At 34.7% G+C, this 72,089-nt stretch overlaps 1 pseudogene across 1 annotated transcript; it reads left to right on the plus strand.

Moving 5' to 3' along the window:
- Positions 1-34,983: 34,983 nt before the first annotated feature.
- On the plus strand, positions 34,984-36,176 carry LOC309840583 (L-lactate dehydrogenase A chain pseudogene; annotated as a pseudogene). The gene has a single exon. The product of its transcript is annotated as an L-lactate dehydrogenase A chain pseudogene (transcript).
- Positions 36,177-72,089: the final 35,913 nt, after the last annotated feature.

The raw sequence follows: 72,089 nt of genomic DNA on the forward strand, positions 1-72,089 counted from the left end.
CTCTAAAGGTTAGTCCGTGAGGCAGGCGTGGGGGGAGTAGTAGTCCTTGGGGTAGTTGTGGCGTGCAGCGCTTCTGGGAGAGGTGCCACTGGGAGCATAGTTGTCAGTAGTAGCCACGCTGGGAGCAACGTGGTCCTGCCGTAGTCATCGGGAGCGTAGTCTTCGTCCTCCGAGCAGAGTTGTTGGGGAGTGGCCTCGCCAAGGTAGTCATCGGGAGCAGTAATCATTGGGGTTGTCGTTGTCAGAGGGTTGTCAGAGGGGTGTCATGGGAGCGGCGTCATCAGAGTCGTCGTCCTCGTCATCCTCGTCATCCTCGTCATCGTCACCTCTTTGTAAGAGATGGCCCCAACTGGTTGGTTTGATTCTCGATGCGTGAAATAAAGCTTTGCTCGACTTTTGCTTTGTGTTGGTCTTGTTCCTTTGATCATGGACCCTAACAGTTTGATTTTTAAATTTTTTTTTTTAGATTTATTTATTTATTTCAGAGAAAAAGTGTGCTAGGGGCAGAGAGAGGGGGAGAGAATATCAAGCAGAATCCCCACTGAGCACAGAATCTGACAAGGGTCTCAGTCTCATGATCCTAATATCATGACCTGAGGCAAAAACCAAGAGTTGGACATTTAACCACTGAACCAGCCAGGCACCCCATTATTAATGTTTTAAACTTTTGGTCATAGTCTCTTTCTCTTAACTGGAGTATTTAACCATTTATTCAGATAGCTTATTTACTTGAATTCTCTTATCATAATATTTCATTCATATTTTTATGTCTGATTTTTCCTATGTTTATCTTCATCTATCACCTGTTTTTGAGAGTAGTGATATTGTCATATTACTTTTTCTCCCTCAGCTGTTCATCTCTACTAACTTAAAGTTGTAAGCAAAAGGTACTTAGTCTAATTATTGTTTTTAAAATAATTGTCTCTACCCCTACCAACTCCTTCCACTACTACTTTTTTAAATTATTCTAATTTTTCTGCTATTTGCATTGTCTCCACAGTATAAATCTTCTAAAAATTATCTGCGAGATCCACTGGGCTTCATACCCTGAAGATTAGTATTTGGTACATAAATCAAATTGTCTATTTCTACTACCATACTTTTGTTTATTATTACAACTTTAAAAAGTCTTAAAGTGAGATCATATGTATTCCAGCATTGTTCTTATTAAAAGTTATTTAGATTGTTCTAGATACATTATATTTCTAAACAAATTTTAGATTGAGCTTATACATTTCCAAAGAATCCTGCTGAAATTTTTATTGAAGTGGAGTTACAACTAGAGATCAAGGTGTGTGGGGGTGGCTCAATTGTTTAAGCATCTAGTTGATTAAACATCTGCCTTTGGCTCAGGTCATAATCACGATCCTGATGGAGCCCTGCTCTGGGCTCTCTGTTCAGCCAGAACCCTCCTCACTTGTTTTTTTTTTCTCTCTCTCTCAAATAAATTAAATATTTTTTTAAAGTGTAGGTCAGTTTGGGAAGAATGTGACATCTTAAAAATGCGAGTCTTCTAATTCTTAAGCATCATGGGTCCTTCCATTTATGTATTCTTTAATTTCTCTCAGTAATGTTTTGCATCTGTCAGTTGTACAGTTCTTTCACTTTTTTGCATCTGTCAGTTTTATCTTTTAATATTTCATATTTGTTCATTTTATTGTAATTTGTATTTTTTAATTTTTATTTTTTCTTTCCAGTTGTTAGGAATCATTGTGAGGATATAGAAGGACAATTGCTTTTTGTAGTTGATCTTCTGGACTGCAATGCTGATAAATTCACTTACTAGATCTAGTAGCTAATTTGGAGATTACATAGAATTTCCTTCATAGATGGTCATGTTTTATTTATTTTTATATCTCATTTATTTCTAAAGTCTTTTGTCTTTCCAATTTATATCTATCTATCGTCTTTCTAATTTATTGCATTGGCTAGAAACTCCTGTATGTTCATAAACAGAAGTGTTGAAAACAGTCATCCTTGCCATATTTCTTATCTTTAGAGAAAGTATTCAGACTTTCACTTTGAATTCCTGGGATAAGCCCAAATTGACAAATATTTAGGAACATTTTCTTATATTGTTGGATTTAATTTTCTAAAAATTTTAACTTTTCCCTCAATGTTTATGAGGGATAGTATTCTATAGTGTACTTTACTTGTAATGTCTCTGCCTGATGTTAATACCAGGATAATTCTGGTCTCATAAGATTAGTTGTGTCTTCCCTTCTCCTCAATTTTCTGAAGGAGATTTTATAAAATTGGTATCTTTTTCTTAAATTTTTTGTATAATTTCTCAGTAAAGCCATTTGAGTATAGAGTTTTCTTTGTGAAAATATTTTAACTAAAATTTTATTTTCTAGAGATAGAGTTACTCTAGTTTGCTACACACACTTGTTTCTGTCTTGCCTGCTAAGAGAATCTTGGTTTTGATTGGTTATGAAAACACACCCAGCTAAACCTGTTCAAGCTCCCAGCCTCCTTTTCGGTAAGAGTGACCCATGTGACACATTCCTCACCAATGATATATAAGCTGAAGTCTGCTAGACATTTTAGAGGACGGTTTTCCTTTCATTATGTAGGTTCTACTCCTTCACTTATTCCATTTGCCTTCTCCAAGGACAAAAATTAAGTTATATGCATGATGGAACAAAAAGAAGAAATGTTAAGCCTTTGATGATATACATCATCAACTATAATATCTCTGGACTGGCTAAACTTTGTATTTATTTTTTGGGGAGAATTGTAACAAAAAAAAAGCAATTTTTTTAACATCTTAATCTTATTTTATTTTTTTCAGAGTTCCAAAATTCATTGTTTATGCACCACACACATTACTCCATGCAGTGTGTGTCCTCCTTAATACTGACCACCAGGCTCATCCATCTCTCCACCCACCCCTCCCTTCCAAAACCCTCAGTTTGTTTCTCAGAGTCCACAGGCTCTCATTCTTCATATCCCCCTCTGATGTCCCCCAATTCACTTTTTCTATCCTTCTCCTAATGTCCTCCATGTTATGCCTTATTCCAGAAGTAAGTGAAATCATATGATAATTGAATTTCTCTGCTTGACTTATTTCACTCAGGATAACCTCCTCCAGTCCTATCCATGTTGATACAAAAGTTGGGTATTCATCCTTTCTGATGGGGGCATAATATTCCATTGTATATATGGACCATATCTTCTTTATCTATTTTTCTGTTGAAGGGCACCTCAGCTCTTTCCAGCTTGGTGGAATCATGGCTATTGTTGCTATGAACATTGGGGTACAGATGGCCGCTCTTTTCACTACATCTGTGTCTTTGAGGTAAATACCCAGTAGTGTAATTGCAGGTTTATAGGGTATTTATTTTTAATTTCTTAAGGAATCTCCACACTGTTTTCCAAATGGCTGCACCAACTTGCATTCCCAAAAACAGTGTCAGACGATTCCCCTTTCTTCACATCCTCTCCAACACTTGTCATTTCCTGTCCTGTTGATTTTTGCCTTTCTAACTGATGTAAGTTGCTATCTCAATATGGTTTTGATTTGAATTTCCCTGATGGCTAGTGATGATGAACATTTTTTCATGTGTCTGTCATCCATTTGTGTGTCTTCTTTGGAGAAGTGTCTTTTCATGTCTTCTGCCCATTTTTTGACATGATTTCTGTTTTTTGGGTGTTGAGTTTGAGGAATTCTTTATAGATCCAGTGGAAAAAAGTCTCTTTAACAAACTGAGGTTTGCTGTGGGGAGGGGGGTTGAGAGAAGCGGGGTGGGGTTATGGACATTGGGGAGGGTATGTGCTTTGGTGAGTGCTGTGAAGTGTGTAAACCTGGAGACTCACAGACCTGTACCCCTGGGGATAAAAATATATGTTTATAAAAAATAAAAAATTAAAAAAAAGTATGGTGTTGGGAAAATTGGACAGCTATGTGTAGAAGAATGAAACTCAACCATTCTCTTACACCATACTCAAAGATAAACTCGAAATGGATGAAAGTCACCAATGTGAGGCAAGTATCTATCAAAATCCCACAGGAGAACATATGACATCAGCCATAGCAACTTCTTTCAAGACACATCTCCAAAGGCAAAGAAAACAAAGGCAAAAATTAATTTTTGTGGCTTCATCAAAATTAACATCTTCTTCACAGCAAAGGAAACAGTCAACAAAACAAAGAGGCAACCCACGGAATGGGAGAAGACACTCGCAAATGACAGTACAGGCAAAGGACTGATATCTGAGATCTAAACTTTATATTTCTTATATGAGTTAAATAAACTTGTACTTTAAAAAAAAAAATATTTGTCACAGAAAGAACACACATGCAGGCAGAATGGCAAGCAGAAGCAGAGGGAGAAGCAGGCTCCCTGCTCAGCAGGGGACTTGATCCCAGGACACTGGGATCACGACTGGAGCCGAAGGCAGCCGCCTAACTGACTGAGCCACTCAGGTGTCCCTAAGCTTGTACTTTGAAGACACTGCTAAAAATCCAGCTTTTTTTTTTTTTTTAAACTTTATAAATTTTTTATTTTTTATAAACATATATTTTTATCCCCAGGGGTACAGGTCTGTGAATCACCAGGTTTACACACTTCACAGCTCTCACCAAAGCACATACCCTCCCCAATGTCCATAACCCCACCCCCTTCTCTCAAACCCCCTCCCCCCAGCAACCCTAAGTTTGTTTTGTGAGATTAAGAGTCACTTATGGTTTGTCTCCCTCCCAATCCCATTTTCTTTAATCTGAATTTTTACTTGATACATTGGCTACACATAAATACTTATATCTAATACTTTAACTGGATTATTTCTGTGAGCTATTACTCTGCATTTTAAGTATTATTTTTTCTTTGTTTTTATTGTCAACTGCATTTATAAAAAATATTTAATATATTTATTTTGTAGAAAGAGAGTGCAGAAACAAGGGGAGGAGCAGAAGGAGAGAGAGAAACAGGCTCTTCACAGAGCAGGGAGTCTGACATGGGGCTCGATCCCAAGACACTGGGACAGTGACCTGAATCAAAGGCAGATGCTTAATGGCCTGAGCCACCAAGGGCCCCCTACTAGTTGCATATTTAATAGAGCTTTATCTCAAACTAGTCGTTTGATCTTTTCTGTAATATCATTTTATAATTTAAATATTTTATCTTTTTTTTTTTGCACTTGGTCTGGCTATTTGTTTTTCTATTTAAAAAAATTAAAAACAAATAAATAAATATTCAAAATACATACCATTCTCTGAGATATTAAACAAGTGCTCAGTATCATAAAAATCTCAGAGTCAAAATATATTGTTTAAAGCTATCACCATTTATAAAAGAATAATACTGATTTTCATGGACTTAAGAATTTCTTGATTATACTCATCGCATTAAATTATGACCAGCTGAATTTGAGGAAACTTATTGGATTTGTATTTATAAGTATAGATATTCACAGGTAGGGATTGTAACCCAGTTTTGCACAAATTTTTAAACAATGGAGTTTACCAGAACACATGCTATATTATAATGTATAAAAAGAAAGGGAAATTATGTAGCCTTTAAAATGATGTTTTAAATCTATGTTCACTGACATAGAAAAATGTCTACAAAAAAATCATTAGGGAGATCCTGGTTAAGCATCGGCCTTCAGCTTAGGTCATGATTTCAGGATCCTAGGATCCAGCCTTGCTTTGGCTCCTGCTCGGGAAGTAATCTGCTTGTCTCTCTGCACCTCCCCCACTTGTGCATTCCCTCTTGCTCTCTTTCTTTTTCTGACAAATAAATAAGATCTTTAAAAAAATCGTTAAATGGAAAATCAGGTCACAGCTAGTATGTTTCATATAATTTAATTCTTAATAAAAATATGATATAAATGTATGAAAATTAAAGTTACACAAAATTATATCATATTATATATTTTGTCGTATTACTTAGAATAGGTTATAAAAGAGAACACCAAAAATACCTAGAAAGAAATGTAACTGTGAAGTGTTATATCTTTGGGTTCTTTTTCTTTTTCTTTTTTTAAATAGTTGCTATGCCCAGCATGGAGCCCAATACAAGGCTTGAATTCACAACCCTAAAATCACAACCTGAGCTGAAATGAAGAGTTGGACTTAATAAATTGAGCCAATGAGTTACCTCTGTGTATTCTTAAATTCTTTAGATTTTCAGTACTATCTCCATATATGTTTTTAAATATATTACTTATTAATCACCCCATAAGAATGGGGTTAAAACATTCAAATGCACTTTACTCTTTGTTTATCATCAAAAAGATCAAGCCTAAAGTGCATCCATATACTATGTTGCTGATTATTTTTTTTAAAGATTTTATATATTTATTTGTCAGAGAGCGAGCAAGCGTGAGCGAGCACAGGCAGACAGAGTGGAAGGCAGAGTCAGAGGGAGAAGCAGGCTCCCTGCGGAGCAAGGAGCCCGATGCGGGACTCAATCCCAGGATGCTGGGATCATGACCTGAGCCGAAGGCAGCTGCTTAACCAACTGAGCCACCCAGGCGTCCCTGCTGATTTTTTTTTAAGATTTTATTTATTTATTTGAAAAGGAGAGAGAGATCACAAGTGAACAGAGAGGCAGGCAGAAAGTCGGGGGGCAGCCTCCCTGCTGAGCAGAGACCCTGATGCAGGACTCGATCCCAGGACCCTGAGATCATGACCTGAGCCGAAGGCAGAGGCTTAACCCACTGATCACCCCAGGCATCCCTATGTTGCTGATTTAAAACAAAGTTAAGGAGTACTGGAGTTGAACATGTAAGTATCTAATACATATGGGTTTTAGAGGGCTCAGTGACTATTGGAAGGATATAAGGCAATTTGTTTGGTGTTATTGGCTTACAGAAGGCACAGAGGAAAGTTGACATAGAAGGAAGTAGAGAGAGGATGAAGTAGCAGAAGAAATAAGACCAGACTTGCCCAAGTACAGTAGAGATAACTGATAGCTAGAGAAGCGATGAGAAACATGACTTGCTATTGATCAAACTTGAAATTCTCATTGGAATTAGATATTTTCATTCTGATTTCATTCAGAGACTTTCTAAACAACTGCCATTATTGGCAATCCAGTCAGTAAACTAGCCTTTTCTGTCTTGTCTCTCATTACCTGCCCCCAAAGCCTTGCCATGTTATTTTGTCATTTTATTTACCCCCTACCTTGTCGCTTCCAACCATACTACCTTTCTGAAACCTCTTAGGCCCATTTTACAACTTCCAAAGTTATATTTCTACTATGAAGACTTTCTTGTCACCATAATAGTGAATCATTTATTCCCTTCTCCACACCCAGCCACTTTGCAGTCTTTTTTTTTTTTTTTTAATAGAAATTATATTCCAAGTCATGTTATAGTCTAAGGAAAGTATGGCATTAGTTGAAAGGCTATAATTGGCAGGCACTACCCATTTTAAAATATCTCATTTAAATCAGTGGTAGTTCTGCACATATGGGCTATTGCATTATGTCAATATTGCAGGCGATAAAATGAGGCTAAGAGAGTTAAATAAACCTTATCAGAATCACAGAGATGATTAATGGTAAGCAAGCATTTAATGTCAGATGCATTTGCCACCAAAGCCTAAAGATTTTTATAATTTACTCTCTTACCTACATATCCACTTATTCTGATTGATCGTAGGCCTTTCCAGGATAGAGTTTTGGTCTTATTCATTTTAATATTCTCAGCACTTGACTTAACATCTTAAACATTTTGGTTGAACCATTTTTATTCTTTTTTAGTGAATAAATGATTCAATTCCCACTATAACTATATTTTTTTTCTTGCTTCTCTGGATACTTTAAGAGCAAATAATAAGTCACTTGGTTCTATAAGTAAACACAAATAATAAATAAATATCATATAACCTATAGTTAAATTTTGAAACAAAAATCAGTTTTATTGGCATCATGTCAATGAATGTAGGTCAACATGGAGCAATTAATTTACAATTAATTTACATGGATAAATTATGTGAATAGAGAAATAAATCAAAATTTAAATAAAGATACACTATTTATTTGAAAATTAGACATTTCTTGTTTTAAAATACTAAAGTTTATTAAGACCAAAGATTACTTATCACTTGTTATGTTTCTTTTCTTTTTCTTTTAATTTTTATTTTTTATAAACATATATTTTTATCCCCAGGGGTACAGGTCTGTGAATCACCAGGTTTACACACTTCACAGCATTCACCAAAGCACATACCCTCCCCAATGTCCATAATCACACACCCTTCTCCCAAACCCCCTCCCCCCAGCAACCCTCAGTTTCTAAGAGTCACTTATGGTTTGTCACCCTCCCAATCCCATCTTGTTTCATTTATTCGTCTCCTACACACTTAAGCCCCCATGTTGCATCACCACTTCCTCATATCAGGGAGATCATATGATAGTTGTCTTTCTATGCTTGACTTATTTCGCTAAGCATGATACGCTCTAGTTGCATCCATGTTGTCGCAAACAGCAAGATTTCGTTTCTTTTGATGGCTGCATAGTATTCCATTGTGTATATATACCACATCTTCTTGATCCATTCATCTGTTGATGGACATTTAGGTTCTTTCCATAGTTTGGCTATTGTGGACATTGCTGCTATAAACATTCGGGTGCATGTGCCCCTTTGGATCACTACGTTTGATCTTTAGGGTAAATACCCAATAGTGCAATTGCTGGGTCATAGGGCAGTTCTATTTTCAACATTTTGAGGAACCTCCATGCTGTTTTCCAGAGTGGCTGCACCAGCTTGCATTCCCACCAACAGTGGAGGAGGGTTCCCCTTTCTCCGCAGCCTCGCCAGCATCTGTCATTTCCTGACTTGTTGATTTTAGCCATTCTGACTGGTGTGAGGTGATATCTCATTGTGGTTTTGATTTGTATTTCCCTGATGCCTAGTGATATGGAGCAATTTTTCATGTGTCTGTTGGCCATCTGGATGTCTTCTTTGCAGAAAGGTCTGTTCATGTCCTCTGGCCATTTCTTGATTGGATTATTTGTTCTTTGGGTGTTGAGTTTGCTAAGTTCGTTATAGATTCTGGACACTAGTCCTTTATCTGATATGTCGTTTGCAAATATCTTCTCCCATTCTGTCATTTGTCTTTTGATTTTGTTAACTGTTTCCTTTTTTGCGCAAAAGCTTTTGATCTTGATGAAATCCCAATAGTTCAATTTTGCCCTTGCTTCCCTTGCCTTTTGCGTTGTTCCTAGGAAGATGTTGCTGCGGCTGAGGTTGAAGAGGTTGCTGCCTGTGATCTCCTCAAGGATTTTGATGGATTCCTTTCACACATTGAGGTACTTCATCCATTTTGAGTCTATTTTTGTGTGTGGTGTAAGGAAATGGTCCAATTTCATTTTCCTGCATGTAGCTGTCCAGTTTTCCAAGCACCATTTATTGAAGAGGCTGTCTTATTTCCATTGGACATTCTTTCCTGCTTTGTCAAAGATTAGAAGACCATAGAGTTGAGGGTCTATTTCTGGGCTCTCTATTCTGTTCCATTGATCTATGTGTCTGTTTTTGTGCCAGTACCATGCTGTCTTGATGATGACAGCTTTGTAATAGAGCTTGAAGTCAGGAATTGTGATGCCACCAACGTTGGCTTTCTTTTTCAATATCCCTTTGGCTATTCGAGTTTTTTTTCTGGCTCCATAGAAATTTTAGAATTATTTGTTCCATTTCTTTGAAAAAGATGGATGGTACTTTGATAGGAATTGCATTAAATGTGTAGATTGCTTTAGGTAGCATAGACATTTTTCACAATATTTACTCTTCCAATCCAGGATAAGGAACATTTTTCCATTTCTTTGTGTCTTCCTCAATTTCTTTCATGAGTACTTTATAGTTTTCTGAGTATAGATACTGTACCTCTTTGGTTAGGTTTATTCCTAGGTATCTTATGGTTTTGGGTGCAATTTTAAATGGGATTGACTCCTTAATTTCTCTTTCTTCTGTCTTGTTGTTGGTGTAGAGAAATGCAACTGATTTCTGTGCATTGATTTTATATCCTGACACTTTACTGAATTCCTGTATAAGTTCTAGCAGTTTTGGAGTGGAGTCTTTTGGGTTTTCCACATATAGTATCATATCATCTGTAAAGAGTTATAATTTGACTTCTTCTTTGCCAATTTGGATGCCTTTAATTTCCTTTTGTTGTCTGATTGCTGAGGCTAGGACCTCTAGTACTATGTTGAATAGCAGTAGTGATAATGGACATCCCTGCCGTGTTCCTGACCCTAGCAGAAAAGCTTTCAGATTTTCTCCATTGAGAATGATATTTGCAGTGGCTTTTTCATAGATGGCTTTGATGATAGTGAGGTATGTGCCCTCTATCCCTACACTTTGAAGAGTTTTGATCAGGAAGGGATGCTGTACTTTGTCAAATGCTTTTTCAGCATCTATTGAGAGTATCATATTGTTCTTGTTCTTCCTTTTATTGATGTGTTGTATCACATTGATTTGCGGATGTTGAACCAACCTTGCAGCCCTGGAATAAATCCCACTTGGTTGTGGTAAATAATCCTTTTAATGTACTGTTGAATCCTATTGGCTAGTATTTTGTTGAGTATTTTCGCATCTGTGTTCATCAAGGATATTGGTCTATAGCTCTCTTTTTTGATGGAATCTTTGTCTGGTTTTGGGATCAAGGTGATGCTGGCCTCATAAAATGAGTTTGGAAGTTTTCCTTCCATTTCTATTTTTGGAACAGTTTCAGGAGAATAGGAATTAGTTCTTCTTTAAATGTTTGGTAGAATTCCCCCGGGAAGCCGTCTGGCCCTGGGCTTTTGTTTGTTTGGAGATTTTTAATGACTGTTTCAATCTCCTTACTGGTTATGGGTCTGTTCAGGCTTTCTATTTCTTCCTGGTTCAGTTGTGGTAGTTTATATGTTTCTAGGAATGCATCCATTTCTTCCAGATTGTCAAATTTGTTGGCATAGAGTTGCTCATAGTATGTTCTTATAATAGTTTGTATTTCCTTGGTGTTAGTTATGATCTCTCCTCTTTCATTCATGATTTTATTTATTTGGGTCATTTCTCTTTTCTTTTTGATAAGTCGGGCCAGGGTTTTATCAATTTTATGGATTCTTTCAAAGAACCAGCTCCTAGTTTCGTTGATTTTTTCTATTGTTTTTTTGGTTTCTATTTCATTGATTTCTGCTCTGATCTTTATGATTTCTCTTCTCCTGCTGGGCTTAGGGTTTCTTTCTTGTTCTGTCTCCAGCTCCTTTAGGTGTAGGGTTAGGTTGTGTACCTGAGACCTTTCTTGTTTCTTGAGAAAGGCTTGTATCGCTATATATTTTCCTCTCAGGACTGCCTTTGTTGTGTCTCACAGATTTTGAACTCTTTTATTTTCATTATCATTTGTTTCTATGATTTTTTCCCATTCATCTTTAATTTCCCGGTTGACCCATTCATTCTTTAGAAGGATGCTGTTTAGTCTCCATGTATTTGGGTTCTTTCAAACTTCCTTTTGTGGTTGAGTTCTAGCTTTAGAGCATTGTGGTCTGAAATTATGCAGGGATGGGGCGCCTGGGTGGCTCAGGGGGTTAAAGCCTCTGCCTTCGGCTCAGGTCATGATCCTGGAGTCCTGGGATCGAGCCCCGCATCGGGCTCTCTGCTCAGTGGGGAGCCTGCTTCCCCCTCTCTCTCTCCCTGCCTCTCTGCCTACTTGTGATCTCTGTCTGTCAAATAAATAAATAAAATCCTAAAAAGAAAATGAAAATATGCAGGGAATGATCCCAATCTTTTGATACTGGTTGAGTCCTGATTTAGGAACGAGGATGTGATCTATTCTGGAGAATGTTCCATGTGCACTAGAGAAGAATGTGTATTCTGTTGCTTTGGGATGAAATGTTCTGAATATATCTGTGATGTCCATCTGGTCCAGTGTGTCCTTTAAAGCCTTTATTTCCTTGCTGATCTTTTGCTTGGACGATCTGTCCATTTCAGTGAGGGGAGTGTTAAAGTCCCCTACTATTATTGTATTATTGTTGATGTGTTTCTTTGATTTTGTTATTAATTGGTTTATATAGTTGGCTGCTCCCACGTTGGGGGCATAGATATTTAAAATTGTTAGATCTTCTTGTTGTACAGACCCTTTGAGTATGATATAGTGTCCTTCCTCATCTCTTATTATAGTCTTTGGCTTAAAATCTAATTGATCTGATCTAAGGATTGCCACTCCTGCTTTCTTCTGATGTCCATTAGCATGGTAAATTCTTTTACACCCCCTCACTTTAAATCTAAAGGTGTCTTGGGGCTTAAAATGAGTTTCTTGGTGGCAACATATAGATGCATTTTGTTTTTTTATCCATTCTGATACCCTGTGTCTTTTGACAGGGGCATTTAACCCATTAACATTCAGGGTAACTATTGAGAGATATGAATTTAGTGCCATTGTATTGCCTGTAAGGTGACTGTTACTGTATATGGTCTCCGTTCCTTTCTGATCTACCACTTGTAGGCTCTCTCTTTGCTTAGAGGACCCCTTTCAAGATTTCCTGTAGAGCTGGTTTGGTGTTTGCAAATTCTTTCATTTTTTGTTTGTCCTGGAAGCTTTTAATCTCTCCTTCTATTTTTAATGATAGCCTAGCTGGATATAGTATTCTTGGCTGCATGTTTTTCTTGTTTAGTGCTCTGAAAATATCATGCCAGCTCTTTCTGGCCTGCCAGGTCTCTGTGGATAAGTCAGCTGCCAATTTAATATTTTTACCATTGTATGTTACAGACTTCTTTTCCCGGGCTGCTTCCAGGATTTTCTCTTTGTCACTGAGACTTGTAAATTTTACTATTAGGTGAGGGGATGTGGGCCTATTCTTATTGATTTTGAGGGGTGTTCTCTGAACCTCCTGAATTTTGATGCTCGTTCACTTTGCCATATTGGGGAAATTCTCCCCAATAATTCTCTCCAGTATACCTTCTGCTCCCCTCTCTCTTTCTTCTTCTTCTGGAATCCCAATTATTCTAATGTTGTTTCGTCTTATGGTGTCACTTATCTCTCGAATTCTCCCCTCGTGGTCCAGTAGCTGTTTGTCCCTCTTTTGCTCAGCTTCTTTATTCTCTGTCATTTGGTCTTCTCTATCACTAATTCTTTCTTCTGCCTCATTTATCCTAGCAGTGAGAGCCTCCATTTTTTATTGCACCTCATTAATAGCTTTTTTGATTTCAACTTGGTTAGATTTTAGTTCTTTTATTTCTCCAGAAAGGGCTTTTATATCTCTCGAGAGGGTTTCTCTAATATCTTCCATGCCTTTTTCGAGCCCGGCTAGAACCTTGAGAATTGTCATTCTGAACTCTAGATCTGACATATTCCCAATGTCTGTATTGATTAGGTCCCTAGCCTTTGGTACTGTCTCTTGTTCTTTTTTTGTGTGTTTAATTTTTCTGTCTTGTCATTTTGTCCAGATAAGAGTATATGAAGGAGCAAGTAAAATACTAAAACGGTTGCAACAACCCCAGGAAAATATGCTTTAACCAAATTAGAAGAGATCCCAAATCGTGAGGGGGGAGAAAGGGGATAAAAAGAGGTTCAAAAAGGAAGAAAGATAAAAAAAGAAAAAAGAAAAGAAAAGAATTAAAAAAAGAAAATAAATAAGAAAAATATAAATATATATATATATATATATATATATATATATATATATATATTGAATGAACTAGTTAAAAACGTTATAAAAGAAAAAGGTAAAAGTTAAAAAAAAAATTACCAGAAGGCGTGATAAAAAACAAAAAATGAAAAAGAAAAAAATTAAATTACCTGCAAGACTAAAAAAAATCACAGGGAAAAAGCCATGAGTTCCGTGCTTTGCTTTCTCCTCCTCTGGAATTCTGCTGCTCTCCTTGGTATTGAAACCGCACTCCTTGGTAGGTGAACTTGGTCTCGGCTGGATTTCTTGTTGATCTTCTGGGGGAGGGGCCTGGTGTAGTGATTCTCAAGTGTCTTTGCCCCAGGCGGAATTGCACTGCCCTTAGCAGGGGCTGGGGTGAATAATCTGCTCCTGTTTGCTTTCAGGAGCTTTTGTTCCCTGAGCGCTTTCCCCAGAGTTCCAGAGGATTGGAATACAAATGGCGGCCTCCTGGTCTCCTGCCCGGAGGAGCCGAGAGCCCAGAGCCCCACTCCTCAGTGCGCCCTCAGAGAACAGTGCCCAGTTACTCCCGTCTGCCTGACCTGCGGCCGCGCTCCGAGCTCACCGAGCCTGCGACCGGTTCAAGGTAACACCGAGCTGTGAGCTTACTGTCGGCTCTGTCTCTGTAGCCGGCTTTCCCGTTCCAATATCCGCAAGCTCTGAGACATTCAGATACCCCTGATCCTTCTGTGACCCTGCGGGACCTGAGGCCACGCTGACCCTGCGTGGGCTTCACCCCGGTTTAGCCTCTGGAGCGATGTCCCTCAGCGGAACAGACTTTTAAAAGTCCTGATTTTGTGCGCTGTTGCTCTGCTGCTTGCCGGGAGCCGGCCCCTCCCCCCGGGGTCTATCTTCCCGTCGCTTTGGATTCACTTCTCCACCTGTCCTACCTTTCAGAAAGTGGTTGTTTTTCTGTCTCCAGAATTGCTGTTCTTCTTCTCTTCGATCTGCTGATGGATTTTCAGGTGTTTGCAATCTTTAGATAAGCTATCTAGCTGATCTCCGGCTAGTGAAGTAGTCTCAGCCTGCTACTTCTCCGCCATCTTGACTCCTCCCACTTGTTATGTTTCTTAAAAAATTACCAAATTCATACGAATAAGCTAAAGTGTATTTTTAAATAGTTCATAAAAAATAGATCTAGGAGAACTTCATCTTGCATATCAATCTGCTTTGAGACATATTTTGAAGACAGTTGGAGTTTTTTCCTTTCCTCTTTCTTAATTCCTATTTTCTATACGTTGCCTTAAAAATATATATAAATGTCCTTCCCTAGAAGATAGCTTCAGAATCATTATGCTGTGCATACAGTGGATTGAAATATCTTGACTAATGGGAAGCAAGATGAAGCATTCCTTACTGGATTATGCAGATGATAAAATATTCAGTACCCTAACAATAAACATAGAAAAATAATGCCAAATTAATAATTCTTATAAAACCTTTAAACTTCATTATTCTTCTCTTTCAATTCAAAGTCTCATACTATGCATGGAGGCAGAGGACAGAAAAAGAAGTAAAGTGTGATGATACAGTTTCTTGAAATGACTTACCATCATTCTCTCCAGTCTATTGACAAATCTAAGAACTCATGTTTATATGAAAGAGAAAGGGAAGAGAAAACAGACACATTAAAATGTTAAATGTAGGGCTCCTGGGTGGCTCAGTGGGTTAAACCGCTGCCTTCGGCTCAGGTCATGATCTCAGCTCAGCAGGGAGCCTGCTTTCTCCTCTCTCTCTCTGCCTGCCTTTCTACCTACTTATGATCTCTCTCTGTCAAATAAAAAAATTAAAAAAAAAAAAATCTTTAAAAAAAAAAACGTTAAATGTAGGACGCAGTGATTCTAGTGTAGAACTCAGCAATATTGGAAGAGAGGTTTATTTCCTGCATTTAATAAATGGAAAAACTGAAACATTAAAAATTATATGTAATTTATTTTAAGAAATTTTGACTGAGATAATAAAGATTGAAAAACAATTAATGAATAATTCTAATCTTCATCAAATCATTTACATTTTAGAATGTACAAATTCATAAATTTGTATGTTGATGGAACTATATGAAATAGTAACCTTTTAAAAAATGGTGACAGCAAAGGAGAATGAATATTTAAGTTCACCATAAATAAAAAAATAAAAATTTTCCAATTATTTTTCCAAAAACTGAGTTATTATCCTAAAAATGTTTTTCTATTGAGAAACACAGATGATTTATAATAATGTATGCCAATTGATTACCAGAAAATATAATCATTTTGGGGCTACATCATTTTGTTATGTTTTCTAAAGGCACAATATGTTATTAAATATTTAGAATGAAATGGGAAATTTATTCTAACACAAGCAACAGTTATAATTTTGTCAGGCTGACAGCACATAACTGGTTAAAAGCATCCATAGATTAAAGAAACATTGGATTTTGAAAAAAAATTATCAAGTTAGGCTTATTTTATGAGGGTTTTTTTTTTTTTTTGGTATTGGGTTTTTATTCATATGAATATCAGAGTTATCAAGTATTTGTTAAACTTCTGAGGATTCACCACTTCCCAGCTATAAGAAATGTGACAGCTTATTTATAGCAAACAAATTTATTGACCAAATCACTCTTCAAGAGGGGCCTTTTTAAACAAATCGAGGAATATATATAATCAACATCCTCTTACCTCCTTTTGGTTTACTCTTCTTTTGAATGTAGATTGCAATCATCTAGGGATGGCCCTTGCCAGTGACCAGATAGGACTGAAGTACAAGCATCTGGCCTTTAAGGCAAATGTGACACACCTTTCCAAACAATCTTTGGAGTAAAGTTATCCTTTAGATTTAGCAGAGAATATATCAGATCTATTCATGACCCAGCAGCTAGCTCCTCCCGCCAAACTTGCTTTCCCCCTTTTCTTTTTTTCGGGTATAATCCCTTATAAATCTGTGTGCTTGAGCCACTGGGTGGCTCAGTGGGTTAAAGCCTCTGCCTTCAGCTTGGGTCCTGGGATTGAGCCCCGCATCAGGCTCTCTGTTCAGCAGGGAGGCTGCTTCCCTTCCTCTCTCTCTGCCTGCCTCTTTGCCTACTTGTGATCTCTGTCAGTCAAACAAATAAATAAAATCTTAAAAAAAAAAATCTTGTGTACTATTCACTCTATTTCAGCATCTCCTTTCTAAAGGACAAACCTGACACAGAAGTTCAAGTAGTAAGATAGAATTCCAGGCTTTGGTGACTCATCTTCCTGACAATGAGGACAATATGTGAGGAGTTATGTGAGGTAGGAAAGTGGCAGTTCAGCTGCTAAAGCTTTCACAGGTGGTGATTTGAGGAAATTTCCCAAGAAAAGAGAAGGCTTTGGTCCGTGCAATGATACAAGCTTTGGGAAAATATGAGGATGCAAGAATGAGAGGAGTAGGATATAGGGAAGTTACATAAAAGGAGAATAGAATAGGCTGGTTGTTGTTAAGTTGTATTGATGCACTACACAAGGACAAAGAAAAGCTTAAAAGTGACTGTAAAGTAATTAAGAAGGCCAGAGGCTTCCTGGGGTAGTCTACAAAAAGAAGAAAAAGAACCTGAACACCAAACTTGGGATTCAGTAACTGGAGTGGGTAAATTTCTAAGACTATGTAATGATCCTCTAAAGCACGTCTGTAATGACAAAGTCTGGGTCTGAGCAGTGATCAAATGCTTGACTAACTGATCAAGCATCTGGCAAAGAAATAAGTTGCAAGATTAGAGACAAGGAGGTTGGTATAGAGTCACATGGATAAACATGTGGGAATGGGCACAAAATGTAAATATTTTAGTATTGTTCTTTAATATCCTCATGACAGTATACACCACAGAGAAAACACCAAGAAGCCAAATAGATAAAGTGAAATGAGCCAGTCCTTTCATCAACCACTACAGAAGTGACACAATACACGGAGTGTCTACAAAAGGGTCAGTAATTCATTTTAATAGGAATAGATTCATATTCCTAGTATATATTTGCCTTTCCAATTTGGCAGAGCTTCAACCAGAATTATCATTAGAGTACTTACAGCATTTTATACCCCATAACATTCAATCAGGGGACCTCTTCACAGGAAAGGAAGTGTAGAAATAGAATCAACTGGTCTTATGACATGATGCAGCACCCTGAGGTAGCTGGCCTTATTGAAAACTGGAATGACCTTCTAATTATGCAATTGAAATGATAGCTCAGAGAAAGCACTCAGGATTTATGAAGCGCTTTGTTTTAGGTCACAAGGCATTTACAAAATCAGATTGTCATCTGGTGTTGTATCACCAAGAAGAAGCATATATGGGATAAAGAACAATGAATAGAAACGTGCCCTACTTATCACTTTCATGACTCACTGGAGAATTTTTCTCTCCTATCACCACAAGTCTGGACTCTGTATGGATGGAATTTCTGGATCTGAAATGGAGCACACACTTGTCAGGCAACACAGAAAAGTTCTCATTGAAACTACATGCTCCAGTTGCTACCAGTTCACTATGAATTTCTTATACCCAGAAACCAGCAGATAATAAGAGGTATCATTATATTGGCAGAGTTAATTGACCATGGTCAACAGTAAAAAAGAGGGTTGATTTTCACATTGAGGGCAGAAAGGAATATGTTTTGAATCCAGATGATCCCTTTGGTAGATCCTGACATTCCCATGCTTCATAGTAAATGTCAATGACAACTTCAAACTGAGAAGACCTGATTCAGATACTTTAGAAATGAAGATTTGGATCATATTGCCAAATAAGCCACCAACTAAACTATTATATGAGGATGAGGAAGTTAGCATATGTTGTAGAAGAAAAAGAACATGAGTACAAGTGGTGGCCCTGAGATCAACTGCAGGGAGTTCATACATCATTATGCTCCCACTTCTGAGTTTCCCTTCAGGAAGAAAGGCCCACAGAAACGACAGAAGAGCTGATTCTTTTTTTTTTTTTTTTAAGATTTTTATTTATTTATCAGAGAGAGAGAGAGGGAGAGAGCTAGCACAGGCAGACAGAATGGCAGGCAGAGGCAGAGGGAGAAGCAGGTCCGCCCCCCCCCCCCCCCCCAGCAAGGAGCCAGATGCGGGACTCGATCCGAGGACGCCGGGATCATGACCCGAGCTGAAGGCAGCCGCCCAACCAACCGAGCCACCTCTTGAATTTGTGCAGAGAAGATATGCCTTGTATAAAAATTGACTGAGATGGCCATGAGAATATGTATCATGACCTCGGACTTTGGGGGTGATAACTAATAAAATGTTCTAGCTTCTACACTCTGAAATTCATCTCCATGTTTACACCAAGTATGCACTTGCCTCAGATTGCTGCCAGCCAATGACTAAATGTGGCACAGCGTAAAGTGCATTCCTGAAAGAGATATGAGTGTTTATTTTTTAAGATTTTATTTATTTATTGGACAGTAGAGATCACAAGTAGGCAGAGAGGCAGGCAGGGAGAGAGGAGGAAGCAGGCTCTCCGTGGAGCAGAGAGCCGGATGCAGGGCTTGATCCCAGGACTCTGGGATCATGACCTGAGCTGAAGGCAGAGGATTTAACGCACTGAGCCACCCAGGCACCCCAAGATATGAGTGTTCTTAATGGCTGATTTGGTTTGAAGATCTCACAGAGTCTTGTCAACCTTTTCTGAGAATGCATGACAGTAAAGGGCATTTCTCTTCAACCTTATTTTCTTCTTTCTTTCACTCAGGGTCAAATTTACATCTGTTCTGTCAGTTCCTTCCCTTCTAAAATTATATGCCCATTTTCTCTCATAGGGGCACTTTCCATTTAAAAAAAAAATACTTGCATGTTTAATTTGGTCCTGGAGTTGTTTCTTGGAGTAACTACCCATTCTATAAGACCAGAATATCTACTAGAGGTTTATGTTCCATAAGAAAGTCCATAGGATATGGTGGTAAATCAGATCAGTGGATCAGAAATTTGCTGGTGTGGAACATATAAACATTCAGTGGTGGCTTTCTTCTATAGGCTAGGGTTGATACCATGAGAAGTGGTTATGGAAAGTGGTTTATTGGTTATAACTGGGGTAATGGAACCATTAGGCAATAAAGGCCAGATGCCAAAAGGCAGAAAAATTGGAATTACGATAACCAAGTGGATTTTATCTTTAAAGTGTCTTGGTGAAGATTAACAGATCACAAAATTATTAGATGCCAATTGTGGTATGGTATAGGTAGATAGATGATAGGTAATAGATTAATTAGATAGATGATAGATGGATAATAGATAGTTGATAAATAATATAAATAAATATAGATAATAAAACATAATAAAAATTCAGGATCTTGTGTCCAGTTTTCATACAGGAATCAATTTTTAGATACTAAATTCATTATTGACTGAAAAACTAAATAAATTCCAGGTATACATCAGTTCTTGCTACATTATGGAAAATATGCAGTTTTATTCATCTCATCTTACCTTAAAGGGATGAACAGACAAAACTTAATATGGAATTTGTGGGACCCAAAGCTAAATAAATATGAAGAAACCAGTGTTCTAAAAGTATTAAGATTTCAAGACAGTAACAGCAGAGCTTTGAACCAAGTACAGGACCCTCTGATCATGGGCTCTGTGTGACTACACAGGTCACATGCTCATACAATTGGCCTTGCTCACAGTTCTTAACTTGCACAACTCTGTATTGAGGAATGGTGATTATAAGACAATTTGAAGACTATTGGATGAAGGGTCTGACTTCTTGTTGATACTCAAATCCTGACATGTCACACAGTGCAATTGTTTAGGTGGGAAAATTTGAGGTTAGATAGTAAATAGAGTTCTGGCCCCAAAGTCAGCATACAGTCAGTCCACTGGGTTCTTGGATTTACCCAGTGATCATTTTACTGAAAGTCACACCTATAGCTTAGTATTTTCATTTATTCATTACTATCAGTAGTTAGATGGCAAAAATTTGGTGATTAGAGGAGTCAGTGAAAACTATGAATGTGCTTTTATTTCATTATATCATAAACTATGCATACATTTAAACATAGAAAAAAATCCAGATGCCTGCAGGACACTCGCAATTACTTTGGGGGGAGAAGTATGTAAAAAAAAAAAAAGAGAGAACATAAAATTTAGCTTAATACACCTATTTATCAGTCAGATCTTTCATCAAAAAATTAGAATAATTTTAAAATAGTTGTTCCCATTTTTAACTAGAAACTTGTGTTATAATATATAATTTTTTCCTTTTTTCTATTTTTAAAGATTCTGTTTATTTATTTGAGAGACAACAAAAGTGAGAGAAATCACAAAGGGAGGGAAAGAAGCAGACCTGCAGAGATATCAGGCCCCTTGGATCGTGACCCAAGCTGAAGGCAGATGTTTAATTGACTAAGTCAACCAAGCACCCCATCATTTTTCTTTTTTCACTCATTTTATTCTTTTACATATAGATAAAAACATTGGGGTGCCTGGGTGGCTCAGTGGGTTAAAACCTCTGCCTTCGGCTCAGGTCATGATCTCAGGGTCTTGGGATTGAGCCCCACATTGGGCTCTCTGCTCAGTTCAGAGACCGCTTCCCCTTCTCTCTCTGCCTGCCACTCTGCCTACTTGTAATCTCTGTCAAATAAATAAAATATTAAAAAAAAGATAAAAATAAATTTTTCCATTTTAGTAATAATTTAAAATGTCCTTTTCTAACTGCACAATTTTTTTTGCCCACATTAATCTAGTTCAATTTTTAAATATGTGAAACCATACATTCTTTACTCCATATAATCTCTGTGATTTAACTTGATACATTTGCATGTCCTAAATATGTGCTAAAAACTATTCAACTTTTTTAAAGAAATAAACATAAAATTGCCCAAATGTTCAGTTAAATTCATAAATTTAAGTATTTTACTACATTCTAACATAATTATTGTTAATATTGATTTTCAATATTTGCTGATTTTATTTGAAATAATATTTTAGATAATTATTTAATCACTTCTTTTAGCTGACTATTTGGCCAATTTTGATCTTCCCTTGTTTTCCTTATTTCTTTTCTCTTAGAAAAACAAATAATTCTAGACAATTCTAGTATTTGTTTCCTAAACTTGTCCTTACACCCTCAAACAATTCTTGACACACTAATTCTTAGATTGGCGATACACTAAAAGTACAAAATACTAGGGTACCTAGTGGCTTAATCTGCTAAACATCCGACTTCTGATTTCTGCTTAGGTCTTGATCTCAGGGTCATGAGTTCAAGCCATGAAAAAAAAAAAAGTACAAAATGCAAATCTAAAATTCACAATGTCAGTTTTTGAAGCTTGATATAATCAGCACTCTCAAAACATAAATAAAATTAGTGCTTTTTAATTATACTGTTATATGTGTTCATAAGGAATAATTTGAAGTGTCATTCTTAGCTCAGAAAGTTTGTTATTAAGTTTCAAATAAAAAGCATGAAGGGGGTGGGATTATGGACATTGGGGAGGGTATGTGCTTTGTTGAGTGCTGTGAAGTGTGTAAACCTGGTGATTCACAGACCTGTACCCCTGGGGATAAAAATATATGTTTATAAAAAATAAAAAATTTAAAAAAAGAAAATAATTAGACACACAGCAAATAAAGAAATATTAATAAAGATGAATCTATAGAAATAAAAAAAAGCATGGTAAGTATATCTTGCAACAAAAAATAAATATTCTGAAATGAAAATACTATTTGAAAACAATAAGAAACATAAAAGGTGTCTCTTTATTATTTTAGGTTTTTTTCCAGATTTCAACAGTAAAGGAATAATAGTTCATGCCTTTTCTTTTAGACTTATTGAACCAAATTTATTGCTTTAATCAGGTATAAACAATAAGATAAATGTGAAAAACAGAATAGATTCTTTGGTGATGTATACACCTCACTTCAGATTTGTATTAAATACGAACATGTCAACAGAGTTTAAGGGATGAGAACCATTTCACAAAGTAAAAAAATAAAAACTTAATTTTAAAAACATTTAACTTTGCATATTTTAATACCAATAGTCCTTTGTTGTTCTCCTTAGAAACTATTTTCATACAATTGAATTTCCTCTGGATTGGGGTGGTTTGTTCTCTCTTACTATAACTGGGTTTTCTTGACAGAGTAGGTAGGAAACTATAACCAAATACACCAAACCGTATATAACCTCCTGCCTACATCATCCTAGTCCCAATTGAAGCACAATAAAAACCAAGCCAATCTTCTTTCTCAAGACTTTTCAGACTTGCTTTGTGGGACTGCTTTGTTCTCCCCAGAAAAGCCTCAATTATGGAAATAATAAACTGTTTCATATCTTCTTGGTATGTGTGTGGTGTCTTGACATCTGAACCAAATTTTGGGTGGTGTTCTCTCCTATTTATGTAAAGTAAGAATTATATAGTCTCCTGTACCATATATATATTTGGATTCAAAGTTATTAATTTATATATCAAAATATATGAGAAATGATGCAAATTAGATAACATACGGTATTTTGTAGTAAAATGAAAATAAACCAAAAGCCATCTCAATTTATGATTCAAAGCCGGGCTTTTTAAATATTTTGTAATTTTTTTTTTTTTCATGTAACCTCAAAAAGAAAAAAAAAACCCTCATTTTATTGCTAAAGAAATAATCACACTACCTTTTGATTACATGCACCTTATCCAGCTATTCAATATCTTTCTCCCAGGGGGAGGGAAGGGAAATTCCCAAAGCCAAAAATAAAACCTATGGCATTTTGGTTCTATAGTAGAATAAACGAGTACCACATATAAAAATATGTGGTTTTATTATACAAAAAATTTTAATATCAGATCTTCTGAATTCAATATAGAACTCTCTATTAAATGACTCTATGATGATTAGGTTATTTAATCTTGTATTTGAGAAAAATTCATTTTCTTGATCATCATTGAATTTGCAACACAATGGTAAGAAAAAAAAAGAAGAAAGGCTTTATTTTCTGAGCCTATATTTTGAAATGTATTTTACATTTTCTTCAGTCTTTTAATGTTTTTTTCTTTTATCTACATCAAAAGAAACCATTGTGTTTACTCACAAAAGACATATAATTTTATTAATTTTTTTAAAGATTTCGTTTATTTATTTGAGAAAAATAGAGAATAAGAGAGAGAGAGAGCATGAGAGTTGAGAGCTCAGAGAAAGAAGCCGACTCTCCACCAGGCAGGGAGCCCAATGTGGGACTTAATCCCAGGATCCTGGGATCATGACCTGAGCCAAAGGCAGTTGTTTAACCAATTGAGCCACCCAGGTGCCCCTTTATTAATCTTTTATAGGCAGGTTAATATCAAAAATATTTTTATTCTTATCTATGATATTCATTTATCTGATTTGTAGCTTAATTGCTTTTCTCGTTGCATTTGATGAAAAAAAATTCTGAAAGAGAAAAGTTCTACTTTATTATTTTTGTTTTGGGGCACCTGGGTGGCTCAGTGGGTTAAAGCCTCTGCCTTCGGCTCAGGTCATGATCCCAGGGTCCTGGGATGGAGCCCCACATCGGGCTCTCTGCTCAGCAGGGAGCCTTCTTCCTCCCCTCTCTCTGCCTGTCTCTCTGCCTCCTTGTGATCTCTGTCTGTCAAATAAATAAATAAAATCTTTAAAAAATAAAAAGTCAATCTTATTATTTTTTACTTGTAAATTTTGTATTATTTTTTAATAATTGTTTTTTAGAATCCAAAATATTGTCTTTATTTTCATAGGAGAAAATTCCTTTTTTATTCATGAATGCATTTCAATTTAGTAATTTGGTTTAATTTCTCAACAAAAATAAACACAAAGATGTAAACTCAATTAGTCAATGTAGAGTACATCATTAATTTCTGATGTAGTGTTCAGTGATTGATCAGTTGCAAATAATACCCAGTGTTCATCATATCACTTGTCCTCCTTAATGCCCATCACCCAGTTACCACATGCTCCACCCATCTCCCCTTTTGCAACCCTTAGTTTGTTTCCCAGAGTCCAGAGTCTCTCATTGTTTGCCTCCCTTTCTGATTTCTTCCCATTCAGTTTTCTTCCCCTTTCCCTATGATCTTCTGTGCTTGTTCTTATATTCCACATATGCTTGGAACCATACCATTGTCTTTCTATGATTGACTTATTCTGCTTACCATAATGCCCTCTATTCCATCCATTTTGATGTAAATGGTAGGTATTCATCCTTTCTGATGCCTGAGTAATATTCCATTGTATATATGAACCATATCTTCTCTATCCATTCATCTGTTGAAGAACATTTTGGTTCCTTCCACAGTTTGGCTATTGTGGGCATTTTTGTTACAAACTTTGGAGTGCAGGCACTCTTTCATTTAACTAAATCTGTATCTTCTGCTGGATCATAGGGTAGCTGTATTTTTAACCTCTTGAAGAAACTCCATACTGTTTTCCAGAGTGGCAGCACCAGCTTGCATTCCCACCAACAGTGTAATGCAGATCCTCATGAACATTTGTTTTTTCTGTTTTGTTAATTCTAGTCATTCTAAATGGTTTGAGGTGGTATTTCATTATGGTTTTGATTTATATTTTCCTGAAGCCAAGTGATGTGGGACATTTTTTCATGTCCGTTGGCCATTTGTATGTCTTCTTTGGAGAAATATCTTTTCATGTCTTCTTCCCACTTTTTTGTTTGTTTGTTTGTTTTTGGTTTTGTTTTGTTTTTTTAAATTTGACAGAGAGAGAGATCACAAATAGGCAGAGAGTCTGGCAGAGAGAGGGGGGGAGGAAGGCTCCCTGTTAGCAGAGCCCAATGTGGGTCTTGATCCCGGGACCCTGAGATCATGACCTGAGCCAAAGGCAGAGACTTAACCCCCTGAGCCACCCAGATGTCCCTCTTCTTCCCATTTCTTGATTTGATTATTTGTTTTTTGTGTGTTGAGTTTGATAATTTCTTTATAGATCTTGGATGCCAGCCCTTAATCTGATATGTCATTTGCCAATATCTTCTCACATTCTATCGGTTGGCTTTTAATCATTTTGCCCAGAAAAGAATGAGTAAGCAAGTGCACAGAATCAAAAATAACAACAACCCAAACAAAATGCACACTAGAAAAGTATGAAGTAGTCGGAAACCAAAACAGAAAAGCAAACAAAACAAAACATAACAGAAAAAAAAAAAAAAAAAGAAAGAAAGAAAGAAAGAGAAAAAAGAGAAAAAGAAAAAGAAAAAAAAGTAGGGGGAAGAGAGAATAAAATTTCACTGGGTGGACAAAAGCAGGATGACCCACTTGTAATTTTTGGTCTCTGTTAGAAGACACCAAATTCAAAATTGCAAAGAAACCAAAACGTATATATATACGAATAAAACTGGATAGAGTGAAAACAGGCCAAAAATGGAGCATATATCTATAAAATATAGAGTTTAAAAAGTGAAGTTAAAAAGCTACTTTAAAACAGAACTGGTAAAATAAGAAACTAGTTGAAATGGGAAAAAAGAATTAAAAAAAAGAAAGAAATGGAAATTGTAGACTGAAAGACAAAAGAATCATGAGAAAAAACCTTGAGCTCTATATGTTACTTTCCCCTGCACCAGCGTTTTACAGTCTTGAGGGATCCATAAATTAGTTTGGACCTGTCCTTTCAGTTTGTTTTCTGAGAGAGGACCTTACTGTGCTGCTTCTCAGGTGTCTTTGCCTAAGCAGAGTTGTGACATCCATTGCCAGGCGGCTGGACTCAGTGTAAACTGGTCCTCTGTGTGGCTTTTATTCCCTGAAGACTTTCCCACCTCTTTAGAGGATCAAAATAAAAATGGCCATGCCCCAATATCTAGCCCTGGAGCTGAAAGGTCACAGTCATCCCTCTTCAGCACACTCTGATACAAACACTCTTCACCTTTGTGTGTGCCAAACTCCACAGACTCCTGTGGTTGGGCCCACAGTAATCTGTTTGTCTGTGTGTGTGGGGGGGAGGGACCCATGTCACTGCCCTTTGTGTGCCCTGGGGTTGAGAGTGGTTGCAGACTCCTGTGTGTGCCTGCTCCAGTGTTCCCTGGAGACAGCTGAATGTCTTCCCACTATCCTTTTTGGGACCTCCAGCCTGAGAGCTTTTGCCCAGTCATGGGCATAATTGTTTTGTCCCTTCTGGGAGATGGCAAACAGTCAATATGTTCCAGTCCTTTTTAGGGTGCTCAGGGGATAATGGTCAATCCATCAGCCTTGCTCATGGTTTATGGTGACTGGAGATGAGAATCCCCTCCTGGGTTCACTGACAGTATCCAGTTTCCCCACTCTGCTGCTTGGGCACTCTACTGACTCATGCAACAATGTTCATTCTGTGACTCCTGGGATCCTGAGACTAACCCACCTAGAATTTTGTCCTTTTCATCCCCTGAGCCTCTTTCAGACAGGAAAGTCTCTCACTGGAGCAGTTTTCTAAGGGTTCCAATTTTGCCCTCTAGGGCTATATCACTCTATGGTAGCCAGCTTATGAAGTCTCCATACCCCCTCCATTTATCTTGTGATATCTCCCCCAAGATTCATGTCTCTCTTACTTCGCAAAAAGCAGTCACCTTTCTACTCGTAGAGTTCCAGATGTATTTTCTTACATCTCAGGCTGAATTCATGGGTATCCAGAAAGGTTTGATAATTATCCAGCTAAATTGAAGGGAACAGATAATACAAAGTCCCCTACTCTTCTGCCGTTTTTCCTCCTCCCTCCTAATCACAAAGATTTTTATTTTTAATTTTATCTTCTAGATCCCTAAAATGACATGGTGAGTCTGAGATTTTACTAATTTTTTTTAATTCATAATACTTTTTACCATGAAGTGACTTTATCATTGCTTTGTCAATTTTCTTAATTAAAATTTCTTTCATTCTGAAGTGTGGCTTGGGAATCATCCATATACAATATATGCTGATTAAAAACTAGCAAAAGCAGAATTATCTTTCAACATTCAATAAATATTCAGCATTTCTATTATGAAATAGAAAAAAAATTCTTGGCAACAAAAGCAACGTTTATTTATAAAGAAGAAATTATAGTAGCTGCATTCTATCTTTAAGAAATCTAAAGTATCCTCCCACTCATGAAGGAAAATAAGCTCTTTCTCCTTCTATATCTCTCCAGGCTCCCTCTGGAGATCTCTTTTTAGAACCAATTGAATATTTGATCTGTCAGAGAGTCTTCATTCCTGTTACACTTAACATTTGCAAATTTTTATAGGTGTAAGCAGGAATAATCATGAATAACTTAAAGAATCGCTATTTAAGTCAGGCAAATTCTTATTTTCATCTCATTATTTGTTCCTTTAAATAAAAAAGTACTCATTAGACACCTAAGATATTTCTGGAATTTTGCAAAAGCCAGTGGGATCATATGATAAGGACAAATGAAGTTTTCCCAGAAATGATAGGCAAAGGTGCATGGACTAGATTTGAGAGGTAAAGGTCATCATGAGTGTCCTCCTCAATCCAACACCTACTGCAGGAGGCGTGGGTTGGTGCATGGAGAAGCACTCCAGACAATGAAGCATCACAGATCAAGTAGTTAATAGTATTACATGTGGTAGAGACAGGATATGGAAGAAACCCTAGGCTAATAGGATTTCACTGGCATGGCTTAGGAAATTTCAAAAGGATATATTCAGTTAAAATATAAAGATAAAATAATATATATATAAAGCAAAATGATCAGTTTATGTTAAAGCATATACTATTTTTCACAGAGAATTTTTGCAAATGAGCTTCAGAAAAAGGCGATAACAACATGGAAATGAGGCAGAACAGGAAATTCAAAGACATTTGAGTCAAAGCTTACTTTTCTTTATATCTTTTCTTTCTTATTTCCTCTCCTTTTCATTTGCTAGCTGTTAAGTATAAGGCATAGGAATTCAAATAACATTAAAAATATTTTATAACAGACATATCCCAGTTATTGAAAATAGATATGTAATGCTACAAAAATATAATGATTTTAGTCAACCCTTTAAATTATTTATTATGTGATACTTTTCAAATTGCTTTTATCTGTCAAATGATCAACTTATAGATAATAACTCATTTAATTTTTATTAAATTTAACAATGTATGAAGTATTGATAAGAAATAGGGTTATCTCCATCTTACATTTTGATAGAAAGTATGATTGGTGCACGTGGTAGCTCAGTCATCCAATCTTGGTTTCAGCTTGGGTCATGATCTCATGGGTCATGAGACTGAGCCCCAAGTGGGCTCAGTGATCAGCAGAGAGTCTGTTTGAAGATTCTCTGCCTTCACCCTCCTGCTCACTCATACATGTCCTCTCTCTCCCTCAAATAAATAAATAAATCTTTTTTAAAAGTGACAGAAAGTAAGGCAAAGGAAAGTTGGGTGTATTGCCAAATTTACACAGATAATATTATCTAGATCCAGGATTTGGAACTCATGTAATTTATCTGGAGTCAAAAAACTTGATCTCTAAACTCTACTTTATTGGGACCTGAAAAGCTATGATAACAAAAGAAATAAAATAATTAATTTTGACTGTACATCCAGAAAACTACTTCACAAAATTGACTAGCATTCAATATAAGGCACAGAATATTTAAATTTTACAAGCTTATTTTTTTTCTTTCAGATATTTACTCATCATGTTACCTCACCTGCATATGCTAAACATCATGAAGGCAAAATATTAGCAAGTCGGAGCCCTTGATCACCATATGCTTACATTAAAGTAGGAAAAACAACTATATTAACAAATAAGTAAAGTAAAAGTGTTATCCAAGTGTTTTCCTGATATAAAAAGAATAAGTGTTAACCAGTCATCTTTGCTATAGCAACTATCTTAATTCTTAAGTTTGCCCAAATGAATTTTCAGAGAAATAAATATAACAAGGAGTAAGTGAGTATTAGAGTTCTAGTTCTAAACTCTTATGTGGTCTTCTCTATTAAAAAGTTTGACTGGTCCAGTCCTTAACCACAAGAATTTATGTCAATCTAGATGATGGTAAAAATCTTAGTGAGGTTAAGGGAACTTAACTCTTTTAATTTCTAAGCATCTTCTTTCTCTTAACTTAAATGAAATAGGAGCAACTTCTAATCTGATTCTGGGGTTTAGTATTAGGGTACTGCCTTGTCCACACAGGCATAAGAAATATCTCAACATTAATATTCTGTTTCCACCTCTCTGATACCTGACTATCTTTCAGTTCATTTTCAACTCAAGCAAAAAAAAAAAAAAAAAAAAAAAAAAAAAAAAAAAATTGTGCTGCTTTTTTGGTCCCACAAATCCCAATAAATTACATTCAAGATTAAGTAAATTATAAAATACATGTAGCTAAGAGACTATGTTCATACCTATATAATATATATCTATCATATATGCATTATATATGTATTATATATAATATATGAACTAAATATATGGATATCTAGTTATATGGATATATCTAGATATATGAAGATATATATATGTGTGTGTGTATATATATATACACACACACATATATATATATCTAGGCATATGGATATATATATATGAACTAGATAAATGGATACATTTTATGTGTACTATCAAGCAGGTGGATGCATGGAATAGGATGACCTTTATCTTAATAAATACAGTGTTCACTGAGGTGAATTTCTGTCAAGATGTTCACAGAGTTTAACAAAAGTCCTTATTTTAGAGCTTAGACCAAATTGCTTGTTCCCATTAAGAAAGACCTTTATGGCCTTTCTACATTTCCTTCCACAAAACTAAAAGCAGACTAAGCACTGGTGACAGCACTTGGTAAAAGTGATTGTAGTGACATTTTAGATCTGTCAAGTCTTTCTGTAACTACTTCGCCGTAGGTAGCCTAATGAGACACAGTGCATAGTAACACAGTTAGAAAAACCCTTTAGAACTCTTGTTACAGTCATTTGAAGGGGGTTATAACTCTGAAGGCCATCATTTCCTGCTGGGTAGTGGAATCTTTTGGTAGCTATTGAATTGTAGCAAAATGTCTTGAAAGCAATTCTTTTTCAGTCATAACCACAGAAAGACTTAGATACACTGGGTTTCTGTTGATAATGAATAAAGCTTGGTTGGCATCTCTGGAACTGGAATTGAAATTCAGGGCACTCATTTCTAAAAATTCGAAGGCTTATTTAAAAAAAAAAAAACTCAATATTTCTTTGCATATAAAGTATAATTTGCAATGAACAGACTTAGACTATTTCTTAAATCAGTTAGGTTTTTAATACCATAACCTTGCATTTTCTTTCACAGTAAGGTTGCAACTACTGAGAATGATGCTGGTGATTGGACATTTCTTATGGAAAGATGATTGCAAATAGATATAGATTAAAAAAACTGAATATACAAAGTTCCTGATTTCAGGGAACTCAAAGGAAAAAAAATTGTCTGTCATTTCAGTAAATATTTATTGAGAATTAACTTTATGTAATGAAGGTCCTACGGTAAGAGCAATGGTCAAGGCATGATTGCTGTCTCAAAATAGTTCAAACTATAGTAAAGAAGTAAGATATAATATAGTTATAGCACAGGGCAGAATAAAATAAATGTGAAAATGTAGATGTCACATTTAAACATCTGTTATTTGTTATATTATTTATATCCCCTGACTTTTCATGAAAATATTCAAAGAAACTCACTATATATGAGTTTGTATGTGTTTGTATGACTGAATGTTTCATTTTTCTGTAGGATTCTTATAAGCCTGGAATAAAAGGAAGATGTAAGGGTACAAATAATTCATTTTAGCTTATGGAAAGAGTTTCTTGTATTTTTATCTCTAAAAGGAAATATCCATGTAATCATGTAAGATTCTATACCAGATATTGGTCATCTATGTGAGCACTATCTTCTTCATCTTTGAAGTTAAATTAGAAATGATTTTATTAAGATTTTTTTGTTTATTATCTCCAAAAAAATTAGTGCATGTCATTAAACCATAAAAAGTCTGAATGACCTCACTTAAGGTAGACCATTAATGTATTTTTCTATTAAATTGTACATGCTTGGAAATTGGAATGGTAGTAAAAAAAATGCTGTATATACAACACCAAGAGAAAGAAGTGAATAGATCGTGTCTGCAATGGAAAAATTTAACATATTGGTGTAGCTTTTAATTTTAACATTAGGATTGAAAAAAAGAGAGAGTATGTGTTTTTTCCTTGTGCAAGATAATTAGTAAAATATAGGGCTATGAAATGGATCACATCTTGTACTATAACATTTACGATACTGTTTAGTTTTTTAAAACACAGGCCATGTAATACTTCAAATATATTTATTTTTAACTCCACTGGGTATCTGATTCTCCAAATCAAATATTATCTGGATTCTTTTTAATTCTGATTGTGTGTCCCATGCATTCCCTTAACCATTTAAGAACAAACTAATCAAAAACAGGAAAAAAGTATTCCTTTTGTTTTCAACATATATTATCAAAGTTTTTTTTTTTCTTTTTAAAGTAGGTTTGAGATACATATTTCCAGGTATGAATAAATAAGCCATGAGGATAATAAGTTCAGCCTAGGGAATATAGCCAATGATATTGCAATAATGTTATATGATGACAGATGGTAGTTACATTCATCTTGAGCATAGCATAATGTGTAGGTTTATTTAATCACTGTAGCATACATCTGAAACTAATTTAACATTGTGTGCCAACTAAACTTCAATAGAAAAAGGGAATATCTGAATATAATGTTAAAAAAAATTAAAAAGAAAAAAAAATCTCTGAAACTAGTATAATACTGTGTGTTAATTAATTTTAAAGAAAATAAAAATTTTCAAAAGACTGGAAAATCACCATTTTCTTGCAAGTAGATTTAGTTAACAAACAGAAATACAAAATTTACTCCAAAATATAGGAGAATGGAGGCACAGAAAGGTTAAGGAATTTCCTCAACATTACACAGATAGTTAGCACCAAAGGCTGATTTAAATCTGGTGGGTATCTCCAGCACCTTTGCTCTTATATGCTGTGCCTCCCTTCCAATGATATTTTATTTCTGTTACTCACTATAGTCATTAATTACAGTCACATTTCACAAGAGGAGGATTGCTGGTTTCATAGAATTATCCTGCATATCTCCCTTCTTCAATATAAAATTTATAATAAACTTTACAATATAAAATTTATAATAAACTTTACAGTGCATAATCAACTGAATTTGTTTAGACTAGAAGTACAGCAATTCTATTTCAAAGTAGAAAGTTAAACCACATAGAACCCACTTTCTCCTTAAGAATATCATAGCAACAGGGATCTTGCCTCTAAACCTAGTTAATGCCAAGATATAATAGCTTCTCAAAGAATGAAGGAACTGAATGAACTATAGTCTCATAATAAAACTTGCCTAATCATGTATTTACCACTTATTAAATACATACCATTTATCTATCATTTTGCTAAGTTGATTATATGCATTATCCACGATCCCCTCAACAACACTGCAAATAATATATCATTACTAATATGCTGTACGGGAAAAAACAAACAAACAAAACAAAAACAAAAAACCCAGAAACTGAAATGTTACATAACTTGGGCAAAATCACACAGTGATTAAGACGCAGAGCTGTAATCCAAACCTAGCTCCATCCATTACTGCACTTTGGAGTTGCTTACAGGGAGTACTTTTTTTCTGAGTGCCTTTTAAAAGGAAACCCATGAGTTTAATGTGAACTTAATCCAGGTTATCTCAAGATGAGTTTAATTCCATTATCATTTCAGTTCAAATTCAATTCATACAGGAGCAATTAACATACTATATTATCCATATTTTCTACATTAATTATCATTGACAGAACAGACCCTGGAACAAAGAGAAAATATTAAATTTTCTTTTCCAGTTGAGCATAATCATAAAGATGGTTTCATTTTAGAATAGGTCAGATAAGCAAAGCCTTCATGTATAGCCAGCATCCCAAAGTTGCCTCCTGAATTTAGTTATATCTTATTGAATCCTAGTATTTCAACCTCCACGGTTTGAACAATTCACAAATACAAGTCTAGAATATATAATCTCTCTGATAACCTGGAGGTTTGTTGTTGTTGTTTTTTTTTTCCTCAGATTTTGTTTCAGATCATCACATGAGAGATAAGTTACCAGTCATGTTTGAGATTCAAGCTTTATTCTACTCCCAGCAGGATGGATAGCTTCATCCATGAAATTGTGGAAGGGATTAAGAGATACCCTTTGTTGTTTCTTTTGACATGTTTCAGTCAAGTAGATGGAAAGCAACTTGTAAGAGAGAACTCTCACCCACTGTTACATATTGAAGAGCCAGACACTGTGAAGTGACTTAAATTTTACCTTTTTTCTTTAGCCCACACTGCTTCCTAAGAAGAATTTCCTTCCTTTCCTCTTTTCTTGGTGAGTAGAAACTTCATTCCATACCTCTCAGAACAAGTTTATTTTTATTGTTCAGTTAAATGCTATGGGGAGAATCAAAAGTCCGTATTTGAAATATAAAGTGAACTTGTATTTGTGCATTTTTCTTGATCTCACTGTACTTGCTAGCCATTTTTATCTGGAATGGATTACTTTGGTTTAGGAATTTAGAACTTTCCTAATAGTTCTTTAAATCTACATGTTGGATTAAAAATCAATTTTTCTTTGAGAACAGAAATATACTCACCCAAAGGAAGACTTAACTTTGTCATTATATTTCATCCATTTTCTGTTTTGTTATCAAAATTTCTACTACCTACTGGAATAATCAGATTGTCTTACTTGGCTATATTCCTATGATGATCACTACAGTATTTAAGAATTCTTTCACTCTTCAAGTATATTTTCTTAGCAAATGCTAAGACGTGTTTTAGTAGTTTCAATTTTTTTCAATATCTTTCTGCTTTTATCTACTTTAGAAATGAATTGTTTTTGAAATTTCATTATGACACACTCTTTATATACTCAAAATTTAGAATTATTTTTCCTCTTTAATCTTTCCATTTACAATATGACAATACAATTACCATTATTTATTTTATTTATTTCCTCTTTGAGACAAATGGGTTTTATAGCATTTTTGATATTTTTAAAATTAACATAAAATGCATTATTTGTTTCAGCAGTACAGGTCTGTGATTCATCAATATTACACAACTCAAAGTGCTCACCATAGTACATATCCTCCCCAATGTCCATCACCCAGCCACCCCATCCTTGCCTCTCCACTCCCTTTCAGCAACCCTCAGTTTCTGAGATTAAGAGTCTCTTATGGTTTGTCTCCCTCTCTGGTTTTGTCTTGTTTCATTTTTCCATCCCTTCCCTTATGATCCTCTATCTTGTCTCTCAAGTTCCTCATATCAGTGAGATCATATGATAATTATCTTTCTCTAATTGACTTATGTAGCTTAGCCTAATACCCTCTAGTTCTATCCATGTCCTTGCAAATTGTAAGGTTTCAGGGGTTTTGATGGCTGCATAATATTCTATTGTGTGAGTGTGAGTATAATCTCACATCTTCTGGAGTGTCGGAGCCGCTGCCGCCAAGTCCGGATTCAGTCTCGCGCGCCGCTGACGCTCGCCCTCCCGACGTGCACTCCCGATTCCTTTTGGTTCTAAGTCCAAAATGGCAACTCTCAAAGACCAGCTGATACAGAATCTTCTTAAGGAAGAACATGTCCCCCAAAATAAGATTACAGTTGTTGGGGTTGGTGCTGTTGGCATGGCTTGTGCCATCAGTATCTTAATGAAGGACTTGGCAGATGAACTTGCTCTTGTGGATGTCATGGAAGACAAACTGAAGGGAGAAATGATGGATCTCCAGCATGGAAGCCTTTTCCTTAGAACACCAAAAATTGTCTCTGGCAAAGACTATAATGTGACCGCAAACTCCAAGTTGGTTATTATCACAGCTGGGGCACGTCAGCAAGAGGGAGAAAGCTGTCTTAATTTGGTCCAGCGTAACGTGAACATCTTTAAGTTCATCATTCCTAATGTTGTCAAATACAGCCCAAACTGCAAGTTGCTTGTTGTTTCCAATCCAGTGGATATCTTGACCTATGTGGCTTGGAAGATAAGTGGCTTTCCCAAAAACCGTGTTATTGGAAGTGGTTGCAATCTGGATTCAGCCCGGTTCCGTTACCTAATGGGGGAAAGGTTGGGAGTTCACCCGTTAAGCTGTCACGGGTGGATCCTCGGGGAGCATGGAGACTCCAGTGTGCCTGTATAGAGTGGAGTAAACATTGCTGGTGTGTCTCTGAAGAATCTGCACCCTGACTTAGGCACGGATGCAGATAAGGAACAGTGGAAAGAGGTTCACAAACAGGTGGTTGACAGTGCCTATGAGGTAATCAAACTGAAAGGCTACACTTCCTGGGCCATTGGACTGTCTGTGGCAGATTTGGCAGAAAGTATAATGAAGAATCTTAGGCGGGTGCATCCAATTTCCACCATGATTAAGGGTCTTTATGGAATTAAAGACGATGTCTTCCTTAGTGTTCCTTGCATCTTGGGACAGAATGGAATTTCAGATGTTGTGAAGGTGACTCTAACTACTGAGGAAGAGGCCCGTTTGAAGAAGAGTGCAGATACACTCTGGGGGATCCAAAAGGAGCTGCAGTTTTAAAGTTTTCTAATGTACCACTTCCCTGTCTAGACTACGACAGGGTTTTAGTTGGAGGTTGTGTACATTGTCCTTATTATCTGATCTGTTACTTAAATAATATCAAAATGGCATAAAGAAAAAACATCAGTTTCCTAAATTTCTAAATAGGAATGGTTCAGTAAACCCTGCAGCTATACCCTGATGCTGGATGATACCTGCCTTTATAGTCCTAAATGGGTTCATCTCAGAGGCACCACTGCCAATATTGCATATGCAGCAGGTGCTCTTTAAACCAGATGAGTATTTCCTGTGTGTTCTAGGACTTCAGGTTCCTTCACCCAACATGCCTAGTCCATCTTTTCCAGTCAGTCACATCCTGGGCTCCAACGTATAAATTCATTATTGCATGTATCGTGTGTAACTGTTCGAAAGGATCTTACTTCGTGTACCATGTTTGTCAGAATATAGTGTACATTGCCATATAATGTAAAAAGACCATACAACCAACTAAGTGTTGTTGTACCAACTAAAATACCAAATAAAATTTGAACAGTAACTTTTTTTTGAAAAAAAAAAATCTCACATCTTCTTTATCCATTCATCAGTTGATGGTCATCAAGTCTCTTTTCATAGCTTGGCTATAGTGAATATTGTAGCTATAAAAATTGGGAGCACGTGCCCCTTTGGATCACTATATTTGTATCTTTGGGGTAAATATGGAGTAGAGTAATTGCTGGGTCTTACGGTAGCCCTAATTTCAAATTTTTGAGGATCCTCCATACTGTTTTCCAGAGTGGCTGTACCAGCTTGCATTCTCACCAACAATGTAGGAGTGCTCCCTTTTCTCTGCATCCTCGCCAACACCCTTTGTTTCCTTACTTGTTAATTTTGGCCAGTCTGACTGGTGTGAGGTGGTATCTCACTGTGGTATTGATTTGTCTTTTTCTGATGCCAAGTGATGTTGAACACTTTTTCATGTGTCTGTTGGCCATTTGTTTGTTTGTTTGTTTGTTTTGTTTTGTTTTTTTGTTTTGTTTTGTTTTACTTTTTTTTTTTTTTTTGTGAGTCATCTACTTTTATTATCTGGATTTCTTAGTTTCCGTAAAGTCTGACCTCCTGAATCAGTTTGGATGGTTGTCTCATCCTAACTCAAACTGTATTAAAGATTAAAAACAAAACAAAACAAAACAAAAAAAACCTTCAATCTCATGAAGAAGCAGCTCATGGCAGTGCTTGCAGAGAATGTGTTTTATTCACACTGTCTCCATGATTTTCTCCATTTTTCCCTACTCTGCCCTTTCCCTCTGGCCAGTTTGTCTTCCACCCCCTGCTGACTGTGTGATGGCTGCCCACAGTGGGGGCACTGCTTTTCTTTTTTTTTTTTTTTTAATATAATTTTTTATTTTTTATAAACATATATTTTTATCCCCAGGGGTACAGGTCTGTGAATCACCAGGTTTACACACTTCACAGCACTCACCAAAACACATACCCTCCCCAATGTCCATAATACCACCCCCTTCTCCCAAACCCCCTCCCCTCAGTTTGTTTTGTGAGATTAAGAGTCACTTATGGTTTGTCTCCCTCCCAATCCCATCTTCTTTCATTTATTCTTCTCGTACCCACTTAAGCCCCCATGTTGCATCACCACTTCCTTATATCAGGGAGATCATATGATAGTTGTCTTTCTCTGCTTGACTTATTTCGCTAAGCATGATATGCTCTAGTTCCATCCATGTTGTTGCAAATGGCAAGATTTCATTTCTTTTGATGACTGCATAGTATTCCATTGTGTATATATACCACATCTTCTTGATCCATTCATCTGTTGATGGACATCTAGGTTCTTTCCATAGTTTGGCTATTGTGGACATTGCTGCTATAAACATTCGAGTACACGTGCCCCTTTGGATCACTACGTTTGTATCTTTAGGGTAAATACCCAATAGTGCAATTGCTGGGTCATAGGGCAGTTCTATTTTCAACATTTTGAGGAACCTCCATGCTGTTTTCCAGAGACGTTGCACCAGCTTGCATTCCCACCAACAGCATAGGAGGGTTTCCCTTTCTCTGCATCCTCATCAGCACCTGTTGTTTCCTGACTTGTTAATTTTAGCTATGGGACAGAGAAAATCTTAAGCAGGCTCCTGCTGAAAGCAGAGCCCAATATGGGGCTTGATCCCAGGACTTTGATATCATGACCTCAGTCAAAATCAAGAGTTGGACACTTAACTAACTAAGCCACCCAGATGTCCCGTAAACTCAGTACATTCAAGAACAGAAAACAATCTACCTTTTCTAATAGAAATAAACAAACACAAAGAAGCAGACAAAATGAGGAGACAGAAAATTTATCCCAATTAAAGAACAGGAAAAAGCCATGGCTCTGATTAACAGATCACCTAAACATTAAAAAAAAAAAAAAAAGTGGCTTGGCTTTCAATGACACACTGAACCTGATATATTTAACAGATATATTCAGAACATTCCATCATAAAGCAGCAGAATACAGATTATTTTCAACTACATGTGTAACATTCTCCAGAATAGACCACATATGAGCCAACAAAACAAGCTTCAACAAATTCAAGAACATTTAAGTCATAGTGTGCATCTTTTCTGAACATAATACTATGAAAATAGAAGTTAACCACAAGATAAAGTCTGGAAAGACCACAAATACATGGAGGTTAAAAAACATGCTGCTAAGCAATGAATGAGTCAACAGAAAATAAAAGAAGAAATATAAGCATTCATGAAAACAAAGGACCATGAAAACACAATGACCCAAAATCTTTGGGATGTGGAAAAAGCTGTTGTAACAGAGAAGTTTATATCAAGACAGTTCTACTTTAAGAAGGAAGAAAAATCTCAAATAAGCATCCTAACCTTACACTTACAGGACCTAGAAAAAGAACAACAAACAAAAACCTAAAGCCAACAGAAAGAAGAAAATTAAAAACAACAACAGAGTAGATCAATGAAATCAAGAGTTAGTTCATTGAACTAGTTCTTTGAAATAAAATTATAAACTTCTAGCCAGACTTATGATGACAAGAATGGAAAGGACTCAAATAAATAAAATCACAAGTGAGAAAGAAGAAATAAGAACCAACACCACAGAAATAAAGTCAATTATAAGGGAATATTATGTAAACTTGTATTCTAACACATTGAAAAACCTAGAAAAAATGGAAATTCCTAGAAACTTACAACCTGTGAAGACTGGAACAGGAAGAAATAGAAAATTTGAACAGATCAATAACCAGCAATGAAATTGAATTAATAATAAAAAATAAAAACAAAACCTCCCAACAAACAAAAGTCCAGAACCATATGACTTTACAGGCAAATTCTAAGAAAAAGTCCAGATGACTTCACAGGCAAATTCTACCAGACATTTGAAGATATTAATACCTATTCTTCTCACCCTGTTCCAAAATAAATAAATAAACAAGTAGAAAAAGAAAGAAAACTTGGGAATTCATTCTGTGAGGCCAAAATTATCTTGATACCAAAACTGGATAAAAGCACCACTTAAAAAGAGAACTCCAGGCCAATATCACTGATGAACATAGATGCAAAAGTCTTCAATAAAATACTAGCAAACTGCATCCAACAAAACCTAAAAGTCATTTACCACAATCAAGGAGTTTTTATTTATGGGTTGTAAGTGCAGCTTAATATTCACAAATCAATCAAGGTGTTACATTTCAACAATAAGAAAAAGAATAAGAACCATATAATCATTTCAATAGATGCAGAAAAAAATTGACAAAGTATAATATTCTTTCATGATAAGAAAAAAGAAAAAAAAAAGGAAAAACCCTCAATAAAGTACGTTTAGAGGGAACATACCTTTACATAATAAAGGCCAGTTAGCAAAGACCCACAGTAGGAAAACTCAGAGCTTTTCCCATTAGGTAAGGAACAAAGACAAGGATGTCTTCTCTCACCAATTTTATTCAACATGATACTGGAAGTTGTAGCCATTGTACTTTGGCAACAACAACAACAAAATAAATAAATAAATAAATAAAAAGAATATACTTATATTAAGTGTAGTGTTTGTGATATATATTATATATATTTAAATACTATTTCCATGTAGAATGTTTCATTTCATAAAATTCATAAATAATGACCCAGTATTTTTCTTCTTCTGGGTTATCAAACCTTTAATTTTGCCCTCATAATAAGCCTTGTTATCACTAATGTTTTAAGCCTTTTGATACAATATCTTAAACCCCTTTGAAATTTTTAACAGCTGACTCCCACTGTGCAGGAAAACAAAATGTTCAGAGACAAGTTGATTTTACTTAGTTTTGTCACATGGAAATTTACTCTAACACTTTAGCAAATGTCTAAATCCTAATCTGAATATTTTAAATGTTTGAGGAAATCCATGTGTTATTCATTCAAGGGATCAGAGCAGTTAATGGCTAGGAGTAATGACTTTTCTAGATGGCAGCAATAAATTCAACTAGAATGAGAAATATAGTGTTGTTCAGCAGTAGACCAAAAAACAAGTCTTCTAAATAGTGTTGATATATTTTGGGTATGAAGAATTATTTCAGGTCTATTTAGAATCCAGGTGTTAGTCATATGCTAAGATGGGGGAAATCAATAAAAATAAAATTTGGATGCTAAAAATAACGATTGTATTTCATACATTTTTTCTAAACTCAATTATTTGTATTGAAAAAAAATCTCAGAATAATAGTATCAAAAGAAAAAATATTAATAATAGGCTTAAAAGGAAAATATGTTATGAAAATATATTGTAGAATGTATAATTTAATTGATTTGCAAGATAGGTTTGGTAAAGAGCAGGTTTGCTGTAGAGTTATGAGATCACCATGTTGTTCACCTGAAATTAATGGAACATTGTGTGTCAATTATACTTCAATTAAAAAAAGAACAAATATAAGTCAGAATGTAAAACTGCTTTTGTGGAATTCAAGAAGTTGAACATAGCTACTGAGATAACCATGTTATATTCCATAGGAAATAGCCAACAGTTACCCCAGCTATTGTGTTAGAACAAGCTATTTGAAATTATCAGGAACTTGACTAGCTATATAGGATTACCAATAAGCTTCTATAGACTTCAATGGTCTATGACAAAAGGGAATGCTTAAATATTGAACACAGGGTAAAAGAGAGCTTTAGAATTTTAGAGTTTGACAATTTTAGGACACCCAAGGTACAAGTAGCTTGGGAAGTTGATAGTCTGGTGTTACATGATATTCTATTCCTTTTTAAAACTTCGGCCTTGAGTCTGAAAGAAGAATATCATTTACCACTTACAACCTCCACTGCAACCCCTACAACTCCACCCCTTTCTTCCATCAGCTATTGTAAAGGACCATCCCTAATGTTCAACAAGGCAGAGATCTTATTAACTCTAGGACACATCAGATACATTACTTGTAATTAATATGGTGCTAAAATTAACAACATAATGTCCAGGAAGGACTTTGTACTGACACACAGACAAAACAGAAACCTCTTAGAAGAGGCCTTGACCACTTCAGGCATAGGCTCCTGTGAGTGGTACACAGTTGTAGAGGGTTGATATCTGTTTCATTTTTGTTCTAATTGTTCTTCTATTGGAAGTTCATTCTTGTCTTTTGAGCTCTGGTTATTGAAATCAATCTTATTTATCATGACCCAGCTGTACCACATGTACCCACATAATGTCTTCCTGCATTATTTAGCTTGCAGACTCTCTACACAACCAGAAGGATGATATTTATAAAGTATACATACCATGGCTTATGGCTTCATGTCCTCTGTTTAAGAAACAAACTTAAACTGATACTTTGTTAAAATGTGCAAGTTCCTGTACAATCCCTCTTTGGGTTCTTAGCTTTGCCACTTCTTGTTATGAACATTACATTCAAGCACCAAGTCCTAGCTCTTGGAGTTCTTCCCCAACCCCCCTTAAAATGTCAATTTATTTCTAATGTCTCTACCCATCTGTCATACTCATACAAGATAGCACAGAGTCGCTAACACTGTCTCCATGAACTCTTCCCAAACACACACACACACACACATACACACAAACACATTTGTGTGCCTACATTCATCACTTAAATATATTTTTTTTTTATTTCAAGGAAACATCTTATTGTACTTTGCATAGAATAGGTATTTGTTGAAAGACTGAGTATTTTCTGTGTATTTGAAAATTCATTTTGAGTTTTTAGAATAAGGGGATCAGAATTGTTTTATTATTATTACCCAGAGCTTCATACATTACTTAGTATACAATAAACTTTGACCAATATTTGATGATTTAGGAAAAAAAAACAAAAACAAATAACCTTTTAATAGTCATGAAAATGTCCCTCTCTAGCAAAAGAACTTAAACTGCTTTAAATTGGAGACAATCTTTCCATCCTTTTTCACAGTCTTAACACTTACAATAGCTTCAACTCTCAATAAAAGTTGATTGGATTAAATGGAATTTGCTGCCAGTCATTCCCTTAAATATCATTTACTGTACACCCACAGGATACTTAGACTTCCACTAGAAATTTATCTTATTTAAATCCTTTTCACTACAGAAACACATTTTGTAGAAAGTGTTGATGATGTGACTTCTATTGAGAAAAATAAATGATATGCAATAGAGTCCTTACTGAATACATGCTTTTATAAAAACATCTGGAAAATCTCCCAAATTAAACAATATTTTTTATTGTTGTTGTTGTTATAGTGTTGCTATTGTTCAACATAAGGAAAAAGCTAAACAGATGATTTAAAAATTATTAAAAAGCTAAACATATTATTAAAAAATATTAACAGAATATTTTTGAATAGTCACATTTTATAATGAAATTATTTAGGAATTAATAGAATATATAATTCACTATGACAGTGTTTAAACTTAGAAGAGAGACAGAGAGGGAGAGAACAGTTGACTTAGAGGGTTTAAAAACATGATTCATGAGAAAAGAAAACATAGACCAGTAAAATATCATATGGCTTCTCTGTGATTGATATCCCATTCATTTTTCCCATTTCCATGTTTTTCATTATGTGTAACTAGTATTTAATGCCAATGACAATACAAATAATTCAAGTAGTGGCTTTCAATTCCTATCATCTTTAAATACCTGATAACCACATTCAGTTTTCTTGAATACAAGATGCTTTGAATTATTTAATTAGTATTTATTATTTTTTTAAAGATTTTATTTATTTATTTGACAGATCTCAAGTAGGCAGAGAGGCAGGCAGGGAGAGAGGAGGAAGCAGGCTCTCCGTGGAGCAGAGAGCCCAATGCAGGACTTGATCCCAGGACCCTGGGATCATGACCTGAGTGAAGGCAGAGGCTTAACCCACTGAGCCACACAGGCACTCCTCAAAAATGAATGAAATACCTATATGTGAGACAGGAATCCATCAAAATCCTTGAGAAGAACACAGGCAGCAACCTCTTCGACCTCAGCCACAGCAGCTTCTTCCTGGAAACACCACCAAAGGCAAGGGAAGCAAGGGCAAAAATTAACTATTGGGATTTCATAAAAACAAAAGGCTTTTGCAAAAGACAACTGGCAGAACTGGAGAAGATATTTGCAAATGACATATCCAATAAAGGGCTAATATCTAAAATCTATGAATAACTTAGCAAACCCAACACTCAAAGAACAAGTAATCCAACCAAGAAATGGGCAGAAAACATGAACAGACACTTTTGCATAGAAGACTTCCAAATGGCCAACAGACACATGAAAAAGTGTTCAACATCACTTGGCATCAGGGAAATGCAAATCAAAACCATAATGATATACCACCTTATACTAATCAGAATGGCTAAACTTAACAAGTCAGGAAACAACAGATGTTGGCAAGCATGTGGGTTAAGAGGAACCCTCCTACACTGTTGGTGGGAATGCAAGCTGGTGCAGCCAGCTTGGAAAACAGTATGGAGGTTCCTCAAAAAGTTGAAAATGGAACTATCCTATGACCCAGCAATTGAACCACTGAGTATTTACCCTAAAGATACAAAGTGATCTGAAGGGACATGATTATAGCATAAATGTCCACAATAGCCAAACTATGGAAAGAACCTAGATGTCCTCCCACAGATGAATGGATAAAGAAGAGGTGGTATATATATACACAATGGAATAGTATGCAGCCATCAAAAGAAATGAAATCTTGTCATTTGCAATGACATGGATAGAATTAGAGGGTATTATACTAAACAAAATAAGTCAATCAGAAAAAGAAAATTATCATATGATCTCTCTGATATGAGGAATTTGAGAGGCAGGCTGGGGGGTTGTGGGGGGTAGGGAAGGAAAAAAAATGAAACAAGATGGGATCGGGAGGGACATAAACCATAAGAGACTCTTAATCTCATAAAACAAACTGACAGATGCTGGGGTTGGGGAGGTAGGGATAAGGTGGCTGGGTTATGGACATTAGGGAGGGTATGTGCTGTGGTGAGTGCTGTGAAATGTGTAAGCCTGATGATTTACAGACCTGTATGCCTGGGACAAATAATACATTGTATGTTAATATTAAAAATTGAGAATACAAAAAAAAATAATATGTATGTTGAATGGCATATTATTCAGCCAGAAGAAGAAGGAGAAGAGGAAGAAGGAGGAGAAGAAAGAAAAAGAAAAAAAAAAGTAAGAAATAAAGAAAGAAAAAGCGAGAGAGAGGGGGATAAAGAAGGGAAGAAAGGATGTAAAGGAAAGAAATCCTGCCAGCTGCAATAACATGGATGAATCTGGAAGACATTATGCTAAGTGAAATAAGCCAAATAACAGAAACAGAGAATGGAATGACAACTGCTAGGAGTGGAGGAAAAAAGGAACTGAGAAGATGTAGATCAGAAGGTACACATTTTCAGTTATAAGAAGAATAAGTTCTGAAAATCTAATGTTTGGCATGGATATCATTAATAATACAATGTTTATGTACTTAAAATTTTCTGAGTAAATTTTACACTTTCCTACCACACACACACACACACAGAGTTAACCATGTGAAATGACGGATGTGTTAACGATCTTGATCTTGTTAACCACTCCACAATGTATATAAAGTCATGATATTGTATACTTAAAATATATATAATTACATTTGTCAATTATTCCTTAATAAGGTTAGAAAAAAATAAATGGAAAACATTCATGATCATGGATCAGAAGATTTATTACTTTTAAGTTGATAATATTCCCCGAATTGAGTTACAGATTTAATGAAATCTCTATCAAAATTCCAACAGTCCTTCTTTTTGAAGAAATTAAAATACTACTTTAAAATTGATAGAACTGAGGGTACAAAGCATAGACAAAAACAGTATTAAAAAGAACTGGATGTTATACATAAACAATGAATATTGGAACACTACATCAAAAACTAATGATGTACTATATGGTGACTAACATAACACAATAAAAAATAAATTAAAAAAAAAAAGAAGAAGAACAAATCTGGAGGACTTTCATTTCCCAATTCCAAAATATCTGCAAAAATTCAGTGACCTAGATAATATGTTACAGACATAATTATAAACATATATACCAATAGAATATAATCAAGAGCCCAGAAATAAACCAGTGTATTTTTGGTCAACTGATTTCTGACAAGGTGTCAAGACCATCTAATGTGGTAACAGTATTTTCAACAGATGGTGTTGAGACAACTGTATTTTCACAAGCCAAAGAATAAATTTAGACACCTTCTTCACAGAATATACAAAAATGAACTAAAAAATGGATGAAAATGTACATGTAAGTTAACACTATGAAACTCTTAGAAATAAAGGCAAATATGCAATTATGATTTGGCAATTTTTAAAAAATATTATACCAACAATAAAATATTTTTAAAAATTAGATAAAATTGACTTAGTTCAAAAATAAATTAACAACTTTGGGGTTTTTTGGTGTTGAGTTTTATAAGTTCTTTATGTATTTTGGATATTAATCCTCTATCAGATATATCAGTTACAAATATATTCTTTCATTCAGCATGTCACCTTTTCTTTCTACTGATTTTCCTCACTGTGTAGAAGCTTTTTCTTTTGATGTAATTCCAATAGGTTATTTTTGGTTTATTTCCTTTGCTCAAGGGGATAAATCTAGAAAAATGTTGCTATGGCTAATGTCAGAGAAGTTACTGCCTATGCTTCCCCCCTCTCCCTAGGAGTTTTATAATCTCAGGTCTCATATTGAAGTCTTCAATCCATTTTAAGTTTATTTTGGTGAAAGTGTAAGAAAGTGTTCCAATTTCAGGTTTTTTTTGTGCATGTAGCTATCCAGTTTTCCCAGTACTATTTATCAAAATACCTGTCTTTCTATCATTGAATATTCTTTGTTATAGTGATTGACTATGTAAGTGTGGATTTATTTCTGGGCTCTCCATTCTCTTCTATTGATCTCTGTGTCCATTTTTATGCCATTATCATGCTGTTTTGGTTATTACAGCTTTGTACTATATCTTGAAATCCGGGAGCATGTTATCTCAAGCTTTGTTCTTGTTTCTCAGATTGCTTTGGCTAGTTGGGGCACTTGGTGCTTCCATGAAAATTTTAGGATTATTAGTTCTAGTTATGTAGAATATTCTGTTGGTTTTTTGATGGGGATTTCTGCAGCTTGCTTTGGGTGGTCTGGATATTTTAATAATATTAATCTTTCCAATTGATTTAAAAACTTAGCAGAAGACCTGAATAGACATTTTTCCAAAGAAAACATAGAAATGTCCAACAAATACATGAAAAGATTCTTGATATCTCTAATCATTAGGAAAACGTAAACCAAAACCACAAGGAGATATTACCTCACACTTGTCATAATGGCTAAAATAAAAAAGACAAGAAATAACAAATGTTGTCAAGAAAATAAAAGACAAGAAATAACAAATGTTGTCAAGAAAAAGGAACACTGTTGGTAGGAAAGGAAATTGGATCAGCTACTATGGAAAAGAGCATGGAGATTTCTCAAAAAAATAAAAATAGAAATACCATATGATCCAATAATTCTAGTACTGGGTATTTAACCAAAGAAAATGAAAACACTGATTCAAAAAGGTATATGCTTTCTTATGTTTATTACAACAATATTTACTATAGCTAAGATATGGAAGCAACTTTTGCCTAACAATAGATGAATATATAAGGAAAATATATTCATATATATTTATATATGTATATAAATATACATGTTATATATATATATATATATATATATATACACAAACACACACACATACATAAACATAATGGAATATTACACAATATAAAAAGGATGGGAAGTTACAATTTGTAACAACTTTGCTGGACCTATAGGATAATAAACTAAGTGAAATAAGTCAGACTGAGAAAGACAAATACCGTATTATTTCACTCACATGTGGAATCTAAAAACCAAAACAAAAGAATACGTGAACAAAAAGCAAAATCAGAACTATAAATACATAGAACAAACTGATGGTTGCCAGAAGGAAGTGGTGGGGGGGGGGTAGAGGAATTGAGCCAAATGGGTGAAGTGGAGTGGAAGATACAGGCTTTCAGTTATAGAATAAATAAGTCACAGGAATAAAAGTCATAACATAGGGAATATAGTCAATGATATTGTAATAATGATGTATGGTGATAGATGGTAGCTATAGTTGTGGTGAGTATAGCATAATATAAAGAGAACCTGAAGCACTATGTTTTACATGTGAAACCAATGTAACATTGTCAAATCTACTCAAATAAAAAAATAAACTATAATACTTTGTGCATCAAAAAGCACTATCAATAAAGTGAAAAAAAGCCCACATAATGAGAGAAAATAAGTGCAATACATATATCAGGTAAAGGCCTATTTAAGAACCAAAATAATGAGAAACCTATGTTCACAGAAAACTTGTTCAGAAATGTTCATAGCAACGTTATTCATATTAACTAAAAACTGGAATCATGCACATGTTTATCAGTTGATGAGTAAACTAAATGTGGTAAATACAAAATGGAATATTTTTCAGGCATGAAAAGCAATAAAGTACAATTACATGTAATAACATTGATGAAACTTAAAAACATTATGTTAAATGAAAAACCTTCAGTAGGCCATATATTCCGTATGATTGCCTTATATGAAATATTCACAATAGATAGGCCCATGGAGAAAGAAAGTTGATGAGTTGTTAGGAAATTAGGAAAAAGAGGTCTTAAAGCTAACTGATAATAGATACAAGAGGTGTTCTGGGGGAACGGTGAGTTATGGAGACGTCCTGAAATCAGACAGATGTAATATTTTCACAGCACAGTGTATATGCTAAAAATGACTGAAATGTAGGGTTTAAAATGTTATATAAAAAAGTCCACACTAAATAACAGCAGACACATAAGATTTTACATACAAGCTTTACAAGTTAGTCAAGAAATGATTACCTCAAATTATGTATATAAAATTTGCTCATATAAAATGTTAAACACAGTTGTACTCTCCACTAATCTTATGAGTCATGTATGACTTTGAGCTCTGATACAGAGAAATCTGTAAAAAATATAATCATTATGGATCAATATTATTTTTAATAGGTGAAATAATATTAGCAAGTATTACAAATGTAATTCAAATGCACCTTTCTCTCTTTTTGCATGCATCAAATTATGTATATACATATGTATGTATGTAATTGTTTATATAACATTGTGATTAAGGTGGATTCACCTCAGGAATGCAACAATGGCTTAACATAAGAAAACCAATAAATATATCACATTAAATATAATGAAGATAAAAACTATCTGCAATAAAATACATAAAATATGACATGATTTATATAAAAGAAAACATTGGAAGCATATTTGTAGTTATATAGATTTTATATTTCAACTATGACTTTATAGTTACTAGTCACATCAATATATATAAGTGCATATTGATTTGTTTCAGTTCCATCATCTATAATCTACCTATTATCTATCTATCATCATCATCTATCAGCTAGCTATCTATCCATCTATCTATTTATCAAAAGAAGATGGTGATCAATTTGAGAGAGAAGCCAGGTTATGCATGCAAACTGGAATGTATGAAATAGTCTTTCAAGTGCTCTAATTACATTTTATTTTTAAAGCTGTTTTTAGTTGGTATGTTGTACTTGTGTACTATATTGTTTATATTCTTTGTATGTCTTCAGTATTTTATAATAATTTTTTTAAAAAATTGAATGCACACACACAAAACAAATGCACAAACCTGACATTATTGTGAACTTTGTCATTTTAATTTTCCAAAATGTCTGATACTGATACATGTACATAATATACTAATGATACATACTTTTCCAAGCTACTAACATTTCTGTCAAAAAACATTCAAATTATATATTTTATCCCCAAAATTTATTGATGTGATTAGAAGGAATGATAATAAACATTTTTATGATAAAGAGCCTTTCCACATGCCACTATAGAGTTTCCTTTTGTTGTACATAAAATGATTACCTGTGAGTTGGGTTGAAGGAATTATTATCTTACTAGCTGGAACCAGAATTGCATTTACATGCTGCTCACATTCATAGGGTGCTTTTATTGAGGAAGACAAAGCATAAAAAATATGATGATTTGAGTGGAAATAAGAATGATGAGAATGCCAAAATAAGAGAGTAAAAGAAAATTATCAAGAGAAATGACAACAAGGAGGGATAATGGTTCAGTGACAACTCCAGATTAGACATTAAAGGCAATGAAAGGAAGAAAGGAAGATAAGAAAATAAATAGGAAGAGAAGTGGGAAGAGGAAAAGCGATCCCATAACATGGGAGGAAGGTAGCTACTGCAGAGGAAGATAGCCAACAAGAACTTTCAAGTGTGAGATGAGCAAACACTCATCAGCTAGAGGAATTTAACATCCAATCCCAAGTCATTTGCATTGCATTGAACTTCCTCAGTCAGTCAGTAATGTTTGATAATTTTGTGAGGTCTTGTGTGAAGGATGTGAAAAATAATTAGAACATGCAATAAAGAGAAATGAAGTTAGTCTAGTATTCAACTCCTTACTGACACCCATGTGGAGAGCTTATCGTACCATTTAGGGCACTTTTTCCAATAGTTCTAAGCAATGGTTTACACATTATAAGAGAATGCACTTGGCAAGTGGATTCACTCAGTCATAAACACATGCACGCACACACACACGCACACACACACACACACACACACACACGCATACGCACAAAGCTTTTCTAAATATATAAGAAAAAGTTGACCAAGTAGGTTAGATAAATAAAGTTATATTTGTATACAAAAACTGAAACAATCATTTCAATTCCATTCTTTAGTTATGTTTTTTTCTGTAAAAATATTCACTAATTTAAAACTTATGTATGTTCTTGTGCAAGCCTTCATTTCTACATTCTTTCAGAGTCTGCCAAAGTGAATGTTGTCAGAGAAGTTATTATACAATTGTTTTTCAACAAACCCTAGCTATAGTATTATATATATTATGTAGAAATTACCTCTGTATTCTAAATTGGAAGTTTATACTAAGTGGAGGTTTCTCTGAAATCATTTTTAAGTTTCAGTTTCTCCATTTTCAAAGAGAAACTATAGTTCATAAGTGAAACTGTTTGCAGGTGCTCTAAGGGATTTAAAGCCGAACTGCACATTTTAAAGTGAACAGTAAAGTTTTTGTTTCCGGGGATAAAGATATCTTTCCATACTTTGACATTCTTACCAAGTTTACTTTTTTCATAAAAGCAATAATATTACATATCACTATTAATATTAAGGAAGGCAATTCTCCAAGTCTATTGCAATGCTTTCAAATTTATGACTAGTTTAGTACAACAACATTTATAGCTCATTTGACTCTTTCCACCACACTGTTTTGTCAGGTGTTTACCTTAGAATAATGTTCTAGATATGAAGAAAAGGAAACAGTGAATGTAATACATTCCTCTTCCAGAATAAAAATATTGAGAAATATTAAACAAAACTTAGTAAACAAAAATTAAGAAAATAAAAATTTTAATTTAATTTTAATTTTAAAAAATTAAAAATTAAGTAAACAAAAGGAATAAAAATAAATGATTGGTGATGGGGTGGGGGATGTGGAAAATTTTAACAAAATTTTCTATTGATCAAAATATTCTGTTTATAAAGCAAAGGATATACATTTTTTTAATATTTTAATTATTTATTTGACAGATATCACAAGCAGGCAGAAAGGCAGGCAGAGAGAGGAGGAAGCAGTCTCCCCGTGGAGCAGAGAGCCCAATGTGGGGCTTGATCCCAGAACCCTGGGATCATGACCTGAGTTGAAGGCAGAGGCTTTAACCCACTGAGCCATCCAGGCACCCCAAGCAAAGGATATTTACGGTTATTTTCCTATACCTTGAAAAGTTGCACATTATTCCAGAGAAACTCTTTCTGATAACCTCTCTCTAATAAAATGTAATTACAAGAATTATGGAACCACTAATCTGAATTAAGACCCTTTTTTTCCTTAGAAAATGATCAAAGTTGACCCAGTAGTTGAGTGAAATTTTATGGATGGGCACAGCACCTGGATCATTTAAAATTTGATGATAATATCCCAAATGCCCAATTTGGCTCCATGTGACCTACTAATAAAAATGAAAATGTTCATGACATATAAGCCAATTTACTGGCAACTAATGACTCCAGTCTGTTAGAACATTCAGCTTTATAGCTATGCCTTCCATTTCTTAAAATTAATGGTTTGGACTTTTCGTTCTTTAAGATTTTCTGGAGACAAAAATTTAAAACATTATTATTACTAATGATTATTCTTCACTATTTCTTTCATCAATTTGTCTCAGTGTTTACCTCAAATAGTGGGCATTTCTGATGGGAAAAATAGAGGAAATACGGAACTTTCTTTAATAAGAACATATATCCACATTGGCATGTATGTATACACATTGATTAAAAATTGAAAACAGATATGGACATTGGGGAGGGTACGTGCTTTGGTGAGTGCTGTGAAGTGTGTAAAACCTGGTGATTCACAGACCTGTACCCCTGGGGATAAAAATAAATGTTTATAAAAAAAATTGAAAACAGATAAGTGGAAAGACAGTCCATGCTTACAAATTGAAAGAAATAATATTGTTAAAATGTCCATATTATACAAAGAAATCCACAGATTCAGTGCAATTCCTATCAAAACTTCAATGGCATCTTTTCATAGAAATAGAAAAAAAAAATCCTGAAATCTGTGAAGAACCACAAAAGATAGCCAAGGCAATCCTTAGAAATAATAACAGAGCCAGAGACAACAAACTTCCTGACTTTAAACTACATTGCAAAACTTTAGTAATCAAAAGAGTACACCATCGACATAAAAACAGACATATAGACCAGTGGAATGGAATAGAGTCCAGACTAAACCCAAATATATATGGTCAATTAATTTACAACAAAGGAGCCAAGAATATACAATGGAGAAAGGATAGTCAATTCAGTAAATGGGTTGGCAAAACTAAACATCCACATGTGAAGGAATGAAACTAGACATTCATAAGAATTATCTTGAAATGGATTAAAGACTTGAATGTAAGATCTGAAACCATAAAATCCCTAAAAGAAAATAAGGGATAAGCTCCTTGACATGAATCTTGGCAATGATTTTTTGGATTTAGCATCAAAAGTGAAGACAACAAAAACAAAAGTGAACAAGTGGAAATACATCAAATTAAAAAAAGTTTCTGCTCATAAAAAAAAATCCATCAACAAAATGAAAAGACAACCTACTGAGTGGGGAAAATATTTACAAATCATATATACATGATAAGGGGTTAATATCCAAAAAATATAAAGAACTCACATAACTTAATAGGAAAAATGTAATCTAATTTTAATGGAGGAAATATATAGACACTTTTCCAAAGAAAACATATAAATGGCCAAGTACAATAAAAGAGACTAAGTATCACTAATCAGCAGAGAAATGAAAATCAAAATCACATGAGATATCATGTAATAAATGCTGGAAATGTAAGTTGGTGTGACCACTGTGGAAAGTAACATGTAGGTTTGTAAGAAATTAAAAAATGGAACAGCCATATGATCCAGCAATTTCACTTTTAGGTATATATCTGAAGAGAATAAAATCACTGTCCTGAAGAAATAGCTACATTTCCATGTTCTTTGCAGAATTATTTATAATAACCAAGACACAGAGACAACCTAGGTGTCCATCAATAAATGAATGGATAAATGAAATGTGCTACACACACACAGATGAATCCTGAAATCTGACAGATTTATTTATAATCTGGTTATTTATAATAACCAAGACACAGAGACAACCTAGGTGTCCACCAATAAATGAATGGATAAATGAAATGTGTTACACACACACAGACATACACACACACACACACACACACACTAGAATATTATTCAGCTATTAAAAAATAAGGAAGTCCTGACGTTTACCACAACATGAATGGACCTTGGGGACATTATGCTAATTAAAATAAATCAAAGAAAAATAAATATGTGTGATCTCAATTATATGTGAAATCCAAAAAACAAAACCTCATGGAAACAGAGAACAGATTGGTGCTTGCCAGAGGGCAAGAGGTGTAGCGATTTGGAAATGGGTTAAGATGGTAAAAAAGTACAAACTTCCAGTTATAACCAGCTATAAGATAATGAGTTCTGGGAATGTAAGGTAAGCACAATTACTACAGTTACCATTCTATTGTATATTTGAAAATTGCTAAGAGTAGATCTAAAAGAGCTTGAAGATCTTGTCACTATGTGAGGTGATGAATGTTAACTAAATTGTTTTGTGGTGACCATTTCACAATATGTATATATATTAAACCATTATGTTGTACACCTCAAATTAATACAATGTTGCATGTCAATTATATCTAAATAAACCTGGGGGGGGGAGAAATTTACTTTAAAAATGCATAGTTGAAGCAAGATAGCTTCTCTGTAAACATAATGCATACTAAAAAAGATTCTTCAGAATAATTAACACCACAAACTATACAGGTAACCATTTATAAATGTATTTTTCTAAAGCTTTGAAAGTCCTTATTGAGATTTAGTGAGTCTGGAAAATTGTTTACAGTGAATAGAAAAAGATAAAGAGGGGGAGTATGTGGAGACACTACTGTTGCTCGATAGCACACAAGTCCTAATAATAGGAGGCAGTGCAATGACAAAGAAGTATATATTGTTTAATGAACTTTCATCATGATGGCTCATAATCTGAGAATTGTGCAAAAAGCTGTAGTACAGGCTGTTTCACATTTAGGTCATTAGAAAATTGCCTCTATCTCTAAGTCATAAACTCTTAAGGAATATTGTACTTTTTGTGATATATACATAGTATATATATACATATACACATTTAGTGGTCACTCAGGAAATACTTATAGGTGAAATTGTTTATCAAACAACAAAAAACTTGAAGTTAAACTCTGAACTAAAGAATATTTAATAACATTTCCTTTATTGAGATTTTTTTCCCCCTATAGCGAACAGCTTAGTAATTGGAAAGATTTAGGTGGTAGAGGATGGGAATAAGCTTGGCATCTTAGCTTTATGTACTCCATCTTCATCTACTTGGACATGCTGAGTGAATGAGAGCAATGAGAACAATTAACGGTTAGTAATGCTTTTGATAAAACCTGAACTGTCTATGGATCCATCTGGGGAGAAGGGTTAATGGGAAAGACACAAATTGTCTCCTGGGTAAATAACCCATTTTTTTCATTAAGCATAACACACACACACACACACACACACACCCCAGAACATTGGTGAACAGATATTGCTATTAGAGATTTTTTTACTCAGAACCTGGTATGGATGACAGAACACTGAAATACAGACAGGACATTGGTCTTCACAATAAAATAATCATTTTTATCCTTCCCTGCTAGGTCATAGGGAAGAAAGCAAGGTTTAAGGTCACATTAGGACAAATAATGGAGAGACTTTTTTAAGGCTTTAATCCAATATATTAAACATCTATTAATTTGTCAAGCATTGTCCTTAATACACACATAGTAGAGAATTTTCTTCATGTTCTTTACATTATAGAGAAACAAGAAATAGATATATTAAACAAATAAATTAATAGATACAATGTCAAGTGACAATATTCAATGTAAAATGATAAATACTATGGGGAAGATCCTTTTTCTTATTTTAAAATTGATCTCATTTTTAAAAAGTTCTTTATGTAATAAACACATTAATACTTCTTAGAAATATATATTTCAAATGCTATTTTTTCCTAAATTTATTCTTTTTTTTTCCCTAAAGAAAGAAAAATGCAATTTGATTACATTCTTCTGGGAAATGATGTCCTTAATCTATGTATATAATCAAGGGTTTCTTGTGCTCCAAACTCCATCATTAATTTTCAGATTATTTGTATATCTGTATACTAAATTGAAGCTACGATGAGATGCTTATAATTAAATCAATCACCAAATATCTTTAAAAATATAGACTGCGGAGGCACTTGGGTGGCTCACTTGTTAAACATCTACCTTTGGCTCAGGTCATGATCCCAGAGTGCTAGGATTGAGCCTCACATCAGGTTTCTTGCTCCACAGGAAGCCTGCTTCTTTTCCCACTCCCCCTGCTTGTATTCCATCTCTCACTGTGTCTCTCTCTGTCGAATAAATAAATAAAATCTTTTAAAAATTAAAAAAAAAAATAAAGCATAGACTATAGAGCACTGTAAAATAAAACAATAGGTATTGTCATTCATTTTAATATGGTTTTACTGAGAGTGCTATTGTTTATTTGCAAAGTAATATCCTTGTCAATGATAAATTTTTGTTGTTATAGTACCACGAAATTTCAACTAAATCTTGCACTTTTTTTTCTCTCAATTCTGGAATGACTAAAAAAATCTTGTTTTCTTCATTAGTTTTCATGAAAGCTAAGTAAAACAGCAAATTACATGCATTGTGATTGACATATTCAGATAGGCAACATGCCGCTTCCTAACTCTAAAAGGGTATGTGATTTTTTTACAATGATGTTTATGAAAAATTAGAGCTTTTAGACTTACTGAATTTCCTATTCATCCATGCAAACTTGACATCACCACTGATTGACCTCGAATGGTCATTAGGAATTTGTATTGTAAAGAATTAGAGAAGAAATTAAAATTTAAACATGAAATAGTGTAGTATCTACTAAAAAAAAAACTTAGCACAAATTAAATAAAGAATAGCACTATGTGAAGATAAAATCATTAGAAATGCAATTTAAGATATGCATAAGACCTATGGTTTAAAATCTCCATTTTAACCCTGATTATATAAATGTGAATTTGAATATGTTTAGATCTTAATGAACAGAGTCAGATCAATTGTAGTTCAAGAAATATTAAAGAGTTCCAACCTTAAGATTATAATGCACCATGTCTTTCAAGAAGAATACCACACTCTAGTACAATCTGAAGATATTTATTGATGACAGTCTAAAAAATTTCCAAAATATAGACCAGTTGAGATCTTTCTACAGAATTTTTATTATGGCCTTATATGATGGCAGCAATTTTTCTACCTGAGAGAGGGTATTAGGACTTTGAATTCTCTATGTGGGTAAATCGTGTATCCTTGCAAAGGTAATGTGAGGTGTTTTGAAAATAGATCCATCAATCTGTAGTAGTGAGAAATAAAGTATGTCTTGTAATTTAATTTTTATGAATAAAGTAAATTCTAATCAAGAATCAGTATGCAACTTGCCAATATGTACTTTCTTTTAATGATGAACCAAATGAGAAGGTAAGTACTCAATCTCTTTGCAATAATGCAGTGTTCTACAGACAAAGAAAACAGATTTGAGATCAAATGGTAATTTTTAGGGAAGTGCAGTTTAGAACTGTCTCTCAGCCACAGAATTTTTCATAAAACTTTACAAGGTATCCTTTTTAGCCTTTGTTATGTATAGTTTTACAGCTTCTCCTCGGTGTATTTTTATTCAAAAAGGAAAGAAAAGGTAGGTAAATAGAAGAAGCTGCTATAATCTGTAAATGCCCTGGAAGAAAAGAAGAATCATGACTAGCAGTCATTGTAATAGTGGTAACAGCAGCAGCAGGAGCAGCAGCAGCAGCAGTGGAAGGGACAAGAGTCCTCCCTTCTTTCCTTCCTTCCTGTAGTTATTTCTTCCTCCTTTTCTTCTTTTTTTTTTTTTCCTTTCTTCCACCCTATATTATGTCGGGGACCGCCTCCGGCCAGGAAATTCCCCACAATTAAAAGATGGCGCTTGGCTCACTGTCCGCAAAATACGCTGCAAGTAAACAACGAACGTTCTGGTAAGCCCGCCTAAAGGAGGACATAGTCATTGGCTGTTTCAAATTTAATCAGCATAGTAACAGGACTCTCATTGACTCTCCCCATTGCTTGGCCCCTTATTGGTCACCCTGCCACATATAAGCTAAGGAAGTTGACGAAATAAACGGATGAAGTATTAACACCATACCAGGCTGATTGTCATTCTTGTGGGCCGAGGGCAACAATATTGCTTTTCTCTTTCTTTCTTTCTCTTTCTTTCTTTCTTTCTTTCTTTCTTTCAATTTAATAGTTTAATAGATGGTAGGTTATCAGTACCAGATGCCTTCCTCTGAAGGTGAATGCTTTGATTTCATTTCAGCTGGAAGTTCCCAGAGAAGCAGAATAGAGTAACTTTGGATTCTAACTGAAAGAATTTCAAAATCTAACCTCTGTTGCCTAATAGTTGCATTTTGTTTTGTTTTAAGTTGGTCCTTCCAAACATTTGTTAGAAGTAGTTCCCAGTCATGCAATAAAGGAAGAAATAATACATCCTGATTTATGGGTTTCAGTGAGGATCCAATTTTAAAATATGTTTAAAATAGTCAGACCATGCCTGACACATTAAGCACACAAATACAAAGTTAACTTCTATTATACTCTCTTTTATTGTTGAGGAAACTAAAACTTAAATTTTTGAATAACATTCTATATAACTAACCAGTTTCAAAGCCAGGATTGACCCCAAGTTTTCTATGATTGTTAAATGCAACTTGTTGCTTTTTTAATTTGTCATTTGTAAGCATTAGAAGTATGAGCTATTTTTACTTCATGAACTTTATAATCTAATTTATAATCTCATTTAATTAATTTTGCTCCTCAAAAAGTAAAAACAAACAAAAATATCCTACAACCCAGCAATTGTACTATTAGATATTTAACCAGAGATACAAAAATACTAATTTGAAAGGATGCATGTACTTTGTTTATAACGGTGCTATCTACAATAGTTAAATTATACAAAAATAGCTCAAGTGTCCATGGACTGATGAATTTATAAAGAAGAAAGGATATGTGTATATAATAGAATATTATCCAGCCATAAAAAGAATGCAATTTTGCCATTTTCAATGACATGAAGAGTAAAATGCTGAGTGAAATAAGAGTCTGAGAAAGACAAATACTATGTCATATGATTTCAGCCATATATGGAATTTAAGAAACAAAACAAATGGCAGAAGGAAAAAAAGAGAGAGAGAGAGAGAGAGGCAAACCAAAAAATAGTCTCTTAACTATAGATAACAAACTGAGGGTTACCAGAGGAGAGGAAGATGGATGGATGGGTAAACAGGTAATGGTGATTAAGGAGTACACTTGCTGTGAGGAGCACCAGACATCGATTGTATAGGAGTGTTGAATTATCATATTATACACTTGAAACTAGTGTTACACTATTTGTTAACTAACTGGAATTTAAATATAAACCTTAAAAAAAGTCAGGCTGTCTTTTTATAAACACAGATGATTTATGTTTTTCATTATTGGCATAGGATTATATTTTTGCTCTGAGTTTATGCTGAATTATCAATATTTTCTCCAAGTGAAAGTTTCTCTAGAACTTCTGTTCACAACCTTCTGTTTTATTGTTTTTGGTTACTGATAAAAGCAAAGCTAACTTGGTATTCCAACAAGCAACTCTGATTTACATTAACTCTGTGTTATATATTTATTTACTTCATTGTATTTATGAAAAACAGTGAATAGAGAGGCACACTTTTCTGAGTAAAAAATAATTTTGCTTAATATTAATAAAGGAAATAAGGAACTTAAAAAAATTACTAAACTCACTATGGAGTGAGAATAATGAATTATACACTGAATAGTTAGCATATACCCAAGTGCAGATGCACACATAGAGTAAATTACAAGAATTATATAATCTGAATCAGTTGTGAATGTAAATGATTTGGAACTAGAGCAATAACACATTTCAAATCAAACAAGATAGACTACTTGGATCTGTTGTTAATTTTCTACATTTTTATTTACAATTTCTCCAGCTAGACCCTTTTTTTTTCTTTTTTTAAATTTACTTTTTATTTATTTTCAGCATAACAGTATTCATTATTTTTTCACCACACCCAGTGCTCCATGGAATCTGTGCCCTCTATAATACCACCACCTGGTACCCCAACCTCCCACCTGCCCACCACTTCAAACCCCTCAGATTGTTTTTCAGAGTCCACCTAGACTCTTTTTTTGTAATTAAATGTTTTAAAGTGTGTGTGTGTGTGTGTGTGTGTGTGTGTGTGTGTTGTCATTGTTGCTTTATCTATGGAAATACATATGGAAAATTGATAATGTGCCTCAGGTCATACAGTTGGAAACCAAAAAATATTGTACTTGAACCTGGAACATTTGACACATAGCCCAGTACTTTTTGCTAAATGATCTTCTTCACAAGCCAAATTGCTGACTTTTGGGAAATCAGGAGTGTAACAGAAATTAATATTACATTTGATGCAGGATTTTAGGATATTTGGAGTCCCCAGTAAATATGTAAACAGCTCTTTTGAATTAAAAAACTTTGAAAATGGTTCTGAGGTAACTTGCAAGTTGTTATCTTACCCTGTCTTATCTGTGCATATCATATTATACTAGCATGTTGGAGAGTTAGATATAGTCTGTCTGCAAAAGCACAGGTGATTATGTGTGTCTATGTATGCTGACAAGTAGTACAAGAATGATCATTTGAATGGATTTAAAATCACTCTCAATATAAAAATGTTAAATTAACTTTATCTAATTTAAAACATCAGAAGACACAAATTTACCAATATCTGTTATTTTCTCCACTTAAAAGCTTGTATTGGCCAACATCATTAAAACTTAGATTCTTTCTGTGTTTCCACTTCATTATTCTTTATAATATCATTGATGTCCTTGTAAAACAAACATCCTCTGCACAGATACTCCAAGGAACGATCATGTGTGGGAGATTGTCAGCCAATGGTAAAAAGGTTTGAAGATGCAGAGAGAAAGAATGGTTGATACATTATCTTATATTATCAGTATGTGAGTTCTTGTACCATTTTTCTCACTTTTTTCTTCAAACATAAACTTCTCACATCGTCACTTATATTACTTATTTTATTATTATTTTAAGGAGGAGTTAAGATGGTGGAAGAATAGGGGAATCCTAAGCTTCCTCATCCCTAGAATACAGCTAATTATCAAATCATTCTGAACACCAAAAAAATCAATCTTAGTTCTGAGATAACAAAACTGCAAGTCTTCAAGTAGAAAACTGGCCATTTTCTGGGAGGTATGGGTTGATTTTGATCCTTAACAAAGGATGGTTTGATTCTTAACAAAGGATGCTGCAGAGTGGAGGGAGCCAGGTTTATGAAGGCTACCACAAAGTATTATAAAAAGTAGTGAGCAAAATATGAAATTTTAGAAGTCTGCCGCCAATGAGGTCATGCTCGACTTAAAGGTGCTCAGGTGGAGAAGCAAGGCAGAGACCCAGGGATGGACAGCATGGTTTGAGGATCTCCTTGGTCACAAGAAGAATGGGTGGTGCCAACATGTTGTACTGTTCCCAGGCATAGGAGCAGGGCCTCCGGCTGAGGGCAGCTAGTCTGTGTGCTGGCTCTCTGCTCTACCTTGTCATAAATACTGAACCACTGCACAAACAAATGGCAAAAACATGGCAAGACCCTCCCCCAGAGGATCAGCCTGGGTTGACACCACAGGAGTCTCTCAAATTTAGAGTTTAGAAACCCAGCCATGCACCTGAGATAAAACTAGCTCAGACACAAAAAGGGTGAAGGCAGGCATCTGAGAGAAGCCAGGTACACAAGACGGGTGATTTGATTGCTCCTCTGTGAGGGCTGCCTGGGGATTGGAGGGCACAAACTCTTAGCTTCCTGCCCATCAGGGCTGAAATCTTCTGGAAGCAAAACAACACCACCTAGTGGAGATGAGATGTGCTTACAATAAACCCTGCCCCTTACCCTTATGGGTACATCTCCACGACGCAAGTAGGTCTGCAAATCAACAGGCCAGAAGAGAATGGCAAGATATATTCAAGGTACTAAATGGGGGGAAAAAAAATATATATATATATATATATATAGCCAAGAATACTTTATTGATAGCAAGGCTCTCTTTCAGAATAAAAGGAGAGATAGAGTTTCCCAGACAAACAAAAACTGAAGGAGTTCAAGACCACTAAATCAACCCTGCAATAAATATTAAGGGGGAATCTTTGAGTGAGGGAAAAAAGACCAAAAGCAAGAAAGAGTAAAAAAAGAACATCAACAGAAACAACAAGTCTACAGGTAACACAGTGTCAATAAATTCATATGTATCAATGCTGCTGCCAGTCGGCAACGGGAGAAGAATTAGGCACAAACAAGTCAGCTGCAAGATATTGGGAGCAGGGGACAACAGTCAAAAAGACTGCTGCCATGAGCAACTCCATAGTCTCACTTTTATTAGATAAAAACAATAGCCAAAAGAAGGACCGATGAAGGTCAAATGTTAGTCACATGTCTTGCAGACAAGCAAGGAGAAGGATAAAGTTTATAGTTAACCAAGCACATTCAAAGGACCATCTAAAAAACAACAGGCACTTCTGGGACGAGAAAGGAGTGATAACGGAAAAGGGAAGCAGGCAAGCAGGGGGTATTTCGTTCCACCCTGAGCTAACTGGGCATTCCCGGGTGCTCGGCTTCCCTGAAGCAGGTGGCGTCCTGCCCTGGGCGGGCCAGACATTCCCAGCTGCCCAGCTTCTGTGAAGGCGTGGCCTTCTGCCCTAAGTGAACCAAACATCCCCAGCTGCCCAGCTTCACGGTCGTATATCATCCCTCTCCCCAAAGACCCATTGCCAGTATATGTTTTTCTTAAGGTTATATCTAAATGTGCTTGGCAACTAGTAAAATCCTCCAGGGGTTATAGTTTAAGTAACAAATTGTTCTGAGGGGCAGTAGCATATCTATAATCACTGTGAATTTAACTGGGCTAAATACTCCAAATAAAAGACATAGGGTATCAGAATGGATATTAAAAAAAAAAAAAAAAAAAGAAGGCCCACATATGTATATATGCCTACAAGGGACTATTTTAGACCTAAATACACCTGCAGATTGTGAGTGAAGAGATGGAGAACCATCTTTCATGTATCATGTTAATGAACATCAAAAGAAAGCCAGAGTAGCCCTACTTCTATCAGGAAAGCTAGCTTTTAAACCAAAGACTGTAACAAGAGATGAAGAAGCGCACTTATAGCATAATTAAGGAGTCTGTCCATCAAGAAAATCTGACAATAGTTAATATTTATGCCCCTCATTTGAGAGCACCCAAATATGTAAATTGATTAATAATAAACATAAATAAATTCATTGATAATAATATAATAATAGTAGGGGACTTTAACATCCATTTACAGAAATGGACAGGTCATCTAAGCAGTAAATCAATAAGGAAAATACTGGCTTTGAATGACACTGGAACAGATAAACTTAACAGATATATTCAGAACATTTCATCTGAAAGCAGAAGAATACACATTCTTTTCAAGTGCACATGAAACATTCTATAGAATAGGTCACATACTGAGTCATGTATCAGATTTCAGCAAGTACGAGAAGATTGAGACCATACTGTGAATATTTTCAGATCATAATGTTATGAAACTTGAACCATAAGAAAAGTTTTAGAAAAACTATGAATGCATGGAAGTTAAAGAATATCCTACTAAAGAATAAATGGGTTAACAAGGTAGTTAAAGAAGAAATATGAAAGTAAATGGAAGCAAATTAAAATGAAAACACAACAGTCCAAAACCTTTGGGATACAGCAAAGGTGTTCTTAAGAAGGTAGTTTATAGCAATACAAGCCTACATCAAGAGGGAAGAAAAGTCTCAAGTACACAACCCAACATCTAAAGAAACTAAAAGGAACAGCAAAGTAAAACCTAAACCTAATAGAAGGGGGATAGTTAAGATTAGAGCAGAAATAAATGATATAGAAGCAAACAAACAAAAATCAATATTGCATGTCAACAAAGCTAAGAGCTGGATGTTTGAGAAATTAATAAAACTGATAAAGTCCTAACCAGACTTATTGAAATGGAAAGATAAAGGACCTACATAAATAAAATCATGAATGAAAGGAGAGAGATCACAACCAACAACACAGAAATACAAACAATTTTAAGAAAGTATGTGAAAATTTTTATGCCAAAAAAACAGGGCAATCTGGAAAAAAAGAACAAATTCCTAGAAGCTTACAAACTACCAAAACTGAAACAGAAAAACAGAAATTTGAAAAGACCCATAACAAGCAAAGAAATTGAATCAGAAAACAAAAATATCCTAACAAAAGCCTGGGGCCAGGTGGCTTCCCAGGGGAATTCTATCAGGCATTTAATAAAGAATTAATACCTATTTTTCCCAAACTGCCTCCAAAAAATAGAAACAGAAGCAAAACTTCCAAACTCATTCTATGAAGCCAACATTACCTTGACTCTAAAACCAGGCAAAGACCACACTAAAAAGGAGGATTATAGGCCAATATCCCTGAAAAAAATGAATGCAAAAATTTTCAACAAGGTTCTAGCAAATTGTATCCAACAATACATTAAAGGAATTATTCACCATGCTCAAGTGGGATTTATTCCTATTTATTCATGATTGTTTCAATATTTGCAAAGTGATCAACATGAAATATCACATTAATAAAAGACAGGATCAGAACCATATGATCCTCTCAATAGATGCAGAAAAAGCCTTTGACAAAATACAGTATCAATTCTTGAAAAAACCCTCAACAAAGTGGAGGAAAATGAAACATCTTAACATCATAAAGGCCAGATATAGATGACCCACAGCCAATATCATCCTCACTGGGGGAAATCTGAGCGATTTTCCTCTAAGGTCAGGAACAAGACAGGGATATCCACTCTCACCATTGTTATTCTACATAGTTCAGGAATTCTTAGCCACATCAGACAACATAAAAAAATAAAAGGCATTTAAGTCAGCAAGGAAGGAGTCAAATTTTCACTATTTGCAGACAGCATAATAGTCTATAGAAAACTAAAAACATGCCACCAAAAGATTGTTAGAACTAATACATGATTTCAGCAAAGTTGTATGATAGAAAATCAAAATGCAGAAAGCTGTTGTATTTCCATACACCAATAACAAAAACAGAAGGAAGGAAAATCAAGGAATCAATCCCATTTACAATTGTACCAAAACCAATAAGATACCTAGAAATAAACCTAACCAAAGAAAGAAAATATTTGTGCTCTGAAAACTATGAACACATATGAAATAAATTGAAGTGGACACAAAGAAGAGGAAAGACATTCCATGCTCATGTATTGGAAGAATAAACATTGTTAAAATGGCTATACTATCCAAAGCAATCTACACACTTAATCCAGTACCTATCAAAATACCACTAGAATTTTTCACAGACCTAGAACAAATAATCCTGTAATTTTTGTTTGTATGGATCTGCAAAAGACCCTAAAAGACAAAGCAATCTTGAAAAATGGAGATATCACAATCCTGGATCTCAAGATATATTATGAAGCTGTAGCCATCAAGACAGCATGGTACTATCCAGAAATGGACCCACAATGGTATAGCCAACTAATCTTTTACAAAGCAGGAAAAAAGACAGTCTCTTCAAAAACGGTGTTGGGAAAACTGAACATCAAAATGCAGAAGAATGAAACTGGACCATTTCTTTATACAGTATACAAAAATAAACTCAAAACAGATGCAAAACCTAAATGTGAGACAGGAAGCCATCAAAACAGGAGAGCACAGGCAGCAACCTCTTTAAACTAAGTTGTAGAAACTTCTTACAAGACATACTGCTTAAGACAAAAGAAACAAAAACAAAAATGAACTATTGGCACTCAATCATGATAAAAACTTCGTACCACAGAGGAAATAACCAACAAAACTAAAAGTCAGCCTATAGAATGGGAGAAGATATTTTCAAATGACATATCTGATAAACGGTTAGTATCCAAATTCTATAAAAACCTTAGAAAACTCAATACCTAAAAACAAATAATTCAATTAAGAAATGGGCAGAAGACATGAAGAGACATTTTTCCAAAGAACACATCCGGATGGCCAACAGACACATGAAAAGATGCTCAACATCACTCATCATCAAGGAAATATTAATCAAAACCTTAATCTCACAAAACAAACTGAGGGTTGCTGGGGGGAGGGGGTTTGGGAGAAGGGGGTGGGATTATGGACATTGGGGAGGGTATGTGCTTTGGTGAGTGCTGTGAAGTGTGTAAACCTGATGATTCACAGACCTGTACCCCTGGGGATAAAAATATATGTTTATAAAAAATAAAAAATTTAAAAAAATAATAAATAAATAAATAAATAAACCACTATGAGAGAGCCCAGATATCCATCAACAGATAGATGAAGAAGATGTGAGATATATAGAGATAGAGATAGAGATAGATGATATAGATAGAGATGGATATATAGCTATAGATGATATAGATATAGATATATAATGAAATATGCAGCCATTAAAAATGAAATCTTCCCATTTACAATGATGTGGATGAAACTAGAGGGTATTATGCTAAGTGGGATAAGTCAATAAGGGAAAGTAAATTATCATATGATCTCAATTAAGTGTTGAATTTAAGAAATAAGGCAGAGGATCATAGGGGAAGAGAGGAAAAAATAAAACAAGATGAAACCAGAGAGGGAGACAAATCATAAGAGATTCTTAAGCACAGGAAACAAAGAAAGGGTTGCTGGTTGGGAATGGGGTGTAGGAGTGGGGTAACTGGGTGATAGACAATGGATAGGGTACATGTAGTCAGTGAGCATTGAGTACTATATAAGACCGATGAATCACAGACCTGTACCTCTGAAACAAATAATACATTATATGTTAATTAATTAAATTTAAACTAAATATATATGTATGTATACATGTGTGTATATGTACATATATACACATATATGTGTATATATATGCATATATATATATATATATATAAAACAAACAGAAAAAAAAAACACCTATGAGATACCACCTCACACATCTCAAAATGGCAAAAATTAACAAGGCAGGAAACAACAGGTGTCGGCAAGGACATTGAGAAACTTACACTATTGGTGGGAATGCAAACTGATATAGCAACTCTGGAAAGCAGCATGGAGGTTCCTCAAAATTAAAAATAGAATTTCCCTATGACCCAACAATTGTATTACTAGGTATTTACCCAAAGGATATAAAAATATTGATTCCAAGGTGCATATGTACCATGATATTTATAGTAGTTGTATCAACAATAACCAAATATGGGAAGAGCCCAAACATCTATTGACTGATGAACTAACTCTCTTCTCTCTCTCTCTCTCTCTCTCTCTCTCTATATATATATATATATATATATACGATTATTACTCATCCATCAGAAAGAATGATACCTTGCCATTTGCAATGATGTGTATAGAGGTAGAGTGTATTATGCTAAGCAAAACACGTCAGAGAAAGACAAATACCATATGATTTCACTCACATGTGGAATTTAAGAAACAAAACAAATGAACATGGGGAAAGGGAAAATAAGAAAGAGAGGTAAGTAAACCAAAAAAGACTCTTAACTATGATGAAGGGTAGATGTGCAAGAGATGATGGGTATTTTGGGCACTTGTTTTGTTGAGCATTGGGTCTTATATGTAAGTGATGAATCACTAATTTCTACTCCTGAAATCAATATTACACTATATGTTTAACTAACTGAATTCAAATAAAAATTTGCAAAAATAAATAAATAAATAAGTAAATGTAAAACAATACACACACACACACACACACACACACACACCCCAACACATCTGAGCTCATTTCCTTTGATTATGTTGAGCTTTACCATATAGCTCATTCTCGATTTGGGTATAAATTATCCTTTTGGAAATAGGTGAGCGGCCTATTATGGCAGATATATTTCTGTTTCTATGTCTTTCCTGAACTCTATTTAATGTTCATCTGAGTTTCCTCTGGGGATCATAATGGATTTTAGAAACAAACAAACAAACAAAAACTTTGAAATGGGCTAAATCAATATATCACTTGAGTAAAATCCAAGGACAAATTGTATATAAATCTGAAAAGTAATCACTTATACTGTTTTTCATCTCCTTTTTTCTGCTGCTGTGTTGCATAGCATAGTACATCAGTGTATGTACTATAGTACTTCAACATGACTCCAATGACAAATGCTTAAGAGCTTTAATAGCTTAATGACAACATTTTATATAAAAGTCAAACTCTTTTATATCATTAAAATGTCAGAAAAAATCTTAAGACTAAAAGATTAGTTCTTTTGAAAGTAAAAGTCCAAATATATTCAAGCACACACACACATACACACACACACAAAATAAATAAGTAAATTAAGGTCAAAGAAATACTTAACTCTCCCAAGTTAAAAGTATTTACTTAATTTAAATATTTACTTCAAATTCTTATATTAAACTTTTAAAATTTCCCCAAAGTTGTTATTCTTTTTTTTAAGATTTTATTTATTTATTTGACAGAGTGATACAGGACCCGAAGTCATGATCTGAGCTGAAGGCAGGTGCTTAACTGACTGAGCCAACCACGCATTCCCCAAATTTATCATTCTATTCAATCTCAGAGTGAAACCTTTCTCATACCTTGAATAAAAGAAAAGTACCTTAATCAACAGTTTTTTTCTGAGAACATTTCATTCAAGGTCTCACAAATATATGAAAATAGAATTGCCTTATGACCCAACAATTGCATTACTAGGTATTTACCCAAAGGATATAAAAATATTGATTCCAAGGGGCATGCCTACCCTGATATTTATAGTAATTGTATCAACAATGTAATTAATGTAGTTCACTACTAAATTTTTCAAGAGTTCTAAAGGCTTTTAAAATTATTTAAAGTCAGACACTTTCATATTTACCAAATTCATACCCAAGCCATAGAATTGTCATATCAAGCATTTGTGTTTCAAAAGCTCATTGCTTACTAGTGGTTGTTACCAAGTGACTACACCTGAGAAATCATAAATATAGGTCAAGAAATGGTTTATTACCAGCATATCCAAAGTATTTCACATGCCACTTCTAGATCATTCCTTCTTTCTCCTTCTCAAATGTAAACACTATCTTGAATTTTTAAATTTATAGATGTTTGTCACTTTGGGAACTCTAAAAAGTGGTACCATATGGTGTCTATTCTTTTTTGTGTAGCTTTTATTCATTCAACATTTTTCCATGTGATATTAATCCATGTTCTTATTAATATATGTTTATTTTTACTGCTATGTAGTATTTCATTGTATGAATAAAAATTGGATTTATTTATTCAAATGTTGATGGGTATTTGGGTTTCTTCCAACTTGGTATTATTCCAAATGGTGCAGCTAAGAAAAATTTATACATATATTTTGTTGCTTATGTGCATTTATATTGAGTATAAACCTAGGAGTTAAAAATTCAGGGCCATTGCGTAGGTACATGTGCAATGCTGACAGACAATGTCAAAATAGTTTTCTTAGTGGTTTTACCTAATTACACTCCCAATAGATGCTCAGGGAAATTAGTTTGCTAAGACTGTTTATCATGAATGGATGTTGAATTTCATTACATGTTTTTTTTTCTTAATCTAGTGTAATAATCAATTCTTCTTCTTTATTCTGTTAATGTGTTGAATTACACTAATAGATTTTCAAGTGTCAAAACAACGCTGTGTTCCTGGAGGGGAGGGAAAAATGTTGGTTTGGCTTATGGCATATTATCTATCTACCATCTATCATCTGTCTATTGCTGCATACATAGTTAGTATATACATTTTTTTTAGTATATACATTTTTTAAAGACTTTATTTATTAATTTGACAGAGAGAAAGAGTACAAGCAGGGTGAATGGCAGGAGCGGTAAAGGGAGAAGTAGGCAGAAGAAGAGGAAGAAGCAGGCTCTCCACTGAGTACAGAGCCTGATGTGGGGCTGGATTCCAGGATCCTGGGACCATGACCTGAGCCAAAGGCAGATATTTAACTGACTGAGCCACCCAGGTGCCCCTATACTTAGTATATTGATAAAGATTTTTACAATGATGATCGAAAATGAGATTAATGTCTTTTTTTTTCTTAAAATTTCCTGTCATGTTTATAACAGGTTATTATAATAAATGTAGGCTAATGTCACGAAATAATACAATAACTGGTCACCTTATTCTGATTTCTGGAAGTGTTGGCATTTTTAAATTTTTATTTATTTATTTATTTATTTATTTAGCAATGTTAGTTGAGTTTACTATTGAAGCCATCTCAGTGTGAAGGTTATGGAAATGTGTTTGTGACAATTTTTAATTGTGAATTTGTTCACTGTTCCAATGATCAGTTTCTGGATAAGAACTTATGTCCAAGTTTAGCAGCTCTAAATGATCATTTTATATTGTGGGTCAGGAATTTGGGGACAGCTTATCTGGGTTCATTTATGGGATAACTTTATCCCAGCCAAATACTGGCTGAGGATGCAGTCCCTTGAAGATTCAGTAAGGCTAACATCAAACATGTTTCACTTACATTGCTTTGACCTGATACTGGTTTTCTGTAGGGAGCTCATCTGAAGCTTTCAAGTGTTTATGCATGGCCTCTCCAGACAGCAGTCTCAGAATAGCTGAACTCACATGGTGACTGGCTTCACCCAGAGCAAGTGCCCCATAATAAAAAGGCAGAAGCTGCATAGCCTTGAATTTTGTCTTGATGAGCTATCAGTTACTGAGGGAGATGTGTTAAAATGTTTCAGTATGAAATCTTCAGCTGTTTCTCTCTGTAGTTTCTCAAATTTAAAAAAAATGGTTTTTACATTGGTTCTCACTTCTTATTTTGGGACTCAAAGTCTTGAAGGTTAGACAACTTGATATTGTCTCACAGGCACTCAAAATCACCACATGTCTTCCAATTTTTTCCTTCCATTTAAGTCCATAGTTTCTATTATTATGTTTTCTGGTTACTGATATTTCCTTCTGCAATATCTAATCTGCAATTCATCTCTGCCAGTGAACCTCCTAGTGCAGACAATATATGCTCATCTCTGGAATATTCACTTAGTTTGGTTTTAAGTCTTCCATTTCTTTATTTCATCATGCATTTCTTCAAGTGTGTGAGTGTATTTATAATACTTTAAAGAATGCCTACTAATCTCGTACCTTTATCAGTTCTGGATCTCTTTCTGGTTACTGATTTTTCTCCTGGTTGAGGGCCACATTTTCCTGATTTTTACAGGTCTAGCAATCTTTGTATCCGAGTCTTCACATGAATTTTACATTCTTGAATAGTATAATTTCTTATTTTGCTTTATCAATATTGGGCTTTGCTCTGGTAAGAAATTATTTTATTTGGAGAGCACCTTGATTTTTTTATGCCTGGGTTTTTTGTTTGTTTGTTTTATTTTTGGGGGGAATAGAACATTTTTCTTAGTGTTAGTTTAGTCATTTACTAAGGAATAACCCTTGCAGTTTCTCTATTGAAGATTCTTTTCTGTGAGGATTTTCAACATCGGTTGGTAGAACTTGAATGTCCAAGTTCTGCATAGAAATTGTTCAACATACAGGTTTTTGATTTTTTTTTCCAGCTTCATGGAGTTTCATCCTATGTATGCATGGTTTGACATTTACCAATAGACTCAAAAGTTTTCTTTTCATATTTCTAGATCTTTTAATCTATGTTTTCCCTTTCTCTCCTCACTCTACCCTATACACTCCAGCTCCCACAGTTTCCTTGAATCTGATCTCTGTCTCTTTAGTATAGAAATACTACCATGCCTTACTAATATGTCATTGCACATTAGACTTGAATCTCTGATTATGGGGGAATGATTCAGTGCAGCCTAGCCATATTTGGGACAAAACAATTGTAAATAAAAACAAAAATATGATAGTAAATTTTACAGTGGTCATTGGTCAGTTATAACATTATCAAAACAAAATAATTTATTGTTAAGATTTTTATAACCAACCTTAAACCTTTCAATACAAACTTATAAATCATATCATATTTCTTAAGCTGAACAAAGTAAAAAAAAATTGGGGGTAGATAGCATTAGTGTATTACTATATAAAGATTATTATTTGAAAAATTTAAGCAAAAATGTAAATAATACTTTAGACTCAGAAATACATAAATATTTGGGCGCCTGGGTGGCTCAGTGGGTTAAGCTGCTGCATTCGGCTCAGGTCATGATCTCAGGGTCCTGGGATAGAGTCCCACATCGGGCTCTCTGCTCAGCAGGGAGCCTGCTTCCTCCTCTCTCTGCCTGCCTCTCTGTCTACTTGTGATCTCTCTCTGTCAAATAAATAAATAAAATCTTTATAAAAAGAAAAAAAAGAAATACATAAATATTTGATTTAAATGAAAGAGATGATTGTGGTCTTCCATTATTGTGATTATTATTTTTATTGATTTCTCTACTGGTGAAGGTTTATTAGGTATTTCTAGTAAACTTCTTGTCTTCTAAACCTTATTAAGCCTGGATAAAAAATTAAAATGGTCAGTGTTAATCTTTAATAATCTATTACTTCATTCCAAATGCATTTGCAGAACAAAGGATTAAAAAAAGCTTGACAGCATCATGTTAATATGAAGAGAAACTTTATACTGCCATGATTAAGGACGCACTATGCCATAGTTTAAAACCAAAGGTTCATAAGATAGCCTACTTAT

This window comes from Mustela nivalis, assembly GCF_964662115.1.
Source record: "Mustela nivalis genome assembly, chromosome: 9".
NCBI classification, from domain to species: domain Eukaryota; kingdom Metazoa; phylum Chordata; class Mammalia; order Carnivora; family Mustelidae; genus Mustela; species Mustela nivalis.